This window comes from Tinamus guttatus, unplaced genomic scaffold (assembly GCF_059628265.1).
Source record: "Tinamus guttatus ecotype Peru unplaced genomic scaffold, ASM5962826v1 Tinamus_guttatus_pri_ptg000219l, whole genome shotgun sequence".
Lineage (NCBI taxonomy): Eukaryota > Metazoa > Chordata > Aves > Tinamiformes > Tinamidae > Tinamus > Tinamus guttatus.
In genome coordinates this window covers 431,450-502,100 of record NW_028288753.1, presented here as the reverse complement: position 1 = coordinate 502,100, position 70,651 = coordinate 431,450, and the positions used below count along the sequence as shown (strand labels likewise).

The 70,651-nt window shown below is 52.3% G+C and overlaps 2 protein-coding genes across 2 annotated transcripts; both read left to right on the top strand.

Moving 5' to 3' along the window:
• Positions 1-41,019: 41,019 nt before the first annotated feature.
• On the top strand, positions 41,020-50,271 carry LOC148594643 (olfactory receptor 14A16-like). Its single transcript, XM_088525015.1, has 2 exons — positions 41,020-41,685; positions 49,990-50,271. Exons 1-2 carry the CDS (start codon positions 41,020-41,022, stop codon positions 50,269-50,271), a joined length of 948 nt encoding a protein of 315 aa, XP_088381141.1.
• A 9,464-nt stretch (positions 50,272-59,735) lies between these two features.
• Positions 59,736-60,695, top strand: LOC148594642 (olfactory receptor 14C36-like). The gene has a single exon (XM_088525013.1). It carries the CDS (start codon positions 59,736-59,738, stop codon positions 60,693-60,695), a length of 960 nt encoding a protein of 319 aa, XP_088381139.1.
• The last annotated feature ends 9,956 nt before the right edge of the window (positions 60,696-70,651 follow it).

Genomic DNA, 70,651 nt, shown 5'->3' with positions numbered 1-70,651 from the left:
ACTGGCCCAATCCTGCAGAACTCTTTGTAGAACATCACTCACTTTGGAAAGACCATCACACATCCAGCAAGGGTCAGTGAAACAGCTCTTGCACTGTCTGGAATGACTGTACCCCTCATCTGTGGCATCTGCAAAGGAGAGGGACACACGTGAGATGCTGCCAAGAAAATGGTCTTGTTGCTCACAAGGGCCGCCAATGCTTCCACTCTTCAGAGAAGCCACTGCCTTTCAGAAGCTCTGAAACAGTCTTTGCTGTTCTGCACGGCAGCCCCTCCTTTTCACAGAACAGGAACTGCAGGGGAGCACAGGGGCAATGGCTGAGGTGCTCTGGCTCCACGTGCATCTTACTGTGCTTGGATCTCTGCATTCCAGCTCGGAGTGGGGTGAGCAACAAGCCCTGCCGCCTGCTGTGGCTCTAACACCACTGAAGAGGAGGTGCTGAGGCTACCTCGGGGATGCTGGCAGCTCATCCACAAGCTGCAGTTGCCTGGTCTTACAGCAGAAGGACAGGGAATTACAGCAAACCACTCCATCCAACAGCACCAAGGGCAATCAAAGGTACCATGACCCCCTGCCACACAGGAGGGATGAAAAACACTGACGACTTCTAGCCTCACAAAGAGAGGGCTGAGATCACCAGAGAGCTGGCAGAGATGTCTGATAGCTCCAGCAGTGCAGGGAAGGGCAGGAGGGGTCACTGTGCAGGGACCTGCCATTCCTCTAGTTCAGGAGTGACCCCATGCCCAGACACGTTGTGGCAGCCCAGGAGAAATCCATTCCCTTGGGCTTGGTTAGGGCTTCATAAGAGCAAGAGCTAGCACTGCAGAAATGCAGAACTTACCCGAAGAAGAGCTCTTAGCACCACATCAGAGTCATTCATCCTTTCGAGAAGGCTCTTGTAAAATCTCATTCTCACAACTTTCTCTTCAATCACCAGGATGCCAACGTCCCTCAGAACAAGGGCCACAACAGTCCCATTCCGAAGACAGTCAGAGAACTGCTTCATGGTCTCTTGGATGCAATTCCGCGCTACTTTTGCAGGAAAGGAGCTGTAATATTCTACGCGATCGTAGCGCAGGCGCACGCATCCCTTAAAACCTAGGCAGCAACAGAAAAGCAACACAGTCACTAACAGAGCTCTTCAGCAGGCTAAAAAAAAACATAGAAAGAAATAGAGAGTGTCTGCAGCTGGAAGGTCTTCCAGCAAGACAGTGCTACAGAGCTGTCCTCTTAAACCCTCTGGGAAACCCATAAAGGACACCAGTGTCCTCTCTCCTGTGGGAGAAATTCCTAGCACTCCACAGCTTCATGGGCCAAGAACACAGCAGCGCTTCCTTCCTGCAGGAACCAAAGAAAGGCTCCTGGCTATTTTGTGTGACTGTGAGGCAGGATGGCAGTACAGGGAGAGGAGAAAGGGAGCCAGTTCCCAAGAGAAGGCATTGCTGAATCTTCATTCATGTTCACTAGTAACGAATATTAAGTAATTGTCATTTTTACCTCACTCTTTCTGGACACCCCCAGGCCCTCAGAACTGCTCAGTACACAGCCCTGCTTTGGGTAACCAAGGCCCATTTCCAAGGAATGACACACTGAAGTTATAGCACTATAGCCCCAGGAAGGTAGAGTCACTGGAAAGGAAAGGTCCGCTGGAAACACAGCCCAGAGCTCCTGCTGCCCACGGCCTTCACCCCCATCACACTGCAGCTGCACTGCTGCCAGCACTGCCCAGCAATCACAGCACAGCTGGCCGCGGAGGGGTTTTCCTGCACACCAGTGTTCCCATCACTCTCTCACTCTGCCAGAGTGTCTTCAATCTGCTTTGAAGCAGAAGCAGCTTGGAGGAGCCAGCAGCAATGCTGCTCTTCATCCTTGCACAGTCTGCTGAGGCAGCAATAAGGAGCAGGAGTTTTAACTATATTGCATTAGAAGCAGCTGCTCCAAAACATTTCATTGGAGACAGCTGTAAAAGCAAGTCCAAGAGGGAGAGAGAGAGAGCCATTTGATTGTGCATTATGACGTCATAACAATATAATTAAAAAAAAATATAAAATGAAAACGACCTGAAGCTCTCCTTAGCACCCGATGTAGGAATTAGAGATTTCAAACAGCCCCTGTGGAACAGCAGTTATCCACACCCCACAGATGTCGCAAGGCAAAGCAAAAGTTTCAATCTGTCTTCTTACCAGTATCATCATCCTTCCCTATGTCTAGATCATGACTCTCTGCAAGTTCCTCAGAGATGCGGAACACGGGTCTGTAGGCCGTCACAGGAGAAGTCTTGCCGTCTTTATCTCTAACGGAGACTTTTTCTCTAACAACCCTGAAGGCCCCAAGTTCACAAATTCTCACACCCTGCAAACAGAACAGAAGAGAGGAATTCTAAGCAGGTGAGGGGAACAGAGACCCAGATCTGGTCAGAGCATGTCCATGGGCCCTGCTCCCTCCTGGCATACAAAGGGACAAGATGGAGCCCTCTGGAAAGCTTGGAAGAAGTCTTGGAGAAGTCCTTTGGAAGAACATTCCAGGTGGTTTCCTCCCCCTCCTCAACCCCTCTCAAAATTACATGTTAATCATCTCTCACATCTAGGAGATCCATAGGAAGGGGTTCCAAAAAGGGAGATAATCCTGCTCCACCCATCCCCCCACAAAAAAGAGGAAAAAAAAAAAAAAAAAAGGCCAGGCTCTCTCTCTGTTATTTCACTCTGCCAGTGGGGTCTAGAGAAGGAAAAGAAAGTCTCCAACCACTCCCCAGAATGAAATTGGACTGGAGATTTGCCATCTCACTTTAGGGAGACATTATCCATTGCACTGCTGCATTTTGGAGCATCCTTCTCCAAGGGATTTACTTTTGGTTTCAAGGAGGGGCAGAACCATTGCATCCAATGGCACAGAGATGCCAGGACTGCTGAAACCGTCAGGGAGGGACGGAGGGGAGGGACAGGAGGGCAGACCCACCGTGTTCTTCACCAGCTTCTCTACTATATAGTCTGAAGCACCTTCCCAGATGAGCACAGCCGCTGGAAAAGCAAGGGAAAGGGCTGCCTGTCAAGCTCCAGGCTGGGCAACTCACAACCATCCAGTACACGCCTCACCAAGGAGATGTCAAGAGCAGGCCCCAACAAAGAGCACCCCCTCCCCAAAATGATCCCCCTGCTGCGAGGGGCCGCAGCGCTGAGGTGGGCACTGCCGTCAGGCTGGAACCTGTGCCCTGAGCCCGGCAGCGCTCGGCACGTGGCACGGGCAGGAGGAGCCGGCGCTGCTGCCCCGGGACACCCACGGCCACCAGAGCTGCTCCAGCTCCTTCCTCTGCCAGGAGCTCACAGGTGAGGTGGGTGATCCCCACTGTGAGGCCAGCAGGGACCCTCGGGACAGGGACTTCTGCCTAGGGACCCCGGGTCTGCAGGGGCAGCATCAGGACTGGAGCCAGGAGTCCTGGCGGTCACACCGGCACCACAGCTAGAGGGGACCATCAGCCTGGGCTCTGCCTGCTGCCCCCAGCCCCTCCAGCCCCCTCAGCCTGGGGTTTCCACAGCCATGTTCACAGCTCATCCTCTCTGTGACAGCTCCTGGAAAAGATCTCCTGAAGGCCTCACCTTCTGGGGGTACTTCTGGAACCGCCTTGCCACGTCGTTTCCCGTGGCCACCCTTCCAGAGCGCCATCCTTCTCCTCCTCGCTCTGGGTCACCCTGCAGAGGGAGGTGATGAGGACAGAGCTCCTCTCCTCCTCTTCCTCCGCACACGTCGCTCAGCACTAGGCTGCCCACGCTGCCCCTCGCCGGCTCCCGCTCGGAACCAGCAGCTCTTTGGAGCAGGGCAGAGCCAAGAGCAGCCCCAGCGCCTGCGCTCTCCCAGCTCCGCCGCGACGTGTAGGGAGAGGCCGGGCCGCGCGGGACAGGGCAGCTGTGGCTGTGACACGGGACGTCCCCTGTGACCGCAGCCCGTGTCACAGAGGGGACCGGGCCCCTCGCCCCCAGGGCCTGGCCAGGCCTGGCCCTGCAGAGGGCAGGGGCTGCGAGGGGCGCTGGGGCTGCCCCTGCCCCACGCAGGCTCTGTCGCAGGGATATCCCCCCGACGGGGTCCGGCCGGGCTGCACACTGAGCCTGTGCTCATCCGGCCACGGCCCCGCGTGGGGAACCTGCCTGCCAGGGAGGGCAGCGGCACCGCAGCGCGCTCGCCCCATGGCCACGCAGCGCGGGCGGCTGCTGCCGCTGGGGCAGGGAGCGCTGCCCACTGAGACCACAAAACCTCCAGCAGCTCCTTGCAGCCGCCCGAATGTTCTCCTGGGTGCTCCAACCAGCGGGTCCTTCCCCTGCCAGCTCCTGCAGAGCTGCAGGCCCCAGATCACTGAATACAGGGGCCTCATAGGGAACAGCTGCAGGGACCTGGCAGTGGGTCCAGCTTTTAAAAGGGTCTGCAAGGCCCATCTGTAAGAAACAAGAGACATTCAAAGGTGGTCTGCAGACCTCTGCTTTGAACACACTCAGATGTATCATGGGGATGCCTAAGATGACAAGGAAATGAAAGAAAGCAACTCATACCCACACGTAAATAACCTACTGCTGAAGCAGGACTCAAGAACAAGGTTTTCAAAACTTCCCAGCTGTGCACTTCCCCACTAAATAGCTGGCAAGGGTCAAAGTATTAGATGAGCTAAGGTAAAGAGGAAGTCTTGTGAAAACATCAACTTCAGGAACAGGATCTTCTTACCTTAAAAAAAAAAATAGCACAACCCTATGTGGGGCCCTCAGGGGGTTACGGAGGCTCCTAGGAGTAGGATTAATAAGGGGTCCTCGAGGGTGGGCGGGCACACTGGGGCTATGGGGCAATTCTCGGGGCTGTTGGGGAGCACCCAGAATGGGGTGCAGCCAATAAACTTTTGGTGGGTCGCACGCGAAGCCTGGCTGGTGATTTCTGGGGAGCGCTGGAGGGGCAGATACCTGGGCCACCCCTTGGGCTGCAGGGCACCCGCTGGATGCTATGGCACAGGGGGGAGGGCAGGGAGCCCAGCCGCGCAGCCCAGGCAGGAGCCGGCGACACCGCCGCGTCGTGCGGCACCGCGCGGGGCTGCGCCTGCCCTCGCGGGCGCTGCACACACGGGCCTCGCAGCGGGGCTGCGTGTGCGGCAAACGGGCACCTGGCATGCACAGCGCGTGTGCTGCGTGCGCCTCTTGCAGGTGTTCTGCGTGCACCGTGCATCCGCTGCACGTGTCCAACACACACGTTTTGCATGGGTTGTACATGTGTTGCACACATGTCGCACACACATTGCCCATGGGTTTTGCACACATCGCACGTGCGTTTTCCTTGCGTTCTGTGTGTGTTGCCCGTGCATTGCCCACCATTTTGCATGTGCTGTGCGTGTGTTGCACTGTGTACCAAGCAGCACAGAGCTCAACTATGTGTCTGGTCTCTTTAATGTTCGTGCTTGCAGCGGTAAAAACATCTGTCCCCATGTGTGGGGGGAATACCCCCCACACCAGATGTGATAGAGCAGAATCTAAACTCAACAAACAGAGTAAAAATGTTTGTCAAAAAATAAGAAATGATGTCCCGTGGCATCAGTTGTGCCCTAGCACAGGTTTAGGGTGGAGAGGTCCTGGTTGCTCCCAGAACAGCCAGCTGGAGCTGAGGCCGAGGAGCTGAACAAAGGTCGTCCTGAGAGGAAGAAAATAAGTTTGTCTGTATTGCTGGTGGACTGGGGCCATGGCCCGTTCCCTGTGGGACACTAGGAATATTTCTTACTCGGGATGTGCGGCCCAGGTCTTTTTCATCCTTTTCTTGTTTTCAGCATAATTAAAACTCCACAGCATCATAGCATGTGCTCATTACATTGCCATCTGCAGACCCCTGCACTGGAGGACCCTCCTGGACAGCAGAGTGTGTGTCACAATGACAGCAGCGGTTTGGGGCTGTGGCTTTCTCCACACTGGGAACACATTTTCCATTCCACTCTGCCAAGGCAATGTGGTGGAGCAGTTCTGTGGGATTTCCCAGATCCTCAAGCTCTGCTGCTCAGACTCCTACCTCAGGGAAGATGGGGTTATCGTAGCTAGTGCTTCTTTAGGCTTTGGATGCTTCGTTTTCATAGAATCATAGAATCATAGAATCATAGAATGCTTAGGGTTGGAAGGGACCTCTAGAGATCATCTAGTCCAACCCCCCTGCATACGCAGGGACACCTAGAGCACGTGGCACAGGACTGCGTCCAAACGGGTTTTGAAGATCTCCAGAGAAGGAGACTCCACAACCTCTCTGGGCAGCCTGTTCCAGTGCTCTGTCACCCTCACTGTTAAGAATTTTTTCCTTAAGTTCCTATGGAATTTTTGATGTTTCAGTTTCCGGCCATTTCCTCTAGTCCTATCAGTGGCCACCACTGAAAAGAGACCATCCCCGTCCTCTGCACTCCCTCCCTTGAGGTATTTATATACACTGATTAGATCCCCTCTCAGCCTTCTCTTCTCCAGGCTGAACAGGCCCAGCTCCCTCAGCCTCTCCTCACAGGGCAGATGTTCCACGCCCCTGATCATCCTTGTGGCCCTGCGCTGGACTCTCTCCAGCAGCTCCACATCCCTCTTGTACTGTGGAGCCCAGAACTGGACACAATACTCCAGATGCGGCCTCACCAGGGCTGAGTAGAGGGGCAGGATCACCTCCCTCGACCTGCTGGAGATGCTCTTCTTAATGCAGCCCAGGATTCCATTGGCCTTTTTGGCCACGAGGGCACACTGCTGCCTCATGGTCAACTTATCATCCACCATGACACCCAGGTCTTTCTCTGCAGAGCTGCTCTCCACAAGGTCGGTCCCCAGCCTGTACTGGTGTCTGGGGTTATTCCTCCCCAGGTGCAGGACCTTGCACTTGGCCTTGTTGAATTGCATGAGGTTTTTCACCGCCCAGTTGTCCAGTCTGTCCAGGTCCCTCTGGATGGCAGCACAGCCCTCTGGGGTATTGGCTACTCCTCCCAGTTTCGTGTCATCAGCAAACTTGCTGAGGGAGCACTCAGTGCCTTCATCCAGGTCATTGATGAATAAATTGAACAGGACTGGACCAAGGACTGACCCCTGGGGGACCCCACTAGCCACAGGCCTCCAACTAGACTCTGCACCGCTGATCACCACTCTCTGGGCCCTGCCATCCAGCCAGTTCCTAATCCATCTCACTGTCCACTCATCTATCCCACACTTCCGGAGCTTGCCCAGGAGGATGTTGTGAGGGACGGTGTCAAAAGCCTTGGTGAAGTCGAGATAGACGACATCCACCGCTCTCCCCTCGTCTATCCAGCCGGTCATTTCATCATAGAAGGCTATCAGGTTAGTCAGGCAAGATTTCCCCTTGGTGAATCCATGCTGACTACTCTTGAGCACCTTCTTGTCCTCCATGTGCCTGGAGACAACGGCCAGTATGAGCCGTTCCATCACTTTTCCGGGGACGGAGGTGAGGCTGACTGGCCTGTAGTTGCCTGGGTCCTCCTTCTTGCCTTTTTTGAAGACTGGCGTGACATTGGCCTTCTTCCAGTCTTCCGGCACCTCCCCCGTTCTCCAGGATCTTTCAAAGATGATGGAGAGCGGCTTAGCTATGGCATCTGCCAGCTCCCGCAGCACTCTGGGGTGCATCCCATCAGGGCCCATGGACCCAGGACCCAGCGCAGTTTTCACTGCGCTGTCCTATATGCAGATCTTTGTGGTTGTGCTGAGGATCCCCTCTGAGCCTTCTGTACCTGACTGTGGTCTCCCTGTTTGTCAGCACTGCAATATTTGGCCACCAGAAGCCTCCCTCCATCTCCTCCATAGCTCTGCATTGGAAGGTGGCTCCAGTACTGAACTCCCTCATCTACAACATAAGGAACAAGGAGCTCGAGGAGGCACTGAGGAAACTTTTTCAGTTGATGTTTCAGCAGCAGCAAGACATCCATCTCTCTTTGCAAGTGATCTCCCAGCTCTTTCAGGTAACATTTGTGGTTTGGCTGTGCCATGTGTGATAAGCGTGTTTGTACACAAAAACATGAATTCTTCTCTGTCCTTCAGAGGCCTGAATCACTTCTGTCTGTCTCAGAGGCCTTCTGTCCAACTGCTTCTCACTGTGTTAGAACTGGCTTCCCAAGTAGCATCTTTGTAATAAAAGGGGTTTTTCTTAGCACTGTGCCTGAAGGTTGGGCTCTTCCTCCCAAACTGGAGTCAAGAGTGGACTTGGGGAACTGCACCCAAAAAGCCCCTCTGGCTGTGCCTGGGTTTTGCACGGGCCAAGGAGTATCAGCTCATACAGTTAGGAGACGCTGTGAAATGCAAATTAATAAAATCATCTATTTGTCTCATTCCCAGGTCCCTGAGGCTTTTTGAGCTGGATTTTTTTTTTTTTTTTTTTTTTGCGTTTCTGAGCTGGAGGACGATGTTACTCTCAATAGAGACCAGCTTCTGCTGAATCCTTTGCAGCCCTCCAACACCATCTCCATACTCTCAGCATCTCTGCTAATTCCTCATGGGTCTCTGAGATGTCACAGCTGTGCCATGAGACAGCAGAGCCTTTCTGGAGGGCAGGTGGCAACCTGGCAGGACAATAAAGGGAAAAAGCCAAAGGACCGTTAGCACTGAAGAAAGGCTGTCCTTAAGCAAGACTCAGATCAGTTTCCAGACCTATGGATTGCAGTTCCTGGAGCTCCACAGGACAGAAGGGGTCTGGGGAAACCACAGTGCCATGCAGATCCCTCTGTTCCACAGCTTGAAGCATCAGTGTCTGAACCACAGCTGAAAACATCAAACTGCAGAAAGCCAAGAGAAAGAACAGGAGCAGCATGGACAAGAGGAAACAAGGAGCAACAGCACGACCCTGCTGCCAAGGGGTGCAAGGAGAGGGACAGAGAGGCATTCTGTAAAGCCTCTTACCCATCTGGGTATGCCACTTCACAGAGGGTGACATTACAGGGCAGTCACCTTCAGTCCCTGGATGGGGCCGCAGGAAACGTGCCTGTAACTGGAGCCATATCCCTGTCCTGTGCTGGAGCTCTGGCTGCAGAGGAGGCAGCTCATGCCCTGCAGTTCCTTCTCCATCCCTGCCCATCTCTGCTGCCTACAGCTGTCCTTGCTGACAGATCTTTCTCCCAGTGTCTTGTCCCCACCACTGCTCACAGATGTGCCCACTGTGTGCTTAGTTCTGCCCTCCAGAAACCCCCAGGACTGGGCACTGTCCAGGGGCAGCTCTGTGGTTGCAAGTTCTAAGGGGCAGGTTATGTAAATCTTACAGGGCCACAAAGGCCCTGTAGGCTAAGATGGGGATGAAGCAGCTTGCTGACATTTCTCACAGACCTATCAATCTTTCAGAGTGAAGGTTTAGGACTCCCAGCTCCTTGTCAAAACAGAAAACCTCTTCCTTCAATCCCCCTGTCCAAATTAGGAAACAGAAAGTGTGGAGACCCAAAGGAAAGTTCCTTGCCTTTCAAGCAGCCCTTCTCTTCATCTTCCTCCTGATAGGACCCCTCACATGTGCCCTGTGCACAAGCTAGAGCTGTGAGCACCCTGCACCCGAGCAGCAGCTCTCAATGGAAGAAGGAACCTGCCCTGCCAGGTGGTCTCCTGTCACACAGAGCCTCTCCCCACAGCGCTGTGGGGAGCTCCCAGGCAGGCTGAGTGCTGACCCTCAGAGGTGGCAGTCACTGCTCTGGGCACACAGCACCCTGGGGTGCAGGGACACTGCTCTGAATCACAGCCCTGGCACGGGACAGATGCTATTGCTCTGATGGAACAAGTGTGATAGCCAAATCCTTCTAGAAAAATCAGGTGGTGGCCAGGAGGGGAACTTCCTTGGTCTCCTGAAATGGCCCTAGAGACCCATTACTGGTAAAGCACCAAACACTGTGTAGCTAGGACACATGGAGATGCCACCAGAGCAAACTGCTAATGTGATTCACTGCAGGCACTTGATTCAGTGACATCCAAGTATGTCTGCAATGCCATGTCACATGCTTGGTGTTTCTAGAACAACTTCATGGGTAACTTATGCCTTTCTGGCAGAACCACTGGGCAAACTCCCCAGGTCCTCCTGGGTTTTCCTATATGTGTGGCATAAATGCAAGGCCCCTAACACCAAGATCTCTGCTCTTGTGTCTTCAATTTCAAACCCTTCTTGCTCCCTTCCCCATGACCATCTTCTTATCCCTCCAGATAATATAAACGAGGATTGGGCTAATGATGGCTGTGGGGGGCTGGATCACAGGCTGCCCAGGCCCGAGGAGCACCTAGTCCTGCCTGGAGAGGCATTCACTTCTGTCACAGGGCCCAAGGCGCTACAGATCATCTCAGCACCCATCTCCTCTCCTGCCATTCTGACAGAGCCCAGCTCTGCTTCTCCCTGGCCTTGACACTGCAGGGTGTGCTCTCTTAGTGGGAACCTCCTCTCACCATTACGTTGCCACCTGATGTCTATGACAGCATGGCTCTGCCCTGAAGTGGGGTCATTGCACACACAGTGTGCAATAGCCTTTGGTAACAGGTTTCTCTGTGACTAATCTGTTCTCTGTGACACAGCTGAGGCTTTGCAGCCCAGATACATGTAAATATATGCAGTCTGTGATAGAGGCAGGAGAAGATGGGCTTGTCCAAGTTTTCACAGGAATGAAATGTCATTGGAATGACTGAGATGCGGTGAGATCACTCACATGACTGGAAACGATGTTTGTAGGGTAGAATCTCTTGAGGGGACGGGTTGCTTTATGTGAAGGCAAGGTTTTGGGAGGGTGCTTGTGGGTGCTCATCACAGTAGGGATGGTGCTATGATGGAGGCACAAACCACCTCAGCAGATCAAGGAAATGCCTACAGCATGCAGCCTAAGAAAGCCTGTTGATCACAGGCCCTGGTTCTTGTCTAGGGGACTTTAATCCTCATGGCAATACCTGGAAGAGCAAACAGCAGAGCGCAAGCAGTCTAAGAGGTTTCTTGGGGGGCATTAAGGACAACTTTTTTGCACAACTGCCAGATGAGCTGAGAAAGGAGATGCTTTCTTGTATCTGGAAATTTCAAACAATGACAAGCTGATCAGGGATAGGGTAGTATCAGCCTTGCCTATTGTGAACATGAAAATGTGGTGTTCCCAATCCTGAGAGGAGTGAGGAAGGACAGTAGCAGCGTAGACCTTGGACTACAGAGGAGCAGACTTCCTGGCCTGTTCAGGGCATTGCTGGGGGATAGCGGTGGAGGCAGCTCTCAAGGGCCCAGAAGCTCAGGAAAAGCCCAGCAGGTCTTTAAGGACAGACCTGCCAAGCACAAGGATGGGCCATCCTGATACTAAAACTAGCCGACTCCTCAGGACAGCAGCTTGGCCAAACAGGGACCTCACACTTTAGCGCCAGGGGATTAGGACAATGTAGAGAAGGAGGAAGAAGGGAAAGGCAAAGGGAAAATTTAAAAATATTGTCCAAAATCATAGCAAACTGTTAGGGAAGAAAAATCTCCCACAGGATTGAAACTTGAAGGGCAGGTTGAGAGCATGAAGATGAGCTGTGCGGCTTCAGTAAGAATCCAAGAATAAAAAGGAAAATGCGTCCTCATTGCTAAAAGGCACAGGGAACCTTATAGCAGCAGATGCAGATAGGTCTGAGGAACTCAACTCCTTGTTACCTTCCCTTTCCAAAGGCAAGGTCTCCCAGGTTGTTGTGCATTGAGTCAGGATTCCAGAGGAGGCAAACAGCCAATACTGGATGATCTTAGTAAGGGGTTACTTGTTAGAGCTCCAACTACACTAGTCAATGGGAATGGGGGTACTGCAGCCGAGGATGTTGTGAGAGCTGACTGCTGCCACTGCAAGGCCACTCACTGTCATTTTTAAAAGGTTGTGGAGAGGAGGTGAAGTTCCAAGGAGTGTAGAAAGACAGTTATTCCATATTCCATCCCTCTCCAGAAAAGGCCAACAGGGCCATATGGGGAGCTGCAGGTAGAGCAGCCTCACTTTGGTGACGAGTGACTCATGCAGTAAGTCTTCCCAGACACATTCATGGAATCATAGAATCACCATGATTGGAAAAGACCTTCAGGATCATTGAGGCCAATCGTAACCTCTCAGCACCATGCCTGTTTAAAACATGTCCCTTAGTACCTCATCCACACGTTTTCTGAACACTGCCCTGGAAGGTGACTCCACCACTTCCTTGGGCAGCCACCATGAGCTCATTGCTATCTCAATCCCTGTTCACCTCATCTGGAGGGGGGAGCAGAAGCCAAGAAGATGAGAGCTACAATGGTTTGACAGTGCAGAAACTAGAGCAGCAACCTTGGTGTGATCTTGCTATCCTTTATGCAGCACAAATGAGTTAGATGTGAACCATGTGTCAATGATCTCTGTTCTTGTCACACCTAGGTTTCCTGGCTAATTGAGAGATGCAAAACGGAGCTTCCAGAGGGGAACATTTCTACCTTTCATAGATAGTCATCCTCTGATTAAAGAAATTGCAATGTTGGAATCCGTCTGTCTGAACTGCTAAGAAAAGGACAGAAGGTTATTTAGTGTACATTTCCCAGGAGAAGGGAGCACAAGACACAGAGAAATTGGTGAGTTCAGCTGTTCCTCTGCTCCTGAGCGGGGCCAGGCTCCTGGGACGAAGGCAGCTCGTGGCAGCCTGGCAGCACTGCCCAGAGACAGCGTGTGCAGGAGCAGCTCCTGTGCCAAGAGCAGCAGGGCTGCGGGCCCTGCCTGCTGCTGCGGACAGCAGAGGAGAGAAGGCAGCGAGAGGGGAACGGCAGTGTGGAGCGGGAGGACAGAGCAGAGCTCACTGTGGAAGTGAGTTCCCAGCCCCTTGCATGGTAAGTCTCTGGCTGCAGGACAATGATACTGAGTTTCCGGAGGGGTCTTCTGCACCCAGGCAATGCGATCACTTGATAGGGTTTGGGGCAATCGCTTTCCCACCATCTCCAATACAGAGGATGCTTCAGAGCAGGATTCCCTGCCTCAGCGTCACAGGGACAGGGCATCCTGCTTCCTTCTCCCGGGGATGCTGCAGGGCTATGAAGCTGGGTGTGCACCCAGGTCTGCATGGGCTCTAATCCAGAGCAGTGTCCCTGTGCCCCAGGGTTGCTCCTTGCTTCCCCTCCTGTCCATGCTGCTCCTGGTCTTCTCTTAGGCTCACTTGGGTGGAGAGGATTTCAGCTGCAGTTCAGATATCAATGCTGCAAGTTATGTGAAACAGGGGTCTGCACGGGAGTGTGGTTTTTAGGGTAACATGTAAATGCAATCATCATCCAGCTCAAAGCAGTGTGAGTGCAGGACAGCTGGAACCTGGGTAATAGAGAAGCTCTTGTCACGCTGCCCCAAGTGATAGGGAAGCCTTTCCTCTCAGCACTCGCAGCAGAAATGACAATGTTCGTTATCTTCAAAGAGCGCTGCCCAGGTGGGAAAGGGGCATCTCAAAGAAAATAAATAATGTGAAAAAAAAATTTCTTCTACAATCCACATCCGTTAGAAAAGGGTGTGAAGATGCTGAACAGCCCTGTTATGTGAAAAGTGATTTTATTGTGAGTGTCAGAATTACTCACTCCAATTCCTTCCACATTCCATGGGCAGAGGTCCCAAATCCTTACAACACACCCCGTCAGCACAAAACAGGGTTCAAGCCAGGTAAGTGCGCAGATGCCCCTTCCCCGTCCCCTCCCGCTAGTAAAGAGAGAATCAGTGTGATTTTTTTTATTGAGAATTTGATTTTTTTTCTAATTTACTAGTTTTTCTTTCTTGTAATATCTTTTCCTAGAATGCGACATCTTTTTTTTTTTTTCTCCCAGGACAGTGCAGTATGCCCTGAGATACCAAATGTCCAACAGCAGCTCCTTCAATGAGTTCTTCCTCCTGCCATTCTCAGACAGGAGGGAGCTGCAGCTCTTGCACTTCTCGCTCTTCCTGGGCATCTACCTGGCTGCCCTCCTGGTCAACGGCCTCACCATCACAGCCGTAGCCTGCGACCACCGCCTCTACACGCCCATGTACTTCTTCCTCCTCAACCTCTCCCTCCTCGACCTGGGCTCCATCTCCACCACTGTCCCCAAATCCATGCACAATTTCCTGTGGGACACCAGGGCCATTTCCTACTCAGGATGTGATGCATAGTTCTTTATGTTTCTTTTCTTGGTAATAGGACAGTATTTCCTTCTCACAGTCATGACCTATCATCGCTATGTTGCCATCTGCAGACCCCTGTATTATGCGACCCTCATGGACAGCAGAGCTTGTGTCAAAATGGCAGCAGCTGCCTGGAGTAGCAGTTTTGTCAATGCTCTCCTGCACACTGGGAACACATTTTCCTTACCACTCTGCCAAGGTAATGAGGTGGAGTAGTTCTTCTGTGAGATCCCCCAGATCCTCAGGCTCTCCTGCTCTAATTCCTATCTCAGGGAAGTTGGAGTCCTTGTGATTACTTTTTGTGTACACTCTGGGTGTTTCATTTTCATTGTGTTGACCTACGTGCAGATCTTCAGAGCAGTGCTGAGGATCCCCTCTGAGCAGGGCCAGCACAAAGCCATTTCCATGTGCCTCCCGCGCCTGATTGTGGTCTCCCTGTTCATCAGCACAGCCATGTTTGCCTACCTGAAGCCTCACTCCATCTCCTCCCCAGCTCTGGATCTGGGGCTGGCTGTTCTGTATGCGGTGGTGCCTCCAACAGTGAACCCCCTCATCTACAGCCTGAGGAACAAGGAGCTCAAGGATGCCCTGAGGAAAGTAATTTCATGGACATTATTCAGAAATGGTAATATTGGTGTTGCTCTCCACATGTGAATCCCACTGTATCCTGTACCAGGACTGAGCAATATTTCTTTATGTTTATTAGAGTTATTATTACTAGCATTTGTTAACATGCTGCTACACAAATGGTTGGATTTGTTGCTCCTTGAATTAGACTACTTTGTCTCATATGGTTTCCAAATAAATTGGTGTCTAAGTCTGGATCAGAGCTGACTGCCTCACTCTGTCATTAAAAGCAGAAAGTTCCACCCAGTGCAGTGCCTGAAGGCTGCTCCTTAGAGGAAGCTGGTTTTAAGAATAGGCTCAAGGAATTGTACCCCAAAGGCCTTGCTTCACGAGATTCTCCATGTGTTCAGGAGAAAATAGTTCAGAAATGTGTAATGAGCTCTGCATTTAGGATTCGCTCATTGGTGACCAGTGACTGTGGAAGGGATGGACCTTTCTGGAAAGGTGAAGAAGCATCTCATCAGGGATGTTGTCTCTAAGCATGTGGAGGAAAGGACGGGCGTCAGCAGTGGTCAGCATGAATTCACCGAGGGGAAATCAAGCTGAATCAGTCCGAGAGTCTTCTAGGATGGAAGGACTGGCTGGGTAGATGAGGGGAGATTGGTGCATGTTGTCTGCCTTGACTTCAGCAAAGTCTTGAAAACTGTCTCCCTTCATGGTAAAGGTCAAGAAGTGTGTGTTTAGATGAGTGAACAGCAGCTGAATGGCAGAGCTCCATGGGTTGTGATCAGTGGTGCAGAGTCTAGCTGGAGGCCTGGAGCTCTTGGTGTTCCCTAGATGTTAATATTGGGTTCAGTCTTGTCCAGCTACTTGATTGATCACCTGGATAAAGGGGATGAGTGCACACTTAGCAAGTGTCCTTATGGTCCCAAACTGGGAGCAGTGTCTGATACCCCACACTTCTGTGCAGCCATTCCGAGGGAAACGAACAAGCTGGAGAATTGGGCCTCATGAAGTTCAGGGTCCTACACCTAGGGAAGAATTACTGAATGCACTGGTACAGACTGGGGTTGGCCTGCTGGAGGGCAGCTCTGCAGAGAAGGACCTGGGCATCCTGGTGGGCTGCCAGCTGACCACGAGCCAACAATGGCTCCTTGTGGCCAAGAAGGACGGTGGCCTCCTGGGGCGCATTAGGAAGAGTGTTGCCAGCAGGTTAAGGGAGGAGATCCTCTCTCTATACTTGGCCTTGGTGAGGTCCAATCTGGAGTCCTGTGTCCACTTCTGTGATCCTCAGTACAAGAGGGACATGGAACTACTGGAGAGAGTCCTGTGGAGGACTACAGAGATGATTAGGGGATTGGAACACCTCTCCTCTGAGGAGAGGCTGAGAGAGCTGCAGCTGTTCAGCCAGGATAGGAGAGGGCTGAGGGGGGATCCCATCACTGTGTACAAATACATCAAGGAAGAGTCTCCTTCTCTGGAGATATTCCAAACCTGCCTGGACATGATCCTGTGCAATGTGCAGTAAGTGAGCCTACTTGTTCAGGGCTCTGGACAAATGATCTCCACAAGTCCCTTCCAACTTTAACCATTCTCTAATATTTGAAATGCCTGCACTGAAATATATCAGCATTCTGCACTGTAAGGATTTGCCTATGCCTCATCCTTATAGTGACTGGTACTCGTGTAGGAGGAAAAGGCATCCAGTGTCACCTGAGATGGCCAAGGAAATCCACAGTGCCCTGGCACAGTTGTGAGTGACCATGGACAAATGTCAGAAACACACAGGACCAGATGCAGCTCTGCAGAGAGGGACGTGGGTGTCATGGTGGACAAGTTCTATGGTTCCTTGTCCGCCTTCACTTTAAGGTATTCAGGTTCAGGACTGCTAGGCAGGGACTCCCATATAGCTTCCATTTTTCTTTTGCATTACATTTTATGATACACAAGCCTGTGGTTCATGCTCACCACAACTGGGCCTGCTGCACACAGGAAGTGCCTGGACACTCAGGTGAGAGCAATTCTAAGCCCCCATGACTCAGCCCTGTTGTGGCCACATGTGGAATTGTGTGTCCCACTGTGGTATACCCAGTGCTGCAGGAATGAGGAGGAACAGGAGAGGCTCCAGAGGAGGTCTGCAGAGATGGGGTTGGAGACCTAAAGCACATGGCCTGTGTGGAGAAGCTGAGGGACCTGGGTTTCTTCAGCCTGGTGAGGTGTTACAGCTAAGGCGAATATAACACTGGCCAGTGACTGCTAGAAGGGTGGTTTCAGAGATGATGGAGCCTACTCTGACAATGGGAAAGAGCATGAGAAGTTGAAAGAGCCACCAACGGCAGCTTGATATGTACAGACTGGACTTAAGGAAAGCAAGAAATTTCACTTCAAGGGCATCTGTGGCATAAGAGATCGTGCAGAAGGTACCTAGGATCATCCCATGCCTCTGTTTCAAAGAACAGTGAACAAAACCTAGAGACATCATTTGAGCTGGAGATATCCTGGGCTGAGAGCAAGGTGGGAAGCAGTTTGGATGTCTACAGGCTGCAGGCAAACAGGCACAGAAATAGCAGAGTGTTGCAGAGCCTGACGGGGAGATGGCCAAGGTTCATTGCCATGGCCAAAAGCCTCCAAAAGAACTAATTCTATGTCAGCTGTGCTATGGCTGGTGTCTCTGATATTGAGGATTGGGAGAGGAAACTTCTTGCTCATGGCCACACGGTCTCCTTGCCTGCTTTCCCCCAGGGACACAAGGTGTGCTGCCCTTGGCCTTGAACACCCCCACCCACGCAATGACCCAGCAGGAGACCCGGGCAAAGCATGGTGGAAAGGAACCCCCTACTCAGAGTGTGGACACCTGTGCTTGGCCAAGGTACTTGGAAAAACACATGAAGTGTTAACCTGGCATCAGAGCAACCTGCACTTTGTCTTTGCTTATCTGCAATCAGGGCCTCCAACTTTCTGCTCTACTCAGCCCCTAGGGAGACTTTGCTGCTAATGATCCTCAAGAGGACTGATTAACTCTCCAAGAAAGTTGGCCATTTGCTTCTGACTGTAACTGCTGGAGAGATTTCCTCAGTCTCCTCCTGGAGGTTCTCAACCTCCTGGAGGTTCATAGACTCAGCACAAAATACTCCCAGGGCTAATTACAATGAAAAAATATATCTAAGGATATGTCATATTTTTCTTCAATCTTCAATTCTTGTGTGGCTAATTGGAAAGCAATGTATTAAAATGAGGCAGATTTCAATGAGCACATGATAAAGAAGGATGACTGCTTTTCAGCTTTCTTTTTTCATTCTGTTTTCAGAAGAAATCTGACCACATTCTGCCACTCCTACAGTGTCTCCCAATGAAGTCTGCACATGTGGGAAAAGCAGTGTTTTTGAGAGGAAACCTGTATGGACAACCTTCCTGTTCACATCCCCAGTCCTGACATTTCTCTCCTCAGCCACTGGGGACTTGGATAGCTCTGGTTCAAATCTAACCTTTTTCTGCTCCAGGCTGGAGCTGAATGTTACAGCTGTTGCAGTTCATACAGTGTCCTATGAGATAAAAAATCTAATCACCTGTATGACAAGCATAAGCTTCATCCTCTGTCCTAAGATACAGAATGCAATCCTGATCACTGTGTTGAGTTTGAATTGCCTCCAGGGAGGTTCCCAGTCTACAAGGAATAACCTTCCTTGAGATGTTTTTGACAGATAGATAGAACAGCCTGCATAGAAACACTCTAAAACAGCCAGCTGAAGAATTAACTACACTCCTGAAAGGCAAGGCAAGACTGAAATTCTGCACTTGCTCAAAGGAGCAACTGGAGAGTTGAGAGGTATCTGAACAATAAAGAGAAATCATAGAATCATAGAATCATTATAGTTGGAAAACACCTTCAAGATCATTGAGTCCAATCGTAAAACCATCAACACCATACCTGTTAAACCATGTCCCTAAGTGCCTCATCTACACATTTCTTAAATACTGCCCCACCACTTCTTCAGGCAGCCTGTTCCAATGCTTGATTATTCTTTCTGTGTGGAATTTTCTCCTAAAATCTATCATGAACCTCTCCTGGCACATCTTGAGGCCTTCTCCTCTTGTCCTATTTTCATATATTGGAGATCAACCCTGCCTCACTACAACCTCCTTTAAGGCAGATGTAAAGAGTGATAAGGTCACCCCTGACCTTCCTCTTGATTGCCCTCAATATGATCTGCTCCATAACTTTCCCCAATACCGAGGTCATGCTGACAGGCCTGTAGTTTCCCTGGATCCTCCATCTTGCCAACATTGGCAAGTCTCTAGCCATCTGGGACCTCCCCTGTTGACCAGGACTGCTGATAGATGACGGAGAGTAGCTTGGCGAGCACTTCCACCAGCTTCCAGAGAAACTCTGGGTGGATGCCATCTGGACCCGTAGATGGACGTGTGAGTGTCCAAGTGGAGTACCGGGTCACTGACTGTTTCCTCCTGATTTATGGGGGAGTTGTTCTGCTCTACACAGGTGTCTTCTAGCTCAGGGGGCAAGCACCTTGAGGAGAACTGATCTTGTTGGTAAAGACTGAGACAAACTAGGCGTTAAGTTCCTCAGACTTAGCCTCATTCTTTGTGATCCCCATCCTCATCCCTATTGCATGCAATTGTCAGGGATTGCAGCTGGTCTGTGAAATCCTTGGCTCCCTCAGCTGAGAACGTTAACCTTGAAAAGATTAGAGTGTATCTATGAGATAGGGAGTTCACATGGAGACAACAGAAAGTTATTAACAAGTTTAAGGAGGTTTGGCCATGGAGCAGAAACTGGCCAAGCTAAGAATCATCCAATCATAACTCTGTCACTAGCTACTGACCTTTGTAGTCCTCACCAATAAGCAGCAGCCGCGACGAGGAAAGCTCGGTATAAATAATGTACTAGGAGAACAATAAATCGTAGTTGGTGTTGCATCTACCCCAGTTGTTTGTGTTTTTGGCTGCCACAACTGAGACAACTGGTGACCCCAACATGATAATAAGAAGTGGTCCTCCTGGTGACTGGCAGTGGTGGCAGAGCCCGGCGGTACTTGAGAGCAGTAGGGAAACTGCCTAGCCTGGACCTGTGATTTGACTCCATGTGAAGGTGAGCTGCCAGGAACAGGACTGACACCTCTCGAAGGTGCGAATGGGACTGACACCTCTCGAAGGTGCGCCGCAGAGAGCGGAAATATAGAAACATGGGGCAAAACCCGACAAAGCAGGAAGCCCTAGTCTTGTTCACAGAGGTATCACAGTTACTGACTATGCGTTACACCGAATGTAGTTTTGGTGACGGGGGCAGCGTCCCCCTCCTGTAGAGGCTGTCACAGAGCAAATGGAGGCTTTACAGTTTTCTACTGGTGCCCCTGGGCCACCAGACCATAAAGATGATCTGAGTCATAAGCATCCCTCACCCAGTGAGCAGGCAAAGGTGCGGCAATGATGGGAGTCTCTTAATGAGCTCTCACCCCCTCTCTATAAAACACCTGCACAGCAGCTGGCCGAGTGGGAGGCTTTGAATAAACCTGTGTTCCTCTCTGCTCCTCCTGAGGAGGAGGAGAAGGAAGATGATGAAAAGATCCCCAGAAAAGGCCTTTACCACCATCCCTGGCATTACAGCCTGAGAAAGAGACAGGGGAGGATGTGCCCCCATGTATTGGAGATGGAAATTTCTGTGATCTGTAGAGTCATAAAAATCTCCTAATGAGAAGCAGAGGCCAGACCTTGAGAAAAAGATGTTTGCCTGCCTAGCCTGAGCCATAAGGAGCACGGATGCAGTTTCTCAGCCTGGTTCACAGGCAGTCCCCCCGGAAACCTGTTGAAGCGGCTGCTCGGCCGGGCTTGTAGCCAGCTTAATCACAGATGTCCTCCAAACCATCTTTGGAGGCCAAACACCCGGAAATGAGGAAGAAGAGGAGGAAGGCAGGACCCTGGAATTGAGGGCTGAGACCCCCTACTAGCATGCGCACTTGCGCACCCGGGGGAGAATTGCACAACTAGAGGCAGAGTTTGTCCGTCCCCTGGGCTGCCTCCTGGGTTGGACTGACCCTGCGTGCCAGGATGCACCGGGCATAGAGAGGACAGTGCGGAGAGAGCGGGGGGAGAGAATAAACTCCTAATTCTGAGGCCTGCACTGTCTTCATGGGAGCCAGTCAGCAACTCTCTTGCTTTGATCTGCCACCTCGAGAGGATGTTCGGGCCCAGATCGGCAGGTATCACCTTGTGAGTAGTTATCCATACTTTGCTTCTTTTATGTGCTTTCACCTGAATAAACGCTTGATGTAGTCACCTCGTTCTGCGTGATTACTACCGAATCCCGAGCCCATCCGTAACACCCCATTACCAGAAGATCCGGACTGGGACTTGCAGGGCGCTGCCGGTTATGCAGCATAACCTGGATAAATCCGGGAGGGGTAAAGATATCCAGCCCGGGGATTTGATTCGTCTTTTAAAGTGGGGTTGGAGAACTGTAATGCTTTAAGTGAGGACAGAAACCGTTATTATCCCAAAGTCTGCCACCCCTTGACAGAGACCACACCATGCGTTGCCTTATATGTGGCAACCAGGCTTGGTCCGGAATTCCATCAAAGCCCATAGGGGGTCCATGTACGGTAGGCCAAGTAAGTATGGCTTTGCCCTGGGTTCATCCCAACAGCACCAGTGTCAAGAGAAGAACTCGGCGAACGGCACGTAGCATAATCCAGACGGAGGACTGTGATGATGAAGTCTGCCTCTGGTCCAAGTGGGAGGCCATTTTTGCATCTTTTTTCGTTCCAGGGGCAGCAGCAGCAAGAGCCCACAAAATCTTAGACACCCTGTCCTGCTGGGTAGTTAAACAAGCAAATGTCACCAGTCAGGTCCTCTCTAATCTGGTGCTGGATTTATCACGGGTACAACACGCAGTGGTACAAAACAGAGCGGCTATTGACTTCCTGCTACTGGCCCACGGACGTGGATGTGAAGACTTTGAAGGGATGTGCTGCATGGACCTACAAGACCACTCTAAGGCAATCCACCAGCAGATTCAGCAGCTGATGGAGCACACCCAGAAGATACAAAAGGTCGTGGGTTTCTTTGGGCTGGATGGGTTAACTGATTTATTGGGTATTGGTGGGTGGCTAAAATCCTTGCTTAAGACAGGATTGGTGCTTTTGATTGTTATGTTTTCTGTCCTATGCTTCTTTAGCCTTCACATGCATAAGGCGAATGCTATTCTCCCTTACTAATAAAGCCTGGCTATTGCAAAAGAAAAAAGGAGGACTTCTTAGAGGAATGGCTTGGGGATCAAGGACACTTCACGGCTCCAGGTGGTCAGCACCACCCCGGCCTTGAAATAATTGAGAGTCCTTGAGCTGTCCATCAACAGATCAACAAACAACGGACGCTGCGCTTCCCAGCTTCTTTATCCCACAGCTATTGTTTCACATTTCCCATTCCATTCCTTTGCAAAGGCGACCAAGAGGGAAAGAAAAGAAAAGGGCCTTCTCCGCAATCAGTCATCTCTAAGGTTTCCCAAAGGGCCCATCCTGCCCTCTTTTTCCTCCATAGCTCACACAGCACAGGGCACTATCTTCTTACTCCTATGAGTCATCCATCCATCAGTCATTCAAAAGCCAAACTCTTATTTGTCATCCTCTTTTTCCCTCCTGCACTCAGGGTGTGGCCATCGATGCATTAGGCACTTTCCATGTGCTGAGGCAGCACAGCAGGGAGGTGAACAGGGACATGATCGCACTGAGCTTTCACCTGTGCGAGAGAGCTGCCCGCACTCATGGCATCAGCTGTGATGGCAGGCCTGTGGCTGCCATCTGATGGCAGGGTACTGCCAGCACCAGCCTGGTCTTGGTGGGGGTCATGCCTCGGCTGGCAGGAATGGGTTAGCGCATCCTCCTCCTCTGGGGCACGTCCATGGTGCACAGGGCAGGCTCTCCCTCCACGGGTTGCAGCTCCATGGGCTCTGGGGCAGCTGCGATGCTCTGCAGGAAGGCAGCGTGGCGGTGCCACATGGTAGCGCCCACCTTCCTCTTGGTGCCCAGTGTCGCCTTCCCCCTCGCCCACAGCTGCTGTGGGTGGCTCATGGCAGGCACTAACAGACAGCGCGGTCCCACCTTCTCTCAGGCTCCATCCAGCCCCCTCGGGAGACGCTCCAAACTCTCCCTTCCCTCCCTGGACTGCCTCAATCCCCTCCCTTCACCTTCCTTGAGTGTCTGCCCCCTTTGTCGAGTACCTGCAGCATTTGCCTTGCCCTTTTCGCAAGAGCGTAATGTGTTTTCTCCTCTGCCAGAGCACTCCTGTTCCCTCCAGTCCCTTCAGGAGCATTTAGATGCCCTCCAGCCACATCTCTTCCCACTACCCTCCACATCTCCTCTGACCCTCCTTTCTCCTTGCCTCGTGCTCACATGCTCTTCAGTCACCCGCACGCATTGGTTTCCTCTCCTCACTTCCTCTCCTTGCATGTTCAACGTCCCTTCTTCACCTTTCTCATTTGCTATCTCTTCCACACCTCCCCACTAGGCGCTAGGCTATCCCCTAGTTGCCACCAGACACCTTCAGATCCCTTCCATTGCCCACTATCAGATCTCCTCTTTTGCCATGCTCACAATCCCATTGCCACTGCCAAGGCCTCAGCTCTCCTCCACTGCCTTGCTTCTGCCATAGGATCAGACAGCACACCAGATCTTGAAGACACCTGCCCTTCCAAATGGCTCCACATGGACGCACTGCCAGGCACAGCTGGGCTACTCCAGCTGGGAGAAAGCACCGGGTCTTTATTGGGCAGTGCCCAGGCCTCAAGAGCACTTGCAGAGGCCATGCTCTACTAAGGGCTGTCCTGGCGCAGAAGTGGCAACGCTGGCAGCAGCATTGGGAGCTTCTGCACCAACACGGTTCTGCACAGCCCCACCACTGCCAGCCCTGCTGTTTCTCTCGGTCCCCTCAAGGCTTCAGGAACTTCAGGACCGTTTTGCAGGTCTGCGTGGTTCAACTCGGCCGTACTGCTCCCATGTCCGCCGGGCTGCCACAAACGACTCATACTTTTGACGGTGCTCTTGCAGTTCCATCTTCTTGCCAACACTGAAGAGGAAACAAAAACTCCTCAATTTTGCATAGAGGCAGGAGGACAGAGACTCCTATAGATGTCTATCACAGCCCAGGAGCCTGCTGTGCTCCATCCCTCAGGCTCTCAGGCCAAGACAGCTTTTCCACGTGCCATTCCGCCAAAGTAAGTGAGGAACATGCCAAAGAACGGACATGCCACTTGAACCTGGACGCATTTACCAAGAGAACTGCTGCTGGTCTATTCTCCATGGCCTGCTGCTCTCCAGACTCCTCCATTCCTCAAGGCAGGCTCCTGAGGACTGCAGCCCTTGCAGATCTTGGCTTGCTTGTCTTGGCAGCACTCTGTTGGGGCAGGCACAAATTCCCCCTCACAGCCAGGCTCCGTCCTGGCCTGCCCCTGCCCTCCCCCAGCCTCTGCACGCTGCCCTGGCAGCTACTGCTCCCTTCAACACCGCAGCAACCTCAGGCACTCGCTGGGGGCTGCCTAGAGACACCAGCATCAGGGGCTGTCCCAGGGCCTCCTCCAGGTACCAAGAAAGCAGAAGCTGCCGCATCATCCTTCTCAGGGCTAAGCCAGCAGGATCCTTGACCCCGCAGCACAGCCGTCTCCGCTGCTCCACTCCCCCACGCCTTTGAGACACTTCGCACACACTTACATTTGCCGAGACGTTTCCAGCCTCGGGACCGCTTCCTTCTCCTCCACCACTTCGGGAAGACACAGAGACACCAAGCTGAGTCTTAGCGGGTGGCCCCGAGGCTTCTTTCTTTCTGCTTCAAGCCTTCCCTGCTCAGAGCCACCATAGATTTGGGGCTTCTGAGCTTCTGCTTTAGGTCGTGTCTAGGCAAAGAGAGAGGAGGAACAAGGCCTTGAGAACAGAGACAACAGAACGGAAGAGTCAACTCAAAAGCTATTGGCATTTGCAAACTGAAAAGCTACATCCCGCTGTGGCCATACACCTTGGCCTTTGGACGTTACGTAAATTCCGATAACCTACCCCCTCTCTTCTCTGCCTGTCCACAACAGGGAGTCTGGATTCAGCAGCCTTCCTGACCATGCTGCCTCCTTTCTGCACACTGCTCCTCCTTACTGGTGGCAGTGCGCTGCAGATAGAGCACACCCGCAGCTCATGTCAGCACGTTCTCCAGCCTGCGCTCACGCGCCAAGCCCATCAAGAGCATGGCCGTCCCCAGAACCTTTCTCCAAGAGCCTCACCTCACTGAAGGCAGTGATCCTTTTGTCCCCTGCGCATCACTGGTGTGTGCGGGAGAAAGACGTGGCCGGGAGAGAAGGTGCTTGCTAGTGAAGTCTCCTGGAAGCACACAACAGGGAAGCTCTCCACAACTGCATCTCCGGCACACGAGCCACCAGAACAACAATTCAGCAATGCTCAGGCATGAAGTGCATTGGAGAGGGCCCTGACTCCTTCTGGCCCTTTCAAACTCCCTCCATTGTGCTACCCTCTCTTTCCAGAACATCCCCTTCCTCCCAGAGGGATTGCACCCTTCTGCTTTCTTTGCTCCACATTCTGACATGCACCCTTCACTGTTGCATTACCTCTTACAGGCCGGTGCTCTCCGCAGCTGCCTTTTCTTGCCTGCTTTTGCCGCAGAAGCTCTCCAGATGCGGGCACAGCTGGGCCCAGGCGCTGCTTATCTGCACCCCTGGGAACCAGGAGCACACACAAATGAAACCTCACACAGGACGCGCAACACAAACCGCCACACGCTTCCCACCCAGACACAAGTCCTAGAAGCCATGGGGCACGGCACTATCACCTCCGAGCACTACTTCGGGCAACAGGCCAAAAGGAAAAAGCTCCTTCGTGCATATCCAGGAGCACAGCATTAACAAAAGGCAGTTCTGCCATCTTCTCACCTCACTCCGTGAGCTCTAGCCTGCGACTTGCTCTTCTCCCTTTCTGGTCCCTTCACAGCACACGTGTGCTTTGACGTCACATGTGCTCGCGAGGGGACGCGCTCAGCAGCAAGAAGCCCTACAATTACAAAGCACCTCTTCACACTTGCCTTTTTGGCACGCTTGCCACGAGAGGCACAGGCTGGCCTGCCCATGCACGGGCTACTATGCTGCAAGCCCGGACACTGCCAGCCTTGCAGACAGCCTTCCTAGCAGCCTTTTCAGGCTGCCTGCATGCTCCATGCATCCCTTTCTAGAGCATCACGCTGCCCCCTGGGACCTTCCCCTCCCACTCTTGCACTGGCCCGGATTTCGAAGAGTGCCAGCAACTCTTACGGCACCTTCTCTACCAGCATCCTTCGCAGAGCCGCCTTTGTTTTCCTTCTTTGCCAGCGGTGACTCTTTGGCAGCTTCTTGCATGGCTTTGGCCACGTCCTGCTCATCTGCGAACCTGCAAATCACAAGGGCACACCAACCATACCTCAGCTGGGGGGCTCACTCAAAACTGCGACACACTTCCCTCCCACTAGGAGGACTTAAGCCCACCCAGAGCATGACAGGAACTTCCCACCATTACTAGAAATGAGTCCAACAGCAACAGCTCCCTCCCACAACTTCCACAGAATGCTTAACCAAAGCTGCTTCTGCCAGAGTCTCACCTCACCCGACGCGCTCTAGGAGGGGCCTCTCCTGCCATCTCCCCATCACTCCTCTGCTTTGGTAAGACAAGCTCTTGGGAGAGGAGGCGCTCACGAACCAGACCACCTGCAAGGACAAAGCATGCAAGCTCTTCACATCTGCTTCTGCGGGACACTTCCCACAAGAGGCACATGTTGGCCTGATCACACATGGGCTACTGCGCACGGAGCACACACTCAGCTAGGCTTGGAGGCCAGCTTCCTAGAAGATTCTTCATAGAATCACACAGAATCACAGAATGGTTGAGGTTGGAAGGGACCTCTAGAGATCACCTAGCCCTTGCTCCTTTCACACTCCTCATCTTGCCCGAGCCTCCCCTTCTAAAGGACCATGGGGTTCCCTGAGCTCTCCTTAGGCCATTCTTTCGGGTGCACATTCTCCAAGTCGGGCCAGAGGGACAGCGTGGTCACTTGACAGAATCTCTTTGGCATGGCACACATTCATTCTGAGAAGGCCAACACATGTAGGCTGTCTTCACCCCTTAGGGTTGCTCTCCACGCTCGCGCTTACAGTACCTTTGCTATCCGTCTGCTCAGGCAAGCCTTGTTCTGTACCTGCATTTTTACGTATAAATCTGGAAAGAACAAAGGTGAAACCAGTTTCAAGAAGGGGCAATCCAGTCCCAAGTAGCCTCCACTCAGCTGCTGCTCACAGAGAGGGTGGAACGCTACTGTAAGCTCTACAGTTTTGCAAAGCAGAAGTTGGTGCAAGGCAGCAGTGCATCTTAGGAGCCCTGGTGCACAGCACTCCACTGCTGGGATGGCACAAGAAACTCCATCCAAGGGCATTGTCTAGATCAGGCTGGGACACAGCTTCGCACTGATGCTTTTCAGGGAAAGAAAAAAAACGTGCAGGGAAGAGAAACCTCTTGAGCTTTAGCAGGGGGTTATTCAGTTTCTCTCAAAAGAAAGCAGATGAAGCTGGATGTATGCAAAGGGATCCCTAACTTCCTCTCTCCCTCTCATTGGGGAGCAATGGAAAGCAGAACCTCCTCCAGGTGACTCCACCTGAACAGACATGGCTTCCCAATGAGGCAAGAATGGCCTCGGACTTTGCTCACAGGTATAACACCACTACTACTCCTCCTGATGAGAGAAGCCCTGGCATCTACGCCCTAGGCCCCTCTAGCTGGTCCTATGAAGCAGGAGATAAGAAGCTGCTCAGTCAGGCAGTCAAGGCCTACACAAGGAAACATACTCACTGTGGCAACACAAAGACACCCCCAGGAGGCATCTGAAAAACAGCCGTCTCTGTGCGGGCAATGATCAAAGGCCTCAAGGCTGGTGTCTGCAAAAGTGACAGAGACGCACACGGTCACCCCCGGAAAATAGCCCCTGGCTCACAAGGGTGGAAACTGCCTACTACTACCCACACAACAAACCGCTCCTCCACAACTCTCACACCACGGGCTCCTGCATCAACATCAGACCCTGTCCCAGCACAGACATGCTGCCCAGCAAAACCCTGAGAAGGAGCACTAATGCTGCTGGCCTTTGATGAGGCCAGTCACAAGGAGATTCCCTCAGGCAACAAGCTCTTTCCTAAAAAGAGCTCAGGACAAGGAGCACAGCACGAGGCTTTGCCTTTGATGGCCTTTCTGCCAGCATGGCTTACTGGAAGCTGAGAGGCTGGTGGAGGGGGAAGGAGCAGCAAAACTGCCCTGTGCTTCGTCTTCTTCCCAAAGCCCTTCCCAAAAGGCATGGGCTACCGCTCTGCATCCTTCCTCTGATCCAAGACAGCTGCTCTCAAAGACTCCTGTGTTGGCAAGTCTCTCCCGAAGGTGAGACAAGCTCTCTGCAGAGAGCTCCCGGGATGGCACATCAAGTCTACCCAAGGCACTCCACAGCCAGAGAGAATTCTGGGGCCTCTTTTCTAAAGAAGCAAAGGGAGCACTTAACACTTCCCAGACTTACCCGCAGGAAAGATTTTGACAGCTTTCCCGTCACATCCACTTCATTGATAAAGTCTTCAAAAAACCTCATGGTGACGTTCCTTTCTCGGCACACAAGAATGCCAATGTTCTTGAAAACAAAGTCAAAATCTTCCCCTTTGGACAAGGCCCACACAAGCAAGGTCTGAGTTGCCCTTAGACAAACGGACACCTTCTGCAGGGAAAGGTGGGTCCTCATAACCATGGTGGTAAGCTTCACTTGAGCAACTTCCAGATGCCCTGCAAAAAAAGGCAGCAGGCAACAAAGTCACTCAAAGAGCCCTTGGGCACACTCAACTCACCTGGCAGCTCAGCACACCCTCCACAGCCTTCTCAACACCCTCCCTCCCCACCCACTCCCCTTTCAGCAGAAAACCTCTTGCCTGGGGGGTACAGACCCATCCCCAAACACCTTTTGCTCTTCCTAGCAAACTGGACATGGTTTCACAGGAATGCAAGAACCACTCCAAACACAGCCCCACTCCTTCCTGACCCACAAGAGCCATGCAGGGCCCCCTCCAGCTGGCCACAGGGCCCTGGGGAAAACTCCTCCTCCCACCTCTGCTTCACTGCTCCCTGCAGCTCTCTTAGACCACTACTAACTACAAGCTGCCAGGCAGAGCCCTGCCACAACACGAGGGAAACACCAGCTTTGCATCACGCTTCTAACCAGGCCACGGGATGTTCTCGTAGCTGAGGTCATTCTCCTTCAGAAACGCGTTGTCCAGATGTAAGACAGGCCTCCGAACAGGGAAACTCTTGTTCCTCACAGAGCACAAGTAGTTGTCCATGATGAACATGTTTCCCACGCCTGCTAGCTGGACAGTCTGAAAAGAAGAGAGCATGTAAAGAACAGGAAGAGGCTTTTCACATGCCCTAAAAGTAAGGGATAGCTTTTCAGGGCACTCAGAGGGTGCTTAAGGGCCGGATCTACAATGCAGGAAGATGAAGTGCTTTGCAGGAGAGCCCTGCACTCTCTAGCCATGGCCTCTCCCACCCCTCACCTAACACCAGCTAAGCGCTGACCCACAAGTAGGGAACACCACCCAAGGAGGTGCAAGACGTGGCAGAAAGTCTCCACCGTGTGCCAGGCACGTTGTTCCACCTGGCCACGTGGGGCCAGAGAACGCCCCAGAGGAGAAAGCCCACATTCTGCTTCTCCAGCTGCCCTATGCTTTGGCTCTCCATTGTCAGAGAGCTGTCTCTGGGGCAGAACTGCAACCCACAGGCTCCTGCAGGCACATCGCTTCTGCTTTCAGAGGGGACAGCAATACGGCTGCTCAAAGGCAGCACGGAAATGGGGGCATGGGCGCTCATCAGGGTCTGAGGGAGAAGGAGCAGAGAAGCCCACCTGGTTCTGCAGCAGTGCCTGGCGGTAACACTCGCACGCGCAGTCCCAAACTTTAGTGATATCTGGGCAGGAAGAGAAAGATGGGCTGTGCTTGAAGTGCACAAGCTCACCTCCATGCCAACCCTGCCAACCATGCAGACGCAGCAAGCGTCACCCACCACCACCACAATCCCGCAAAGGACCCTTGCAGAGGAGGGCAGCGGAACTGACATTCCAACAGCCTTCCAACTACAAGCACTCCCCTGAAAAGGAAGGCACAGAGCTCTAAGAGGAACAGTTCCCAGTGCCTCTCTAGAGCCCTGCGGGAGCACCAGCTCACCTCAGCCTTCTGCAAACAGCACTGCTGCCCTTTCACATGCTCCTTCCTAAGCTTGACCCTCTTCCTGGCAAAACCTGCCAATCCATTCCCACCCCACTAAGAGGACACTCCTCTGCCCACCACCGCCTTGGACACTCAGGGACCTTTCGGACTTACTTTCCTTACGGAATCTCACGAGCCGCTGAGAGAGTGAGTGGAGGAAGTTTGAGCAAAATGACTCCATGGCTCAAGGCACAGGCCACCAGCTCCTCCACTCCAGCACACCAAAGAGCCCAGCGCTATTGCACTGCCTCTCTTGCCCTCTCCTCCTCACTGCAGAGCAGCTGCCACGAGCAGAGGGGAGCCGAGAGCAGCCGAGTGCCAGGGCTCAGCGTGGCCTCGCACGACAGTGTGCGTGGGGCGCCCTTCTTATAGGGAAGCTCTGATGGTGATGCGGGACATCCCACTGTGACCCCAGCCCGTGTCACATAAGGCTGCAGAGCCCGGCCACCCCCACCGTCGGGCACCTCCCTATATTTCACCCCACAAGGACAAGGGGGCAGCACTCGGCTTCCTGGGGGATGCCCCCCACCTCCCCATGATCTGCACGCCTTAGCAGCAACCATCCCCACCTCTGCGCTGGGAAGGACATTCAGGCCAAAAGGAAAGATAAGCAAAGAATTGAGGAGAGGCTGGTTCATCTAAGGAGCCGCAGCTTGCCGCAAAACAGAGAGCTCTTCTTATTCTTATTCCTACCCAAAATAAAGGAAGCCCCCCTGGTACACAACACTGATAAGCACTAGCTGCTCTGTCAGGAAAGATTCTCTCAGGAACTCCTTCCCTTGGGGAGCTCCTTTCCTTTCAAAGGAGAGATTTCACAGCCCTTTGGCGGCTAGAAATCCCCCAGGAAGACAAGGGCGGGGGCCACGAACGGGACACAAGGGCCCTGTGCAACCACAGACATCTTCAGAGCACAACTACACACTGATACACCGCCTGCCAGAGCAGAGAACACCCTCATGCCTTCTTGTTTTGCACCAAATTCAGAATTCACCTCACCAGCCCCAAGCTTGTGAGCTAAACAAGAGAAATGTGAAGAAGCTGAAAAGGGAGTATTGCCCAACTAAACCTCAAGAGGAATTCTAAAGACATTTCAGCAGTCCCAGAGCCGCGGTGTTGAAATGCATTTGTGAAATAAAATCAAAGGAAAACAAAGCTTTTTTTTTTTTTTTTTACTTAACTACAAACATACAAATTCCTGTGAAGCATATATACCGCTGACAAGCTTGCATGATATGATGATTTTGCCCAAGAAACAGTCCCAGGAGCCACCAAATGAGTTGAGCAAGGTCCGTGGGGTGGTGGGAGGGTGCCAGCAGCCCCTCGGAGACATGCTCTGTGACACGCTCTGGGTCACTGAGGGACACGGCGCCTCACACCTGCCCTCAGCCCAGGGTGTCCCCACACTGCCCAGAGCTCCGGGTCCTTCCTTCCTTCTAAATATGACAGCCAGAGAAAGAGCAACGCATGGCTGTTACCAGTTTAGAGGCTTTCCAGTGAATCGCAGTCCATAGCCCCAGTTTGTGCTGGTTCATCCTGTGCATCTTTGGCGCTGTCTTTGAAAAGGGCCAAAGCCCCAAACAAGCGCCAAAGCACAGCTGCCCACACAGCTCTGACCAGGATGGAGAGCTGTCAGTCCCGCTGTGCTGCACAAGCACCTTCTCCAGCGGCCACTGGAGAACTTCCATAGCCCGTGGCACTGCCTGCAGCAGGGGGAATGGACTGGAGGGCTCTGTCAGCAGCTCCTGGACGCTGCATATGCTCAAGGCAGGGGCTACTCTCCAGGACGCGTGGGGCAATCTCTGCACTCTCTCCTGGGCTCTGAATGTGATCAGCATCAGGGTCACCTGAGTGTTTTCTCTACCTAACTATTACCAATGATTAGATTTTTTAGCTTTAATCAGCCCCTGGTGAGTTGTTGTAGTTAATGGCCTCAGTGGGATCCAGTAATGTCTACAAAAATTTAGGGTTTCCTTCTGACTTTGACTTCTTCACTGATTTCTTCAATCTCCTTTCAACAGCTGCAGTTCATGGACTCAGGTCCAAGTACTGCATGAAGCTCATTAAAAAGCAAAAAGCCCTGATAAACCCAAACTCTCCCTGCTATTTTCTTCAAGTGTCCATGGCTAATTGGTGAGGCTTGGGGAGTGTAGCTGAAAGCTGAAGAAAACAAGTATATACAAGTATTTCATCTTTTTAAAGTTTTCTATTATTATTCTAAAGAATAAGTGACAGCACAAGATCCAATTCATAGCCATCCAGAGTGACTCCTAATGAAGTCAGAACATGTAGGAAGAGCAGCATCCCAGAGATCAGATACCGTACGCACAGTCTTTCTCCCCACCTCCCCATCCCTACTATTTCCCTCATCAGCCTCTCAGGAATTTAAATCACTCATGTTCAAAGCTAGCCTTAGTCCACCTAAGTCTGCACTCAAGGTTATAGCTCCCCTGCCCCAATTCTCAACTGCTTTACTTAGACATTTGGCTGCCAACAGACACAGGGAGATCTTCTTTTAGTTACAAAGAAACAAAAAAAAATAAAGCAGAGTATAGTTTCATTCAAAATAATGACACTCTTTGAATGTATGCTAGGTCCATACAATCCGTACATATAGTAAGAACTTGGCTAATGGGGCAGACTACAGGGAGACAGAGCAAGCCTTAACCGCCCTAAAGGGCAAACCAGCTGCCGGGTCTCTGAGTATACAGAGTATTGGGAGGAGTCACAATGTGTCCAGATAGAGCACTAAAGGGGATGTTAGAAATTGCCACTTTAAACAGGACATGTGGGAATGGGAGACTTACATAGATGCATAGGAGACAGAGAAGAGAATGGGCCCAGACCCCCCGCTTACAGCATCACTGATGAGCTGCCACAGACTGAACAAGCAACCCAAAGAAGTCCTTCCTTTGGCAGTGACCTGGAAAGCCGCATCTCTGGCAAGGTTCCAGGGAGATGGGGGTTCTCTTCTTTAAGATGGTCCCCAGGAGTATGCAGAGAGGAGGAAGAGCACAAAGGCAGGTTGCAGGGATATTCGCCAGCTTCATCAGCTGCAGAGCAGGGAGCTGGTCATCTCACAAACTGCTGATTGAGTTAAATGAGACAAGGGCCCCTGCAGCAGAGCCCAGCCCCACCGGGGCAGCCCACGCGCCCCGGGGCCCCAACCTGCCCCGCACACGGGGCCCGGCTGCCCCCAGCCCCGCGACGCCCCGTGCGGCCCCGCAAGATGGCGCCACCCACGGCAGGGGAGGGCGGAGCTGCCGGCAGGGCAGGAGGCCGCAGCGTTGCCATGGCAGCTGACAGCCAATGGCTGCCCTGGGCACGAGGAGGTCACTGCTGCCGCAGCCCCTGATAGGCCAGCTGCAGGGAGAGGGCGTGGCTGCTGCTTGGAGGTCCCCGCTGCGGGCTGAGCTGATTGGGCAGCAGCAGGGCTGGCTCAGCCTGGTGACTGTGAGGTCACCGCTCCCGCAGCGCCTCATTGGGCAGCAGCCGGGCCCTGCGGGGCTCTGCGCTGCTGAGATCATCTCCGCGGAGCAGCTGCTGAGCCCGGGCTGGGCTCCTGGCGGGGAAGGGCTGGGGAGGCCATTACTGCCCTGGAGGGCAGGGCCAGAGAGCTGGGCGGGACGGCGCTGTGACGTCATGTCTTTGTGAGTGCCTGATTGGCTGGCAGCAGGCAGGCAGGCGTGGGCGGTGGGTGGGGGGTCTCTGTGGTGAGAGGAGCTGAGAGGGCAGCAGTGGTTCCTGTGTGGGGAAGGGGTTTGAGGAAGCTGCTGTCTCTGAAGGCCTCAGGCAGCAGCAGGGATGTGCTGGGTTGGCACCTGTGAGGTCACCTCCATGTGTAGAGATGAGAGGTCGGTAGAAGTCCCATGTGCCTGTTGGAAGGTGCTGGAGGTCTAGAAGAGAATGGAAGGGGTGGGGAGAGTTGGGCTTCCTGCATCTTGGGGCACTTTGGGCCCGTCCTGTCTGGTGCCCTGTGTGGTGCTTATCCCTGTGTGTCCTCCATGCAGAGGCAGGTGTAGGCTGTCAGCCCTCAGGTTAGGTGTGGAGGTCATGGAGAGCTGCAGTGCAGGATGGCCCCAGTGTGTCCCCAGCGTCTTGGTGCTCTGAAGGGAGGAGGTGTCTGGACGAGAGCGGTGCTCCGCTCCCAGAGCCCAGCCTGCCACCCCAGGGTCCTTCTGGGAGACCAGGGATGCAGAAACATTCTCCGATCTCCATGTTCAGGGATAATCCAGACCTCTGCTGGGACCTGCCTTCAGCAGGGCCTTGAATCCTCCAATGCAGGCACAAGGAATCTGCTCTTCTGAGACAGGCTGCACTGGCTCTTTGCTGTTAAAGTCTTCAGCAAAGTTTCTTGGTCTGTGCTGCTTGAGATGGAAATGATACATCAGAAAAGAATCCATGTGCCCTTAACACATCTTTCTTCTAGAGGACTTTAGCTGGGACACTGCTTCTGCCAGACTCAAAACCATGGGTCAATCCAGGTAGCAAACGTGGGAAGATTTTCCAGATTCATGAATTTTGCCAAGCTTTCCTTTGTCTGACCCGGAGGAAATCCATTTCTTATCTTGGACCTTAGTTGTTCCTTGGGCTTTTCCATGACACCTCCAAGTAGTGTTTCTCCCCTGGGTGTAGTTCCTGGCACTCGGTCTGTCTTTCGGGTCTGTAGAGCACCTTGGATCTCCCACACATTTTTGCTTCTGGGCACCTCAGGACGTGCCCACACACTGCAGTGCTGCCGTATGGAGCCCGTAAGGCACTGCTGGCCTCAGGAGCTGCATTTTGACTTGTTCACGAGGTGGTGAGATGACCATCTCCCAGCTGCTGAAGCTTGTGATCATCCCTACAACCAACGTTCCTCTCCTCCTAGTCTTTGCACAGTCCTGTGGCCAATCTTGCAGAAGGGGAGGCCCCCATTCCCTTGGATCCTGTCAGAGATGGGACTTTCCAAGCACTGCAAAGAGAAGCATGGCTTTACTCATTTATTTGTTACTTATTTAATCTTTATCATCCTGTCTATGGCACATTGAGAACCCCTTTGCACCTTGGAGTTTATACACTTTCTCCTCTCCTCTCTCCCCTGTCTCCTCCATGTCTACTCAGTCAGCAGGGTCATGAGAAGTGCTGCTTTAGGGAGCTCCTTGAAGCTCTAAGTTGTGCAGCTGAAGGCCTGATGGAGGCATTCCTTTGACATCCCCATGTTGTGCTTGGGTCGCTCTGAGCAGCCAAGAAAATCCCTCTTCTCTAGGGACTTGCATCAGAGCGTTTTGCCTGCTTTTGTACGGAAGTGCAGAGAGGTCTACGATTGCCAAGAGCAGCATGGCCCACATCATGGCCCAGGACGCCTAGGAGTTGTGTGGCTCTCCATTCCCACATGTCCTGCTTAAATTGACAAGTTCTAACGTGAACTTCACAGCACATGAGGCAGACATTGTAAAGCTGCAGCACTGGGAATCCTCCTGTTACCCTTTATTCACTCAGCAACCCAGCTGCTGGTTTGCACTTCAGGGAGTTTAAAGCTTGCTCTGCTTTCCAGGAGCCTGTCCCCCACGTTCTGCTTATATCCAGCCTTTCCATCTCTCCAAAATATAGCATAGAATCATAGAATGCTCAAGGTTGGCAGGGACCTCTAGAGGTCATCTAGTCCAACCCACTGCATATGCAGGGTCACCTAGAGCACGTGGCACAGGGCTGCATCCAAGCGGGTTTTGAAGATCTCCAGAGAAGGAGACTCCAAACCGTCTCTGGGCAGCCTGTTCCAGTGCTCTGTCACCCTCACTATTAAAAAATTTTTCCTTAAGTTCCTGTGGAACTTTTGGTGCTTCACTTTGTGGCCATTACCTCTAGTTCTGTCAGTGGCCACCAACATATCCAGTAAGGCTCTCCCCTCTAGCAGGGGAACCTCATTGTTGGCATCTTGGACTTAGCCTACAGCCGAAGAGAATAATTACACTTTATGAAATTATTCCTGCTCTGTTTCTATGCAATTAAGAAAAATCCTGTGCCTATTTGCAGCTAGTTCTCTAAGGAAAGCAAGTGTGAGCTGGGGCAGATGAACTGCAACCTTCAATTGCAGACTTCAGTGGAATAGGAAAGCTTCTAACAAGAGTGAGGGAAGTCCCCTGTGGCGGATGAGAGAAATGGAAGGACTGGGAGGTGGAGAGGAAGAGTGTCCATATGGTGCCTGAGCTCCAGGACATGCTTTTCTTGTATGTCCAGCCTTCATTAGGAGTCACTCTAGACTGACACCAGCTGGAGAATGTTGCTGTCACTTGCTCTAAAATTATAATAATAATGATAAAAGCCTTTAAAGCAGAAATACTCATAATTATTTATGTCTCCACCTTTCAGCTACACTCCTGAAATGTCTCCAATTAACCATGCAAGACTTGAAGAAAATTACAGGGAGAGACATAGTTGGTCAGAACTTTTTGGTTTTTAATGAGTCCCATGGTGTGTTTGGTGCTGAGCCTATGAACTTCAGTTACTGAGAGGAGGCTGAACAAAACATTGAAGAATTCCAAGTCAGACGCAACCTCCAAAGTTCTGTAGAGCATTAATGGGTCCCACTGAGAGTCGTTAGCAGCAAAGACTCCCCAGCTGATTAGAGCAGAAAATCGTAATCACTGGTAACAGGTAGGCAGAGGAAATGTGCAAGGTGGTTCTGATGCCACGTTAACCCTTGATGTGTTTTTATCAGGCAAAATGTCCAAGCTCGGTCACTGAGCTTCTGGGAAGGGAAATCCTTTCCCACATGTTTTCGGGGTCATCCTGGGGACAGTGTGTGGGTGGGGGTGTGCAGTGCTCAGTGCAGGACAATGATACGACACCTTTCAGGGTGTTGGCAAGGGGACAAGGAGCTCCCAGGGTCTCCTGGCAGGCCTTGGTGGCAGAGACAACAGCCATAGCCAAGAGGATGCCGCCCTCCTTTGGGGTCCTTGAGCTTTGGCAGTGCCTTAGGCTGTCTCCAGCAGAGCCTGTCCTGTGCTGGCTCCTACCTGCAGTTGTGCCCATGCAGCCTGTAAACACCCAGCCCGCTTCCCCACTTTGGTCTCACACGGGATCTCCTTCCCTTCACTGATGTCTCTCCATCCCCATGGCTGTTCCTTGTAACACAAAGCCAAGGGATGATCCTTGCCTCGGGCTGGGTGGCCTGTTGCACTACAGCATTACCCTTTCAAGTGACATTACCTCATCCTAAAGCCCAATCAGAAATTCCCAAGCTGGGGATATTTCAGGATATTTCATCTTTTCATGCTGCTTCTCCTGGCAGCCCCATAGTGTGGGGAAGACAATAACCTTGTCTATCAAAACAGAGTGGAACATGAGAAACTGAGGACTGACCTGAAGAGAAGGGCCTGCATGTTACAAGGGAGGCCATATGAGCCAGTGGTGCATGTTCACGTGAATAAGCCAGACACCTATGGGGCTGCATTAGTAGTAGCATGGCTACCTAGAGGAGGGAAGCTGTTATCCCTCTCCAAGGGGGTCTTTGCATGAAGGCAGTGGTGGGAATCAGTTTTGGGGAACAGGTGTGAAAACTGAGGTGTCCTAGGGTGCCCACCAACCATTTCTGAAAGGCCTGATTTTTCTCTTGTTTCCCTTTTGAATGTGCTAGGTACATGGTGGCTGTGCTGGACACCCCATGCATCTGACATGACCGAGTATGCCTGTTGTCATTTCATTAAACCAATGATCTGCAGTGAGTTATGCAAGGTCTTTGCAATGTCTGGTTCTGCAGAAGTCTGAGGGAGTGGAGCTCTAGAGGGTCATAGGCACTGAGATGTCAGATGGCCAAGAAGATTCTCCACCTGGCTGATGCAGGAGATGGACATGGGTCTCCTCATTGCTCTCTCAGAGCAAGTAGACACTTGCACAAGTCTTGGACCAACCTTTGTCCCTTCTGAAGTCCAAAGGGGTGAGCATGCGTGTGTAGCTGACTCCCTGCCACCATCTGCACTGACTACAATGGGAGCTTGGACAAGAAGCTCCCATGCACATAGCTGTTTTCTGGACCCCAAAAGTTGGGCAGATAGAATCCTCTTCTGAGATTGTGGAGTGTTAGATGTGCTGGCATTGGATGTCCTGCTGTACTTCTCCAAATGAGGTCCTGAAGCATAAGGAAATGAACTTGCACTGTTCTCTGCTCTTGTGCATCTGTTCCGTCTGCTTATGAGATGACAGCACGGTCTTGTAGAGCAGGACATGTCCACCTCTCTTAGATAACCATCCTCTGATGAGACCAACTGCAATGTCTCAGTCTCTCTCCACGGCTAACAGAGAGACCATTGGTGACCATTTTGTGGACGTGAGTGGACATTTGCCAGGGGTGGCAGAGGTGACCTTTCAGTACCTTTCAGGAAGCATCAGCCCTGGAGGCCCGTGATCATCTCGGAAATCCACAGGGGACAGAAAATATCCCATCTCCAGCTGGGTCCCTGCTCCTGAGCTGGGCCTGGCTCCTGGGACTGCGGGAGCCCATGGCAACCTGGCAAGAGCTGCAGAGAGACAGCTCTGCCCAGGAGCAGCTCCTCATAAAGGAGCACCAAGACTCAGGGCACTGCCCGCAGGCACCAGGCTGGGACGAGTCGCTCATAAGTGAAAGGCAGGCGGGAATGGGAGGACACCCGAGAATCTCAGTGCAGGGAGAAATCTTCCGAGCCCTTGACACGGTAAGTCTGTCTCTGCAGGGCAGCAGTGCTGTGGGTCCTGGAGGGATCTTCTGAACCTGGCACAGCACCTTCAGATCAATAGGATGTGTCAGGGTGTCTCTCCCAGCCTCTCCTGTTTGAATTAGGGGGTTGCTTTAGAGCAGGGATTCCCAGCCACACGTTCAGAGGGACAGGGCATCACAACTGCCTTCTCCCTGGATGCACCCAGGTGCTCATGGGCTGTAATACAGAGCCGTGTACCAGTACCCCAGGGTGCTGCGTGCCCGGGGCAGTGACTCTGCCCCCTGCGAGGGTCGGCACTCAGCCTGCCCCGGGAAAGCCCCACGGTGCTGCAGGGAGATGCTCTGGGTGGGAGGAGAGACCCCCATCAGGGCAGGCTCATTTTCTGAAGGAGCCTTTCCAAGAGGACAGTCAAGGCAGTGTTAATGTTAAAGACAAGGAGATTTCAGGAGTCTGTTTTCAGTTTCATCCTTTTTGTTAAGGGCCAGGGGTGTATGGAAAGGAGATGCCAGGTTGGGGCAGGAGACTGAGACTCCCAGTCCCTTAAATGGAGAGATCTGTGGGGAACCTCAGCAAGTCCCTTCCCCCTCCCTGACTGCAGACAGCACCAGCATCACCTTCTCTGGCCTCACCAGGGTCTGCCTGACCTTCTCCTCCCCACCTGCAAACACAGAGATGTCCCTGGACTGCTGTAGAGCAGAGTGAGTGTCCGGAGGATGGGACAGTGTCTGTGACACTGACAGGGAGAAGACATGGGGCAGAGGAAGAGCTGCCAGCAGGAAAAGCTCCAGCAGTGGAGATACAGTTAGCAAATGGGAGGGAGCTATAATTGCTATGAGAGGTGGGATTTGGATCAACCCAGTCAGTCCCTGCAACGGAGACGTCTTCCTCTAAGCAAAGCCCCGTGTCTCCTCTCCCACCCCTCAAGGCCATGGAGTCCTGGCCACGAGCCCCCTCCTTGGTAGAAGAGGGGCTGTGTCTCTCCTGCAGCCTGGTCCTTTCCCAGTGCAGGACAAGGGGACTGAGAGGGACTGTCCTCAGATGTCACTGGGGGGTGGCATGCACAGCTGGGGAGGTGAAGGCTTTCCTCAGTGCTCCTCTGTCTGCTGCTCCTTACTTTCCCTTGCCAGGAGGTTCTGTAGGGGTTAAATAGCTAATGTAGAATAAGCTGAGTCTTAGAGCACAAGGACCCATGATAACTAGCGGAGTCCAGATGTCCTGCTCATGGCAGGGGCAGAACCCTTGATAGATGGCAGGGTCAGGATGTCCTGCTCATGGCAAGGTCTGGACCCTTGATAGGTGGCGGGGTTAGGATGCCCTGCTCTCAATCAGGATGATAGAAGGGCTGCTTATCCAGATGTTTTAATTCAGCAAAATAGATAACATTAACAAGAATGCAAAACAGGAAAACGAGATGGGGGAACACTCTTGGGTAAGAACGGTATAAAAGGGGGGACGCCCGAAGTGGTCGGGGTCCGTGGTGCGACCCTTGCGTGGGAAAGCCCGGACCCCAGCTAGCTGGTAATACTTATTATCTTTCTCTTATTATTAAAAAGCACAATATATCGATGGTGTTTGCCTCTTTCTCTGTTGATTCGAAAACCGGACCTAACAGTTCATACTCTTGCTCTTCATTCCTTCACCTGCCTGTGCTGATCTGGTTTTGCTCTCTGGAGCTAAGGAGGGGAATTCAGCTGCAGTTCAGGCAGTAACTTCCCTCTCCCACTGCATTCCCTCAAGCAACAGTGAAGACATTTAGGTGATGTGAGGATGGGGTCCGTCTTAGTGGAAATGAGATGCCCAGAAGGGGTCAGTTCAGCCCCTGCCTTCACTGCACTGTTCCTCTCCCTTGGTGGAATGGGAACTGCGGTGACTGATTCAGGTCCAGACACCTCTGTTGAAGAGAGCAGCCTGGAACGGGGGTTAGATTAATCCCTCCCAGTGATCTTCCCTCTCAAACAGAGCTGTCATGAGTGTGGCCTCTCTCCCTCTCCCTCTCCCTCTCTCTCTCTCTGTGTCGCAATAGTAAGTGGAGAATATTCCCACTTTCCGTCACTCCACACTTCACCAAATCCCCTTCACTCAGGTCACAGTACCCATCCCCAGGTGTCCCCTGCAAATGCATGAGTCAATTTGACACCTCCGTTTACACCCCCCAGTAGAGCAGGACTGACTGCCCTGGAGGCAGGCAGAGAGGCAGAGCACACTCACCCAGCACAAACCAGAGGTCAAGAAAGGGAGCGGAACAAGGTAAAGGAAAGGACCCATGTGGGGGTACCATGAGGAGTGGAATGGATTTTATTCAGAGAAGCTTGTTCTAACTTTAACTTGTTGATGCTTTTTCCTCATTGGAGAATGTGCTGAATGAAGATTAAATGTCCAACAGAAGCTCCCTCAATGAATTCCTCCTCCTGGCGTTCTCAGACACACGGGAGCTGCAGCTCTTGCACTTCTCGCTCTTCCTGGGCATCTACCTGGCTGCCCTCCTGGCCAACGGCCTCATCATCACAGCCGTAGCCTGCGACCACCGCCTCCGCACCCCCATGTACTTCTTCCTCCTCAACCTCTCCCTCCTCGACCTTGGCTCCATCTCCACCACTCTCCCCAAATCCATGCACAATTCCCTGTGGGACACCAGGGCCATCTCATACTTGGGATGCACTGCCCAGATCTTTCTGTTTGCCTTTTTTGTGTCAGCAGAGTATTTTCTTCTCACAGTCATGGCCTATGACCGCTACGTTGCCATCTGCAGACCCCTGCACTACGGGACCCTCCTGAGCAGCACAGCTTGTGTAAAATCGGCAGCAGCTGCCTGGACCAGTGGCTTTCTCAGTGCTCTCCTGCACACTGGGAACACATTTTCCCTACCCCTCTGCCAAGGCAATGTGGTGGAGCAGTTCTTCTGTGAGATCCCCCAGATCCTCAAGCTCTCCTGCTCAGACTCCTACCTCAGGGAAGTTGGGCTTCTTGTGGTTAGTTTCTGTTTGGTCTTTGGGTGTTTCATTTTCATTGTAGTGTCCTACGTGCAGATCTTCAGAGCTGTACTGAGGATCCCCTCTGAGCAGGGCCGGCGCAAAGCCTTTTCCATGTGCCTCCCACACCTGGCCGTGGTCTCTCTCTTTGTCAGCACTGACATGCTTGTCTACCTGAAGCCCTCGTCTGTCTCCTCCCCAGCTCTGGATCTGGCGCTGTCCTTTCTGTACTCGGTGGTGCCTCCAACTCTGAACCCCCTCATCTACAGCATGAGGAACAAGGAGCTCAGGGACACACTAGAAAAGATGGTTCAATGGATATGAGGTCATTGCCAGTACCTGTTCCACGTTCATTCACTCATCAGAATATCCCTCATCAAGGATGTGTGTTATGCATTTATTTCCTTCTTAGTTTTCTCTTGTACATCCATCTCAGACAAATATAATAAGTAAATAAATAAGTATGTCCACTTCCCTGCATGTCTCCTTGGGAAGCTCTCCTTGAAATTGGACCCACATCCTATATTGAAGCAGGAAGCCAGGCTTCTTCTCCCTTCTCCAGCAGAGAGGGGGGACTTCAGAGCCCACTGCTCGAGCTCCCTCGCATGCCCCTAGTGCAGTGAGGAGAGTTTCCTTGTGCAGTGTCTCTTCCAGAACTGGCACTGAGGGAGCTCAGGGGGACAGAGTTAGGCTCAGAGGAGTACAGACGGGGTGAGACCATGGGCCCCATGTCCATTAGGAGAGCTCAGCTCCCCCAGGCACCGTCAGGGTGTCATCTCACACCCCTCTCCTGTGATGGTGGCAGCCAGATATCACTGTGGGCTCTTCCCTTCTGTCTCCAGTGCTGTAACATTACAAGTGGAGGGACAGTGGAGGGGAGGAGACTCAGGCAGCAGCCTGTGGGGACAGACCCTCTGCTTGACAATGTCACCCCCACACTCCCACAGCAGGCATTTCCTCACTGCAGCCTTCTCATGGGATCTGCAGCTTTCTGGAGACACATCCCAGCAGAGCAGGACTTTCTCTTTCTAGAGTTGTTCTCTTCATTTCCATGCTGTGCTTCTATGCTCTGTTGTATGGATATGGCCTAGGAGTTCTCATAACCTGGTGATCCTCTGTTGTGTTGCCATGTGAACATTTCCTGGAAGCACCAGCAGGACCAGGCACTGGGCACCCTTCTGTCAGCCCTGGCCTCCAGACTAATATTTCCTATAATTAAAGGGCATCTCCTTTGTGATATGTCTGAAACCAGGCATTTATTCACAGGATGGTTGCAATATGTCCAAGGTGGGGTGCAACCGCAGAAGGGTCTGATTTTCTGATTGTAAGATCTATGGGTTCCAGCGATGAGCTCAGAGTCCCCAGATGATTAGGGATTAGACTGGGTTTATGGTTCATCTCTCAGTGACCAGTGGAGACAGGGAACGGTCTCTGAAGTGTCTACCTGGGGCTTTCCCAGAGGAGACCACGCTGATGATAGATGCTTCTGGAGAGGCCCCCAGGAGAGCTCAGAGGATTCCAAGGGAGAGCGTGTGCCTGGGGACGGGCAATGAGTGGAGCTTCACGAAATGAGGGATGATCGACAGTGGGGTAAGCAGAAGGTAGAGCACTAAATCCAGGTGTACGTATCACAGAATCACAGAATGGTTGAGGTTGGAAGGGACTAATGGAGATCATCTAGTTCAACACTCCTGCACAAGGAGGGACACCTAGAACACACTGCACAGGGTCCTATCCAGGCGGGTTTTGGGTATCTCCAAAGGCGGAGACTCCACAACCTCTCCGGGCACCCTGTTCCAGGGCTCTGTCACCCTCACAGTAAAGAAGTTCTTCCTCACATGGCAGTGGAACTTCCTGTGTTTTAGTTTATATCCATTACTGCTTGTCCTGTCATTGGCCACTACCGAAAAGAGTTTGGACCCAACCTCTTTACCTTCTCCCCTCAGGTATTTGTACATGTTGATAAGATCCCTTCTCGATTTTCTCTTCTCCAGACTAAACAGGTCCATCTCACTTAGTGTTTTCTCATACAAGACATGCTCCAGTCTCTTAATCTTCTTTGTTGCTCTATACTTGACCCTTTCTGGAAGTTCCACATCCCTCTTTAACCGGGGAGCCCAGAACTGCACACAGTACTCCAGGTGCAGCCTCACCAGAGGTGAGGAGAGGGGCAGGATCCCCTTTCTCGACCTGCTGGCAACACTCCTCCTAATGCAGGCCAGGATCCCATTGGCCTTCCTGGCACATTGTTGGCAAGTGGCTAACTTGTTGTCAACCTGGACTCCCAAATCCCTCTCTCTGGAGCTGCTTTCCAGCAGGTCAGCCCCTTATCTGTACAGAGTTATTCCTGTCCAGGTGCAGGACCCGTAACTTGTCCTGGTTGGACCCTATGAGGTTCCTCTCTGCCCAACTCTCCATCCTGTCCAGGTTCCTCTGAATGGCAGCATAGCCCTCTGGAGTGTTGGCCCCTCCACCCAGTTTGGTATTGTCCACAAACTTGCTGAGAGTGCACTCTGTGCCCTCATCCAAATCATTGATGAATAAAGTTGAACAGCGCTGGAAGCAGTACTGAGCCCTGGGGGACACCACTAGCCACAGGCCTCCACTTAGACTCAGCTCCATTTATCACAACCTTCAGAGCTCTGCCATCCAGCCAGTTCCAGGAAGAATCATGGACTCCTTGCACAGAGGGTGGACGGGGCCTCAGGAGATCTCTAGCCCAATCTCCTTGCTCACAGCCTGGTCAGCCCTGGTGTCACACCACCTTTGCTCTGTTTTCACTCTGGTCTTGGAAACCTCTAAGGGAAGAGACTACACAAGCTCTCTGGACAACCAATTCCAGTTTTTCATCACAGGGTAAGTGCTCCAGCCCCCCAACTCTAGTGAGGGTCCTTGTCCTAATTTTCTCCCAGTTATCAACATCTTTCTTGTTCCAGGAAACCACACTTGGAGGCAGTGTTCTCCATGTGGTCTAATGAACACTGATTAAAGGCATTCACCATTTCCCTTGACCTCCTGGCTGTGCTGCTGCTCATAGCACCATGATTCTTACGGCCTCCTTTGCTGCCTGGAAATGCTGCTGTCTCATGTTTTTCCTCCGTCCCCCAGGATGCTCAGGCCTCTTCCAGAGAGCTGCTGCCCCAAGCTCTCTCAGCATCTCCTCACAGGAGAGATCCTCCAGTCCCTTGATCATTTTTGTAGTCCCACACTGGACTCTCTCCAGTGGTTCCATGTCCCTTTTGTAGTGGAGAGCCCAGAACTGGACACAGGACTCCTGATGTGGCCTCAGCAGGGCTAAGTAGAGGGCCAGGGTCACCTCCCTCCATTTGTTGGCAACACTTCCTAACACACCCCAGGCACCTCTCCATGAGCATTCTGAGCTGAGGCAGAGTGACTTAGCAATAACATCCACCAGCTCCTGCAGCACTCTTGGGTACATCCCAATCTCCAGAAAGTTGAACGAGTTTTACTGCATAGACCATCCTTGTGCTTGGTAGCTGTTTTCCTCAAAGACCTGTTGGCTTTCCTGAACTCCTAGGCCCTTCAGAGCTGCCTTCTATGGAATCTCCTACCTGTCCCCTGGGGAGTCCCCTGAACAGGTCAGACCTGTTCCTCTGAAGTTCAGGGTCTGTGCTCCACTCCTGTCCCTCCTCTACTGGACCTGGAAATCTGCTTTTCTTAATGTCGCTTAAGGAGAGGTTGACAGTGAATATCACATGCCTGATGCTTTCCCTGATGTATTTCCCTCCCCACTCCCTCACCCCCAAATAAGAGCCAGGGCCTGTGATCTACAGACTTTCTCACGTTGCTTAAAAGGAGCTGTCATCCACCTCCTCACCCTGACTGCATGGTCTGTAGCTCCCATCATGATGTCACCCTTACTCTAATGCTCACCCACAAGCACCTGCCCAAACTATTGCCCATCTTATGGAAGCTGTGCATGCATCTGAGCTGCCATTCCACATAAAACAGCCTCCTCCTCCTTCCTGACAGTCTCCCCTGAAGAGCTTTTACCTCAGCAGCACAGACCTCCAGTTGTGTGAATGGTCCTAATGCATCTCAGTTATTCCAGTGATGTAGAGATCCTGTGATAGTTTATGCTGCATATGCCAGGCTCCAGGCATTTGCATATATTTGGTCTGCAAAACATCAGGTGTGTCACAGCAAAGAGATTTCTCACAGTGAAACCTGTTACCAAGAGCCAAAGACACTGTGTGCAATGGCCCCACTTGAGAGCAGACCATGCTGATTTGGAGAGCAGGTGGCAATGTAAATGGTGAGAGGAGGTTCCTACTGCAAGAGCAAAGCCTGCAGGGCCCAAGACCAGGGAGAAACAGAGCTGGGCTGTGCAGGAATGGCAGGAGAGGGCTTTGTTGCCTGAGCTGAATTGTAGCACTTTGTAGCCTGTGATAGAGGTGAGCCAAACTCCAGGCAGGACAAGGTCTCACTGAAGGTGTTCTTGGGCTTGAGTCAGCTGTGATCCAGTCATCCTGGGGTCATCATTAGTCCCATAATATCATCAGGGTGAAAAGAGGTTCTGTAGGAGCAAAGTGAGGAGCTGTTAAGAGAGCAGAGCCCAGAGCAGACACCTTGGTGTGACGTGCCTCTCCCATTTATGGAGCATGCTCAGCTGCAGGAGAGATGGACTTGGCCCAAAGACAGTGGTGGGATCCAGTCGTTTGGGCACTGGGAGGGAACCTGAGATGCCCTGGGGCACTTGTCCAGCTCGAGCTCCAAAGGGATATGGCTTCCCATAGATCCCATGCTGCGTCTGCTAGAGGAGATGTTTGGTTATGCTGGACAACACAGGCATCTGTCCTGGCCCAGCCAGCCTATTCCTGTGTCACTGAATGATATGTCTGCACTGAATTATATTAGCTTTTTGCACTGTAATGATCTGCCTGCATCTCTGCTTTATACTGCATGGTCCTCACATAGTAGTGGAAGGCATCTGGGGCCATTTGGGATGGCAAAGGACATTTCCAACCTGGTCCTATCCAGAAGCTCCCTGAGAATGTGGGTCTCAGATTTGCTCCAGTGGAGCAAACAGACATGGGCACATTTTTGGTACCTCCTCTGCCTCTTCAACTGTCCCCAGCTGTTTGTCATCCCACCCTCCATCACCAGTGATTACAAGGGGAGCTTAGAGAAGGAGCTCATGTGCAGATGTCAGTGCTGTGCACACTTCAGCGTGGGCAAGCAGAATCCCACCTTCTGTGTGTTTGTGGAGTTCAAGGGAGGAATCTGAATCCCATCCCAGATCAGTGACTTCTGAACCAGCATGCGATGCCCACACAGGTTCATCTGAATCCATGGCCCCCCTCTTTGCCCCTGTCTCTGGGTCCTACCTATTAGAGTCTTACTAACTAGGGACTTCCAGAGTGGGACCTTTTAAACTTGCATAGATAGTCATCCTCTGACGAAATAGATGGCAGGTTGGGAATTCTTCTTTCTCCACTCAGTTGGAAAGGACAACAAGTGATTATTTTAGTTTACTTAACAAACATTTCCCAGGAGGAGGGGGGACAAGGGACAGAGAAATTGGTGAGTTCAGCTGGGCCTCTGCTCCTGAGCGGGGCCAGGCTCCTGGGACGGAGGCAGCTCGTGGCAGCCTGGCAGCACTGCCCAGAGACAGCGTGTGCAGGAGCAGCTCCTGTGCCAAGAGCAGCAGGGCTGCGGGCACTGCCTGCTGCTGCGGACAGGAGAGGAGAGAAGGCAGCGAGAGGGGAACGGCAGTGTGGAGCGGGAGCACAGAGGAGAACTGGTGGAGAAATCATCACAACCCTTGACACGGTGAGTCTCTGTGAGGAGGGCAATGCTACTGAGGTTCCTGGAGGAGTCTTCTGACCCAAATCCATTACAGATCGGGGTTTTAACGATCATTCTCTCACTTTCTCCTGTGCAGAGAATGGGGAGATGCTTCAGAGCAGCGTTCCTGCCACTCCAACACAGTGACAGGACATGCTGCTCTCTTCTCCTGGGGATGGCTGCAGGGTGTGAAACCAGGGTGAGCACTGTGGTCTGCCCAGGGCTGTAATTCAGAGCACTGTCCCTGCACTCCATGGTGCTGTGAGCCCGGGGCAGTGACTCTGCCACCTGTGAGTGTCAGCGCTCAGCCTGCCTGGGGAGCTCCCCATGGCGCTGTGGGGAGAAGATCTGGGTTAGAGGAGAGCTTGAGCCTCCCATCAAGAGGATGCTGTATTTTCTGCCTTGGGGACATATCAGAGGTGACTTTTCATCAAGAACACCATGGCAGGGAACTCCTGATAGAGAAGAGTCATCAAGACTCTGGGCTCTCACTTTTATTCTCTTTGTGTGGTGTAAAATGGACATGAATCTGTCAGATTTAGACAGGGGATGGAGGCTCATAGATGGTGACACTGAGAGAAGAGCAGTAGTGGGAGAACCTTAGCAAATGCTTTCACCCACCCCTCAGCCTACAGAACGGGCCAGCATCCCCTTTCCAGCCTCAGCAAGGTTTGTCTCACCCGCAAACACAAAGGTGCCCTGGGCAGGATCCTGGCCCCAGCGGGTGTCTGCAGGGCAGAGCCGAGGGCCCAGCGGGTGGGATGGGGTCTGTGAGCACAAACAGGGCAGACATGTAGGGATGGAAGAACAGCTCCCACAGGGACGGCTCCCCATGCAGCAGAGTCATGGCCAGAGGGTGAGAGGAAACTGTCACCTCCAGCACCTCCTCTCCTGTCCCCACCAGCACAACCCTCTGCTCTGCAAGCTGCGGCATCCAGACCATATTTCCTTGGCAGATGGACATGAAGGAGGCACACCTGAGACCTCCCTTTCCCCAGCCCTGCCTGGCCCTGATTCTCTCAGCACAGCTATCGGGGTGTTGCTCTGTGTTTCCCACCGGCCCGTGTCCGTCCCTTGGACTCTCTGGGCAGGGGGTTTCTGCTGCAGTCCAGACACTGACCCTGTGGGTCCTGCCATGCAGATGTGTCCTTGTGTGTGAGGTGCCCAACGCCCCTCTGCCCTGTGGTGCTTGGAGCCAGGTACTGGGAGCATCTGTGCATGAGCCAATTCTCCCTTGAGGACACCTCATCCTTCAAATATTTTCTCTGTATTTTAGTTGGTTGGGCTGCAAGCTGCCCTCCAGAGGGGCACACCTCCCCCATTACAGGTGAATCTTATGGAGGGGCTCCATGGAGAAGCTCTCCAGGTACTGAGGCCCTGGAATTGCTGCTGGCAGCTGGATGCGGGCAGCTGGAATAAGCCCAATGTGGTTCATGCTTGAAAAGGAGGGCTGAGACCTTCCTCAAGAACTCTGAGACAGGGCACTGGGTTGGGTGATCTGCACTTTGAACCTGGATTCCTCTACACTCCATGGTGTGATTTCTTTCTATGGTAAAATGAGTGAAATTGTCCTCCGCATCAGAGGAGCGAACACAGGGCAGCTGGGAACAGGTCAGCTCTTCTCACTCTGCATTAATGCTATAGTGATCCCTTTTGCCCCTCTATAACCACAGCCATTTATTCAGAGTATAGTAGGAATGCTGAGGATTTCTGTGTCCTCATGGAAAACTCACCCAGCACCAACCAGAGCTCAAGACACAGACCTCAATAACTTGAGACTTGACTGAAATGGGAATTCATAAAGTTTGTGAGCTAAAGGAAGGCTTATGAGAAAGATTTACACATGGAAATCTGTTCTAATTTCTCAACAACTCTTTTTCCTCTCAGTCCTTCAGTGGCCTGAAGGAGCGAATGTCCAACAGCAGCTCCCCCAGTGACTTCCTGCTCCTGCCATTCGCAGACACACGGGAGCTGCAGCTCTTGCACTTCTTGCTCTTCCTGGGCATCTACCTGGCTGCCCTCCTGGCCAATGGCCTCATCATCACAGCCGTAGCCTGCGACCACCGCCTCCACACCCCCATGTACTTCTTCCTCCTCAACCTCTCCCTCCTCGACCTGGGCTCCATCTCCACCACTGTCCCCAAGTCCATGGCCAATTCCCTGATGGACACTAGGGCCATTTCCTACTTGGGATGTGTTGGGCAGGTCTTAAGTTTTACTATTTTTGTATCAGCTGAGCTTTCTCTCCTCACAGTCATGGCCTATGACCGCTACGTTGCCATCTGCAGACCCCTGCACTATGGGACCCTCCTGGACAGCAGAGCTTGTGTCAAAATGGCAGCGGCTGCCTGGGCCAGTGGCTTTCTCAATGCTTTCCTGCACACTGGGAACACATTTTCCCTACCCCTCTGCCAAGGCAATGTGGTGGAGCAGTTCTTCTGTGAGATCCCCCAGATCCTCAAGCTCTCCTGCTCACACTCCTACCTCAGAGAAGTTGGGCTTCTTGGGGTTACTGGCTGTTTATGCATTGGATGTTTCATTTTCACTGTGGTGTCCTATGTGCAGATCTTTGCTGCTGTGCTAAGGATCCCCTCTGAGCAGGGCCGGCACAAAGCCTTTTCTATGTGCCTCCCGCACCTGGCTGTGGTCTCTCTGTTTGTCAGCACTTCATTTTTTGCCTACCTGAAGCCCCCCTCCATCTCCTCCCCAGCTCTGGATCTGGTGGTGGCTCTTCTATATGCGGTGGTGCCTCCAACTCTGAACCCCCTCATCTACAGCATGAGGAACAAGGAGCTAAAGGACGCAGTGAGGAAACTGGTTACAAGGGTCCAGTGTCAGCAACAGTAATCCCCTCTTGTGCAACCACTCACCAGTTACAGGCTGTCTGGCATCAAGGCTTTATGCTGTTCCGTAATTCCTTCCCTTCCCTTCTCTTCCCTTGCCTTCCCTTCCCTTCCCTTGCCTTCCCTTGCCTTCCCTTCCCTTCCCTTCCCTTCCCTTCCCTTCCCTTCCCTTCCCTTCCCTTCCCTTCCCTTCCCTTCCCTTGCCTTCCCTTCCCTTCCCTTCCCTTCCCTTCCCTTCCCTTCCCTTCCCTTCCCTTCCCTTCCCTTCCCTTCCCTTCCCTTCCTTCTCCTTCCCTTCCTTTCCTTCTCCTTCCCTCCCCTTCCTTCTCCTTCCCTTCCTTTCCCTTCCATTCCCTTTGCCTTCCCTTCCCTTCCCTTCTCTTCCCTTCCCTTCCTTCTCCTTCCCTTCCCTTCCTTCTCCTTCCCTTCCTTCTCCTTCCCTTCCCTTCCCTCCCCTCCTTCCTTTGCTTTTCTCTCTTCCACTCTTTCTCCTTTTCTCATTCTTTTTTGTTTCTTCTGATGCATTCACATAAAAAAATAAATAAGTGAATATACAAATAGTGAGTACCGATTCCTCTCATTTGTATCTTCTCCAGAGATTGTGTTGAAGCAGGAAGCCAGGCTTCCCCCTTCACCAGCAGAGAGGGGCAACCTCAGAGCCCGCTGGTCAGAGCTCCCCCAGGTGTCATGTCCCTCAGTGCAGTGAGGAGAGTTTCCCTGTGCAGTGTCTCTTCCTGCTCCGGCACCAAGGGAGCTCCGGGGCACAGAGTTTGGCTCAGACGAGTACAGATGGGGTGAGACCATGGGTCCCCTGTCCATTGGGAGAGCTCAGCTGCTCCAGGCGCAGTCAGCATGTCATCTCACAACCCTCTCCTGCAAGGGTGACAGCCACGTGTCACCGTGGGCTGATCCCTTCCCTCTACAGAGCTCCAACTTGTGGGAGAGGGGGAACATTGGAGAGGAGGGGACTCAGGCAGCCGTTTGTGAGGACAGACCCTGTGCTTGGCAGCATCCTCCCCACAGTGACAACAGCCTTCCTGTGGGGGCGGCAGCTTTCCTGGAGACATGTCCCAGCAGAGCAACAGGGCTCTTTCTTTTGAGAGTCGCTCTCTTCATTTCCATGCTGTCCTTCCATGTTCTATTCTGTGGATATGGTCCAGCATCTCCCATATCCTGGGGATCACAGGTTGTGTTTCCATGTGCATGTGTCCTAAAACAACAGGCAGGAGGAGTCCTTGGGCTCCCTTACACCACTGCTGGACTCCAGAATAATATTTCCATAATAAAAGGGGATCTGCCCTGACATCAGCTTAATTCTGGCCCTCCTTCAGAAACTGGAGCCAAAAAATATACCCAAGGGTGTGCAACCACAAAAGGGCCTGCTCTTCTGCTTGTGAACTCCATGAGATCCAAGGGATGAGCTCAGTGTTCCCGGGTGCTCTGTTAGCCTGAATCCAGGGTTCATCGCTCAGTGACCAGGGGACATGGGCAATGGGCTCTGCATTGCCTGTGCCAGGCTGCCCCACACGTGACAGTGCTGGTGAGAGATGCTTCTGGAGGGGCATCCAAACCCCCAGGGGAGCTCCAGGGGCAGCGAGTGCAGCTTTACTGAATCAGGGGGATTCACAGTGCAGTGACCAGAAGGGAAAGCACTAAATATAGGTGCACACGGGGAAAGGAGGGCTCTGCAATCCCGGAACAGAGAGTGGGGACCCAGGAGGCCCAGGGAAGGGGCACTGGAGGGTAAACAGGGCTGCTCCACGTGGGAGCTGGGAGCTAGAGTGCTGGCAGGGCAGGCAGGGGAGGTACCCCCTGAGAAGAGGTGACACCCCACGGTGCCAGGACAAGAGGAGCAGCGCAGCTTTGGCGATGTTAACGGGGGTCACGCAGTCTAGTGATGGCCACACAGGACCGGAAGCCTCCAAGCAGCCTAGGTTTGTGGGGGACATGGACTGGAGACCTCCAGAGGTTGCTCCTCCCCACAACTGCTCTGCAACTCAATGACTTCTTTTGCCTCATCCCCTGATCCAGAAGCATTGGAAGTTCATTCTGCATGAAGATCCTGGTGCTCCTATTCTCGAGCTGGCATCCATCGAAGCCTGGGGACCGGCCTCCACAAAGGCATCGCCTGCCCAGTGCCAAAGTTGTGCAGCTGAGGGCAAGGGTCTTTGCCCCAATTCCCCTGTCCTCCTCCTGCTTCCAGCACCACAAATGCTGTGCCCATGTCAAACCCTTCAGGCTCCAGACTGCCCCGGGGCCTGAGGCAGCTCCAGCTCCTCCAGGGATGTGCTGCAGCCATTCAGGATTGTGCTGAGGTGGGTCTGGCACTACCAGGGTGGGTGGGAGAGGGCAGCCCCCTCTGCCACGCTGGGGCTGGCGCTGGGCACAGCTTTTCCCTGGGAGCTCCCTGCGGAGCCGCTCCAGGGGATCCTCCCCCTCTGCCCTGGCAGCAGCACCAGTGCTCAGGGTGCCGGGGTGGGAGTGCACAGAGGGCAGGAGGGGACGGGCTGCCATGGGGGAGCATCGAGACCTGCTCTGTGCATGCAGGGATGGAGAGGAGAAATGCAGAGCTCGGCTGGAGCTCTGGAAAGAGCGAGGGGAGGGGAGGGCAACGCAGAGGCCTCCTGCCAGCACATCCAGAGCACAAAGAAGGAGGGAGGGAAATGGGGGCTGCTGCTCAGCGGGGTCAGCTCTGAGGCAACCCAGGAGCCGGTCCCTGCCCACCCCAGGCTGTGCCCCACACAGGGCTCCGCAGGCAGCTGGGCTGCAGGACCTGCTGGGCTCTGCTGCACAAGAGAGGTCGTGCAAGCCTGGCCTGTTCCTCTCCCTTGGGATATGGGGACCTGCGGGAGGATGGAGCTGGCTATGGACTGCCCCACAGCTGGCTGAGGACTCAGTTGTGTGACAGTACAAATGGGACCTCCTTGGAAGAATCCCATAGGCTAGAACTATAGAAGGAAGGGGGGCCCAAGGAAGCTGGTTAGTTTTCAAGTGACACTTCCTCCACACCCAGCAACCGTGCATGCCTGTGTGTAAGGAGTCAGGCAGAGGGGGCAGGAGACCTGTGTGGATGAGCAAGGAGCTTGTGGCAATGCTCAAGGAGAAGGCGACGGTATACAGAATATGGAAAAAAGGACAGGTCCCCTGGGAGAAATACAGGAATGTAGTCAGAGAATGCAGAGTTGCCACAAGGAAAGCTAAAGCATGTTTGGAATGCCAGCTGGCAAGGGACATTAAAAATAACAAGAAAAACATCTTCAAATATGTTAACAGGAAAAGGAAGATCAGGGAAAACGTGGGTCCGCTGGTGAATGGGATGGGCACCCTGGTTACAAATAACACAGAAAAAGCAGAGTTGCTCAATGCTTTCTTTGCTTCAGTGTTTACCAAGGGCAGCCCTTTAGAGCCCCAGGTCCTAGGGACAAGAGAAGAAGCCGGGGGAGAGGAAGACTTGCCCTGGGTAGAGGAAGATTGAGTCAGAAAGCACCTAAGGAAACTCGATACCCACAAATCCATGGGCCCTGATGGGATGCACCCCAGAGTGCTGCGTGAGCTGGCAGAGGTCATAGCTAAGCTTCTCTCCATCATCTTTGAAAGATCCTGGAGAACGGGGGAGGTGCCGGAAGACTGGAAGAAGGCCAATGTCATGCCAGTCTTCAAAAAAGGCAAGAAGGAGGACCCAGGCAACTACAGGCCAGTGAGCCTCACCTCTGTCCCCGGAAAAGTGATGGAATGGCTCATACTGGCTGTTGTCTCCAGGCACATGAAGGACAAGAAGGTGCTCAAGAGTAGTCAGCATGGATTCACCAAGGGGAAATCTTGCTTAACTAATCTGATAGCCTTCTATGATGAAATGACCGGCTGGATAGATGAGGGGAGAGCGGCGGATGTCGTCTATCTCGACTTCACCAAGGCTTTTGACACCGTCCCTCACAACATCCTCCTGGGCAAGCTCCGCAAATGCGGGATAGATGAGTGCACAGTGAGGTGGATTAGGAACTGGCTGGATGGCAGAGCTCAGAGGGTAGTGATCAGCGGTGCAGAGTCTAGTTGGAGGCCTGTAGCTAGCGGGGTCCCCCAGGGGTCAGTCCTTGGTCCAGTCCTGTTCAATTTATTCATCAATGACCTGGATGAAGGCACAGAGTGCTCCCTCAGCAAGTTTGCTGATGATACCAAACTGGGAGGAGCAGCCGATACCCCAGGGGGCTGCGCTGCTATCCAGAGGGACCTGGACAGACTGGACAACTGGGCGGTAAAAAACCTCATGAAATTCAACAAGGCCAAGTGCAAGGTTCTGCACCTGGGGAGGAATAACCCCAGACACCAGCACAGGCTGGGGACTGACCTTCTGGAGAGCAGCTCTGCAGAGTGGGACCTGGGTGTCATGGTGGACTACAAGTTGACCATGAGGCAGCAGTGTGCCCTCGTGGCCAAGAAGGCCAATGGAATCCTGGGGTGCATTAAGAAGAGCGTCTCCAGGAGGTCGAGGGAGGGATCCTGCCCCTCTACTCAGCCCTGGTGAGGCCGCATCTGGAGTACTGTGTCCAGTTCTGGGCTCCACAGTATAAGAGGGATGTGGAGTTGCTGGAGAGAGTCCAGCGCAGGGCTACGAGGATAATAAGGGGCCTGGAACATCTGCCCTATGAGGAGAGGCTGAGGGAGCTGGGCCTGTTCAGCCTGGAGAAGAGAAGGCTGAGAGGGGATCTAATCAGTGTATATAAATACCTCAAGGGAGGGAGTGAGGAGGATGGTGCTGGCCTCTTTTCACTGGTGGCCACTGACAGAACTAGAGGTAATGGCCACAAACTGAAACACCAAAAGTTCCACAGGAACGTAAGGAAAAAAATTTTAACAGTGGGGGTGACAGAGCCCTGGAACAGGCTGCCCAGAGAGATTGTGGAGTATCCTTCTCTGGAGATCTTCAAAACCCGGTTGGATGCAGACCTGTGCCACGTGCTCTAGGTGACCCTGCATTTGCAGGGGGGTTGGACTAGATGACCTCTAGAGTTCCCTTCCAACCTTAAGCATTCTATGATTCTATGATTGCTCACCGTAAAGGCTTATGATACATTCCACTGGGTCAAATGAATTTCTGTGGGAGAGGTGGAGGAAGAAAGTAGGAAGGAATCCAAAGAGGGGAAATGCAGGCCAGGAGTCCTATCAGTAAAATCTCCAAATACAGGTGCATTTCAGACCCTCTATGGCAAGCCCCTTTCTGCAGTGATCTGCAGCAGCTGGGAGGAGATGCCTCTGGTGGGGTGGAGGGCAGCTGCATTGGAGAGGCCCCTTCCAGCCCAGGAGGATTTTCTGGGCACTCAAACAAAGATTTCAGTATGGGACCTTCATGTTTCAGCCCTGGAAGACTCAGTGCAGGGCTGATTAGCTGCACATGGGACTTCTTTGAACCAGGCTTTGTCACAAGTCACATCTCCTCAACCATGGAAATGCCCCCAGAAGCTGATCCCATCACATCTGACCTCAACAAGACCTACGGTATTTCTCTGCTTTTATTCCTGTGTACCTAAACTTTCTTCTTAGCGTCTCAGTGTTGGGATGAAGACTCAGCTCCTGGGACAGAGAAGGCTCCATGGGCACCCAGCCCCACTGCTGCACTCAGAGCTTCACTCTGTTGACCTAATCCAGTCCCAGAGTGCTCCCTGCAGCTGTCTGAATGGACAAAGGTGGGACCTGTCCCTTCCTCTTCCTCCCAAGCATGTCATTTGAGGAAGCACAGGAAGAACAGGCCTGGAGGCATCCTCATGGCACGGCAATGCCTGTGGCTGGGGTAACTGATCATCCCCTTCCTGCAAATGCTTCCCAAGCCAGGTGCTTGGAGACAAGTGACTGGCAGTGATTATGGAACGGGAAAGGACCTTCCCCTCTGGGTGGGCAGGGGGACCTCATGCTCTTGTCACACCACTGGAAAGCAGCTGTCCACTCAGAGGCCTGTGGAAGAAGAGGGACAGAGGTCAGGGCTCATGGGGTGAAGGTGGTGACATGTATCTGGGGCCAGGGCACTGCTCTCTCCAAGACCTTCTCCTAGGAAAGCAGTGCAGGAGCAGGCATACCCTGGAGAACAAGCTTGCCCATGTTCCTAAGGCCAATGACAGGGTCCCTTCTGTGTGAGAACGTGACACGCCAGCAGCAGGGCCATGGCTGCTGTTCATCCTCTGAGGTCATTTCTGCCTGAGTACCTGATAGCCCCAAAACTTCTGACTCTGAGGACACTTACTGCTCTGGAGTTGATACGCCAAAGGGGGCTCTTAGCTCTCACAGGCTGTTGTGACATCAGCTCAGTGTCTGGTGGTGACAAGCCAGAAAAATGCTCATGGTTTGGGTGTTGGTTGTGTTGGCATTTCTGACTCAGGACCTGGTAGGCCAGTAGCAGGCACATGACCTGGACATTGGTTGTGAGGTCACTGCTGTGCCAGTCCCTGATAGGCTGAAAGCAGGGATATGGCTCTAACGGTGATTGTGATGTCACATCCTTCTGTGTAGACCTGAGGCCATCAGCAGGCTCTGGGATGCTCAGGTTTCTTATGATGTCAGCTCTGTCCCCGCTGCTGATAGGCCAGAGCCAGCGGAAGGTTGCAGGGCACATTGTGAGGTCACTGCTGCCCCGTGCGGGATTGGCTGGCAGCAGGACCAGCCCCAGCCAAGGGCCTGTGAAGTCCCCTCAATGTGAGCACCTGATCAGAGGACAGGGCTGTGACATGGGCTGTGAGGACGCGTCTGTCTGTGCAGAGGACAGGCCGGAAACGGGCTGGCCGTGAAGGGCTGTCCCCAGAGCGAGTCCTGCAGATGGAGAAGGAGCAGCAGGCGAATGACTGCTCCTCGTCCATGGATGGAATTCCTAGAGCACAGGAGCGCATGAGGGAGGTGAGTGGTGGGATTGCAGGGAGAGGCGGGCAGCAGGAATGGGACCTGCACGGAGAACATGGGGATGGTGGGGAAGGAGATCTGGGCCAAGACAGCCCAGCAGGAGCTTCTCCAGCGAGGGGACACGTGTTCCTGGCCATGTGCACTTCCTCTCACACAAAGCAGACCAACGGGCACTCTCTCCTGTGCCTGACGCTGGTTCAGGAAGAACAAGGTGCCACTGAAGATGTCCATGGGCCTTGACAGCCTTTGGTGCAGCCATTTGGAGGTCCTCTTTAGCCCTATTCATATCATGTGGTGGATGAAGAGAAGTTCAGGGGAGGAGAGCTAGAAGGGTTTGAGACTGCAGAGCCTGGAGCAGAGACGTGGCGGGGTGGGGGTGCCTCCCATTTATGCAGCACCCCGGGTGTAGAAGGGATGGGCTTTCCCTACAGCCAGTGCTGGAATGTCTGTGTTTGGGTACAGGACAGAAATGCATAATGCTCTGGGACACTTGCCCAGCAGTCACTCCAAGGGGACACGGTTTTCCTGTAGGTCCCCGGCTGTATCTGCTAGAGACATGTGGTTGTGCTGGACACTCTGGGAATCTGACAAGGCCCTGCTGCCACTTTTCTGTGCTATCAAATCAAGGCTCTGCACTGAATTACAAGAGCTGCTGGTTAATCCTGCAATCTTCCAATGCTTCAACTTCATAGCGAGTGGGGCTGTTATCATAGTTGGCATCTGGGGTCATTTCAGACAGTCAAGGCAATTCCCCACCTGGACCCCAACTCATGCTCTAGGATGATGCAGGTCTCCCAGTAGCTCCATCGGAGCAAGCAGGCACTGGCAGCTGCCTTGCATCTCCTCAGTCTCTTCCACTGTCACCAGGACCTTCTGTGGGAGCAACTGACTCTCAACCTTCATCTCCAGGGACTGTAGTGGAGCTTTGACAAGGAGCTTGTGTGCAGATCTCTGTGCTCTGCTCACTTCCGTTTGGCAAGGGGAATGCCACCACTCGTGTGTTTGTGGAGTTTACAGGAGGGATCTGAATACGACTTCACACTCAGATCTAGGCAGGTACTGCCAGATGGATATTTCTGAATCAGCACCTGAACCTTGTGTCAGTGAACTCCCACTTGTCCACTCCTCAGTCTCCTGTCTAGTTAAGGGATGTGAGATAAGGCTTCCAGAGTGAGACATTTCCAACTTTCATAGATAGTCATCCTTTGATGAAATAAATTGCCGTGTTGGAATAATCTCTCTCCAGTCATTAGCAAAGGACAACAGGTGATTATTTTAGTTTATTGAAGTGAACATTTCCCAGGAGGAGGGAGCACAAGGGACAGAGAAATTGGTGAGTTCAGCTGGGCCTCTGCTCCTGAGCAGGACCAGGCTCCTGGGACGGAGGCAGCTCGTGGCAGCCTGGCAGCACTGCCCAGAGACAGCGTGTGCAGGAGCAGCTCCTGTGCCAAGAGCAGCAGGGCTGCGGGCACTGCCTGCTGCTGTGGACAGGAGAGGAGAGAAGGCAGCGAGAGGGGAACGGCAGTGTGGAGCGGGAGGACAGAGCAGAGCTCACTGTGGAAGTGAGCTCCCAGCCCCTTGCATGGTAAGTCTCTGGCTGTAGGGAAATGCTACTGAGTTTTCAGAGGGGTCTTCTGCACCCAGTCAATGCCATCACTTGGTAGGGTTTGGGGCAATCGCTCTCCCCCCATCTCCAATGCAGAGGATGCTTCAGAGCAGGATTCCCTGCCTCAGCGTCACAGGGACAGGGCATCCTGCTTCCTTCTCCCGGGGATGCTGCAGGGCTGTGAAGCTGGGTGTGAACCCCGGTCTGCATGGGCTCTAATCCAGAGCAGTGTCCCTGTGCCTCAGGGTTGCTCCTTGCTTCCCTCCTGTCCATGCTGCTCCTGGTCTTCTCTTAGGCTCACTTGGGTGGAGAGGATTTCAGCTGCAGTTCAGATATCAATGCTGCAAGTTAGCTGAAACAGGGGTCTGCACGGGAGTGTGGTTTTTAGGGTAACATGTAAATGCGATCATCCTCCAGCTCAAAGCAGTGTGAGTGCAGGACAGCTGGAACCTGGGGTAATAGAGAAACTCTCGTCACTCTGCCCCAAGTGATAGGGAAGCCTTTCCTCTCAGCACTTGCAGCAGAAAGGAAAATGATTGCTGTCTTCAAGGAGCGCTGCCCACGTGGGAGAGGGGCATCTCAAAGAAAATAAATAATGTCAAAAAAAAAAGAAACCTTTCTTCTACAATCCACATACTTTAGAAATGGGTGTGAAGATGCTGAACAACCCTGTTATGTGAAAAGTGATTTTATTGTGAGTGTCAGAATTACTCACTCCAATTCCTTCCAAATTCCATGGGCAGAGGCCCCAAATTCTTACAACACACCCCGTCAGCACAAAACGGGGTTCAAGCCAGGTAAGTGCACAGATGCCACTTCCCTGTCCCCTCCCCCTAGTAAGGAGAGAATCAGTGTGATTTTTTTATTGAGAATTTGATTTTTTTCTAATTTACTAGTTTTTCTTTCTTGTAATATCTTTTCCTAGAATGCCACATCTTTTTTTTTTTTCTCCCAGGACAGTGCCCTGAGATGTCCAACAAATGTCCAACAGCAGCTCCTTCAGTGAGTTCCTCCTCCTGCCATTCGCAGACACATGGGAGCTGCAGCTCTTGCACTTCTCGCTCTTCCTGGGCATCTACCTGGCTGCCCTCCTGGCCAACGGCCTCATCATCACAGCCGTAGCCTGCGACCACCGCCTCCACACCCCCATGTACTTCTTCCTCCTCAACCTCTCCCTCCTCGACCTGGGCTCTATCTCCACCACTGTCCCCAAATCCATGGCCAATTCCCTGTGGGACACCAGGGCCATTTCCTACTCAGGATGTGCTGCACAGGCCTTTATGTTTCTTTTCTTGGTAATAGGACAGTATTTCCTTCTCACAGTCATGGCCTATGATCGCTATGTTGCCATCTGCAGACCCCTGTATTATGGGACCCTCATGGACAGCAGAGCTTGTGTCAAAATGGCAGCAGCTGCCTGGAGTAGCAGTTTTGTCAATGCTCTCCTGCACACTGGGAACACATTTTCCTTACCACTCTGCCAAGGTAATGAGGTGGAGCAGTTCTTCTGTGAAATCCCCCAGATCCTCAGGCTCTCCTGCTCTAATTCCTATCTCAGGGAAGTTGGAGTCCCTGTGATTACTTTTTGTGTACACTCTGGGTGTTTCATTTTCATTGTGTTGTCCTATGTGCAGATCTTCAGAGCAGTGCTGAGGATCCCTTCTGAGCAGGGCCAGCACAAAGCCTTTTCCATGTGCCTCCCGCACCTGATTGTGGTCTCCCTGTTCATCAGCACTGGCATGTATGCCCACCTGAAGCCTCACTCCATCTCCTCCCCAGCTCTGGATCTGGGGCTGGCTGTTTTGTATGCGGTCGTGCCTCCAACCATGAACCCCCTCATCTACAGCCTGAGGAACAGGGAGCTCAAGGATGCCCTGAGGAAAGTAATTTCATGGACATTATTCAGAAATGGTAATATTGGCGTTGCTCTCCACATGTGAATCCCACTGTATCCTGTACCAGGACTGAGCAATATTTCTTTATGTTTATCAGATTTACTCTTACTAGCATTTGTTAACACCCTGCTACACAAATGGTTGGATTTGTTCCTCCTTGAATTAGACTACTTTGTCTCATATGCTTTCCAAATAAATTGGTGTCTAAGTCTGGGTCAGAGCTGACCCCCTCACGCTGTCATTAAAAGCAGAAAGTTCCACCCAGTGCAGTGCCTGAAGGCTGCTCTTTAGAGGAAGCTGGTTTTAAGAATAGGCTCAAGGGATTGTACCCCAAAGGCCTTGCTTCACAGGATTCTCCATGTGTTCGGGAGAAAATAGCTCAGAAATGTGTAATGAGCTCTGCATTTAGGACTCGCTCATTGGTGACCAGTGACTGTGGAAGGGATGGACCTTTCTGGAAAGGTGAAGAAGCAACTCATCAGGGATGTTGTCTCTAAGCATGTGGAGGAAAGGACGGGCGTCAGCAGTGGTCAGCATGAATTCACCGAGGGGAAATCAAGCTGAATCAGTTTGAGAGTCTTCTAGGATGGAAGGACTGGCTGGGTAGATGAGGTGAGATTGGTGCATGTTGTATGCCTTGACTTCAGCAAAGTCTTGAACACTGTCTCCCATCATGGGCAAGGTCAAGAAGTGTGCGTTTAGATGAGTGGACAGCAGCTGAAGGGCAGAGCTCAATGGGTTGTGATCCATGGTGCAGAGTCTAGCTGGAGGCCTGGAGCTCTTGGTGTTCCCCAGATGTCAATATTGTGTTCAGTCTTGTCCAGCTACTTGATTAATGACCTGGATGAAGGGGATGAGTGCACACTTAGCAAGTGTCCTTATGGTCCCAAACTGGGAGCAGTGTCTGATACCCCACACCTCTGTGCAGCCATTCCAAGGGAAATGAACAGGCTGGAGAGTTGGGCCTCATGAAGTTCAGGGTCCTACACCTAGGGAAGAATTACTGAATGCACTGGTACAGACTGGGGTTGACCTGCTGGAGGGCAGCTCTGCAGAGAAGGACCTGGGCATCCTGGTGGACTGCCAGCTGACCACGAGCCAGCAATGACTCCTTGTGGCCAAGAAGGATGGTGGCCTCCTGGGGCGCATTAGGAAGAATGTTACCAACAGGTCAAGGGAGGAGATCCTCTCTCTATACTTGGCCTTGGTGAGGTCCAATCTCGAGTCTTGTGTCCACTTCTGTGTTCCTCAGTACAAGAGGGACATGGAACTACTGGAGTGAGTCCTGTGGAGGACTACAGAGATGATTAGGGGATTGGAACACCTCTGCTCCGAGCACAGGCTGAGAGAGCTGAACCTGTTGAGCCAGGATAGGAGAGGGCTGAGGTGGGATCCCATCACTGTGTACAAATACATCAAGGAAGAGTCTCCTTCTCTGGAGATATTCCAAACCTGCTTGGACATGATCCTGTGCAATGTGCAGTAAGTGAGCCTGCTTGTGCAGGGCTCTGGACAAGATGATCTCCACAAGTCCCTTCCAGCTTCCTCTATTCTCTAATACTTGAAATGCCTGCACTGAAATATATCAGCATTCTGCACTGTAAGGATCTGCCTGTGCCTCATCCTTATAGTGACTGGTACTCGTGTAGGAGGAAAAGGCATCCAGGGTCACCTGAGATGGCCCAGGAAATCCACAGTGCCCTGCCACAGTTGTGGGTGACCATGGACAAATGTCAGAAACATGCAGGACCAGATGCAGCTCTGCAGAGAGGTACCTGGGTGTCATGGTGGATGACAAGTTGACCATGAGGCATCAGTGTGCCCTCGTGGCCAAGGCGGCCAATGGGATCCTGGGGTGCATTAAGAAAAATGTCTCCAGCAGGTTTAGGGAGGTGATCCTGCCCCTCTACTCAGCCCTGGTGAGGCTGTATCTGGAGTATTGCGACCAGTTCTGGGCTCCACAGTACAAGAGGGATGTGGAGCTGCTAGAGAGAGTCCAGCACAGGGCTACAAGGATGATCAGGGGCCTGGAACATCTGCCCTATGAGGAAAGGCTGAGGGAGCTGGGCCTGTTCAGCCTGGAGAAGAGAAGGCTGAGAGGGGATCTAATCATTGTCTATAAGCACCTCAAGGGAGGGAGTGAGGAGGATGATGCTGGCCTCTTTTCACTAGTGGCCACCAACAGCATTAGAGGTAACGGCCACAAACTGAAACACCAAAAGCTCTACATGAACTTAAGGAAAATTTTTTTAACAGTGAGGGTGACAGAGCGCTGGAACAGACTGCCCAGAGAGATTGTGGAGTCTCCTTCTCTGGAGATCCTCAAAACCTGCTTGGATGCAGTCCTGTGCCACGTGCTCTAGGTGACCCTGTGTGTGCAGGGGGGTTGAACTAGATGACCTCTAGAGGTCCCTTCCAACCTTAAGCATTCTATGATTCTATGATTCCTTGTCCCCCTTCACTTTAAGGTATTCAGGTTCAGGACTGCCAGGCAGGGATTCCCATATAGCCTTGATATTTCTTTTGCATTACCTTTTATGATACACAAGCCTGTAGTGCATGCTCACCACAACTGGGCTGTCTGCACACAAGGCTGCATTGGGAAGTGCCTGGACACTCAGGCAAGAGGGATTCTAAGTCCCCATGACTCAGCCCTGTTGTGGCCACATGCGGAATTGTGTGTCCCACTGTGGTACACCCAGTGCTGCAGCAATGAGGAGGAACAGGACAGGCTCCAGACGGGGTCTGCAGAGATGGGGTTGGAGACCTAAAGCAAATGGCCTGTGCGGAGAAGCTGAGGGACCTGGGTTTCTTCAGCCAGGTGAGGTGTTACAGCTAAGGCGAATATAGCACTGGCCAGTGACTGCTAGAAGGGTGGTTTCAGAGATGATGGAGCCTATTCTGACAATGGGAAAGAGCATGAGAAGTTGAAAGAGCCACCAACAGCAGCTGGAAATGTACAGACTGCACTTCAGGAAAACAAGAAATTTCACTTCAAGGGTAGTTCTGTGGGGTAAGACATCATGCAGAAGGTATCTAGGATCATCCCATGCCTCTGTTTCAAAGAACAGTGAACAACACCTAGAGACATCATTTGAGATGGAGAGATCCTGGGCTGAGAGCAAGGTGGGAAGCAGTTTGGATGTCTACAGGCTGCAGGCAAACAGGCACAGAAATAGCAAAATGTAGCAGAGCCTGAGGGGGAGATGGCCAAGGGCACTGCCATGGCCAAAAGACTCCAAAAGAACTAGGTCTATGTCACCTGTGCTATGGCTGGTGTCTCTGATATTGAGGATTGGGAGAGGAAGCTTCTTGCTCATGGCCACAGGGTCTCCTTGCCTGCTTTCCCCCAGGGACACAAGGTGTGCTGCCCTTGGCCTTGAACACCCCCACCCACACACTGACCCAGCAGGAGACCCGGGCAAAGCATGGTGGAAAGGAGCCCCCCTACTCAGAGTCTGGACACCTGTGCTTGGCCAAGATACTTGAAAAACACGTGAAGTGTTAACCTGGCATCAGATCAACCTGCACTTTGTCTTTGCTTATCTGCAATCAGGGCCTCCAACTTTCTGCTCTACTCAGCCCCTGGGGAGACTTTGCTGCTAATGGTCCTCAAGAGGACCAATTAACTCTCCAAGAAAGTTGGCCATTTGCTTCTGACTGGAACTGCTGGAGAGATTTCCTCAGTCTCCTCCTGGAGGTTCTCAACCTCCTGGAGGTTCATAGACTCAGCACCAGGGCTCATTACAATGAAAAAATCTAAGGATATGTCATATTTTTCTTCAATCTTCAATTCTTGTGTGGCTAATTGGAAAGCAATGTATTGAAATGAGGCAGATTTCAATGAGCACCTGAAAAAGAAGGATGTCTGCTTTTCAGCTTTCTTTTTTCATTCTGTTTTCAGAAGAAATCCGACCACATTCTCCCGTTCCTACAGTGTCTCCCAATGAAGTCTGCACATGTGGGAAAAGCAGTGTTTTTGAGAGGAGACCTGTATGGATAACCTTCCTGTTCACGTCCCCAGCCCTGCCATTTCTCTCCTTGGTCACTGGGGACTTGGATAGCTCTGGTTCAAATCTAACCTTTTTCTGCTCCAGGCTTCAGCTGAATGTTACAGCTGTTGCAGTTCATCCAGTGTCCTATGAGATAGAAAAACTAATCACCTATATGACAAGCATAAGCTTCATCCTCTGTCCTAAGAAACAGAATGCAAGCCTGATCACTATGTTGAGTCCAAATTGCCTCCAGGGAGGTTCCCAGTCTACAAGGAATAACCTTCCTTGAGATGTTTTTGACAGATAGATACAACAGCCTGCATAGAAACATTCTAAAACAGCTAGCTGAACAAGTAACTACACTCCTGAAAGGCAAGGCAAGATTGAAATTCTCCACTTGTTCAAAGGAGCAACTGGAGAGTTGAGAGGTATCTGAACAACAAAGAGAAATCATAGAATCACAGAATCATTATAGTTGGAAAACACCTTCAAGATCATTGGGTCCAATTGTAAAATATTCAACACCATACCTGTTAAACCATGTCCCTAAGTGCCTCATCTACACAATTCTTAAATACTGCCCCACCACTTCTTCAGGCAGCCTGTTCCAACTCTTAATTACTCTTTCTGTGTAGAATTTTCTCCTAAAATCTATCCTGAACCTCCCCTGGCACAACTTGAGGCCTTTTCCTCTTGTCCTATTTTCATATAGTGGAGAAGAGATCAACCCTGCCTCACTACAACCTCGTTTATGGCAGATGTAAAGAGCAATAAGGTCACCCCCGATCTTCCTCTTCTCCACACTAAATAACTTGAACTCTGTCAGCGGCTCCTTATAAGGTCTGTGCTCCAGTCCCTTTACCAGCTTTGTTCCTCTTCTTCGGACTCACTGCAGCACCTCCATGTCTTTCTTGTAGTGAGGGGCCGGAAACGGAACACAGGATTCGAGGTGCGGCCTCACCAATGCTGAGTACGGGGGATGATCGCTTCCCTGGTCCTGCTGGGTACTCTGTTCCTGATACAAGCCAGGATGCCTTTGGCCTTCTTGACCATCTGGGCACACTGCTGGCTCATGGTCAGATGGCTGTCGACCAACACCCGTAGATCCTTTTCTGCCACGCAGCTCTCCAGCCACTGAGCTTCAAGCCTGTAGCTGCATGGGGTTCTTGTGACTGAGGTGCAGGATCCAGCACTTGGCCTTGTTGAAACTCATACAGTTGGCCTCAGCCTATTGATCCAGACTGTCCAGATCCTCCCCTAGAGCCTTCCTGCCCTCAAGTTCATCAAATGTTCCTTTGAGCTTGGTGTTGTCTGCAAACTTGCTGAAGGTGCCCTCAATCCCCTTCTCCCTTATTCAGATCATTGACAAAGATATTAAAGAGGACTCGACCCAACATTGACCCTGGGGGAACAACGCTCGTGACCAGTTACCAGCTGGATTTCACACCATTCACCACCACTCTCTGGGCCTGGCCATCTTCTCCGTTTTTCTCTCAGCAAAGAGAACACCTGTCTAAGCCATGAGCTGCCAGCTTCTCCAGGACAATGCAGTGGAAGACTGTGTCAAGAACCTTCCTAAAGTCTACTGAGACCATGTCCACAGCCTTTCCCTCATCCATTAGGCAGGTCACCTGGTCTGAGGAGATCAAGCTGCTCAAGTAGGACCTGCTTTTCATGAACCCATATTGTTCCGGCCTGACTTCCTGCTTATCAAGCACATACTGTATGATCGCCCTCAATATGATCTGCTCCATCACGTTCCCCAATACCGAGGTCACGCTGACAGGCCTGTAGTTTCCCTGGATCCTCCATCTTGCCAACATTGGCAAGTCTCTGGCCATCTGGGACCTCCCCTGTTGACCAGGACTGCTGATAGATGACGGAGAGTAGCTTGGCGAGCACTTCACCAGCTCCCTCAGAACATTTGGGTGGATGCCATCTGGACCCATAGATGGACATGTGCATGTCCAGGTGGAGTACCAGGTCACTGGCTGTTTCCTCCTGATTTATGGGGGAGTTGTTCTGCTCTACACAGGTGTGTTCTAGCTCAGGGGGCAAGCACCTTGAGGAGAACTGATCTTGTTGTTAAAGACTGAGGCAAAGTAGGTGTTAAGTTCCTCAGACTTAGCCTCATCCTTTGTGATCCCCATCCTCATACCTATTGCATGCAATTGTCAGGGATTGTAGCGGGTCTGTGAAATCCCTGGCTCCCTTAGCAGAGAACGTTAACCTTGAAAAGATTAGAGTGTATCTATGAGATAGGGAGTTCACAGGGAGACAGCAGAAAGTTATTAACAAGTGTAAGGAGTTTTGGCCATGGAGCAGAAACTGGGCAAGCTAAGAATCGTCCAGTCATAACTCTGTCACTAGCTACTGTCCTTTGTAGTCCTCACTAATAAGCAGCAGCCACGATGAGGAAAGCTCAGTATAAATAATGTACCTAGAAAACAATAAAACATAGTTTGCGTTGCATCTACCCCAGTTGTTTGTGTTTTTGGCCACCACGACTGCGACAACTGCTGACCCTGACATGATAATAAGAAGTGGTCCTCCTGGTGACTGGCAGTGGTGGCAGAGCTCGGCGGAGCTTGAGAGCAGCAGGGAAGCTGCCTGGCCCGGACCTGTGATTTGACTCCATGTGAAGGTGAGCTGCCAAGAACGGGACTGACACCTCTGGAAGGTGCGCGGCAGAGAGCGGAAATATAGAGATGTGGGGCAAAACCTGACAAAGCAGGAAGCCCTAGCCTTATCTACCTGGAAAGCTTTGCTTGTTCACACAGGTATCACAGTTACTGACTATGTGTTACATTGAATGTTGTTATTGTGACGGGGGCAGTGTCCCCCTCCTGTAGAGGCTGTCACAGAGCAAATGGATGCTTTACAGTGCTCTACCAGCGCCCCCAGGTCATCAGACCGTAAAGATGATCTGAGTCATAAGCATCCCTCACCCAGTGAGCAGGCAAAGGTGCGGCAATGGTGGGAGTCTCTTAATGAGCTCTCACCCCCTCTCTATAAAACACCTGCAGAGCAGCTGGCTGAGTGGGAGGCTTTGAATAAACCTGTGTTCCTCTTTGCTCCTCCTGTGGAGGAGGAAAAGGAAGATGATGAAGAGATCCTCAGAAAAGGCCTTTACCACCATCCCTGATGTTACAGCCTGAGAAAGAGACGGGGGAGGATGTGCCCCCATGTATTGGAGATGAAAATTTCTGTGATCTGTAGAGTCATAAAAATCTCCTGTGAGAAGCAGAGGCCAGACCTTGAGAAAAAGATGTTTGCCTGCCTAGTCTGAGTGATAAGGAGCACGGAAGCAGCTGCTCAGCCTGGTTCACAGGCAGACGCCCGGAAACCTGTTGAAGCAGCCGCTCAGCCGGACTTGTAGCCATCTTAACCACAGATGTACTCCAAACCAGCTTTGGAGGCCAAACACCCGGAAATGAGGAAGAAGAGGAGGAAGGCAGGACCCTCGAATTGAGGGCTGGGACGCCCAACTGGCATGTGCACTTGCGCACATGGGGGGAGAACTGCACAACTAGAGGCAGAGTTTGTCCATCCCCTGGGCTGCCTCCTGGGTTGGACTGACCCTGCGTGCCAGGATGCACCGGGCATAGAGAGGACAGTGCGGAGAGAGCCGGGGGCGGGGGCGGGGAGAATAAACTCCTAACTCTGAGGCCTGCACTGTCTCCATGGGAGCCGGTCAGCAGCTCTCTTGCTCTGATCTGCCAGCTCGAGAGGATGTTTGGGCCCAGATCGGCAGGTATCACCTCGTGAGTAGTTATCCATACTTTGCTTCTTTTATGTGCTTTTCACCTGAATAAACGCTTGATGTAGTCACCTCGTTCTGCGTGATTACTACCGAATCCCGAGCCCATCCGGAACAGCCCCTTACCAGAAGATCCAGACTGGGACTTGCAGGGCGCTGCCGTTTATGCAGCATATCCTGGATAAATCCAGGAGGGGTAAAGATATCCAGCCCGGGGATTTGATTCGTCTTTTAAAGTGGGGGTTGGAGAACTGTAATGCTTTAAGTGAGGACAGAAACCGTTATTATCCCAAAGTCTGCCACCCCTTGACAGAGACCACACCATGCGTTGCCTTATATGTGGCAACCAGGCTTGGTCCGGAATTCCATCAAAGCCCATAGGGGGTCCATGTACGGTAGGCCAAGTAAGTATGGCTTTGCCCTGGGTTCATCCCAACAGCACCAGTGTCAAGAGAAGAACTCGGCAAACGGCGCGTAGCATATCCAGACGGAGGACTGTGATGATGAAGTCCGCCTCTGGTCCAAGTGGGAGGCCATTTTTGCATCTTTTTTCGTTCCAGGGGCAGCAGCAGCAAGAGCCCACAAAATCTTAGACACCCTGTCCTGCTGGGTAGTTAAACAAGCAAATGTCACCAGTCAGGTCCTCTCTAATCTGGTTCTGGATTTATCACAGGTACAACACGTGGTGGTACAAAATAGAGCGTCTATTGACTTCCTGCTACTGGCCCACGGACATGGATGTGAAGACTTTGAAGGGATGTGCTGCATGGACCTACAAGACCACTCTAAGGCAATCCACCAGCAGATTCAACAGCTGATGGAGCACACCCAGAAGATACAAAAGGACGGGGATTTCTTTGGGCTGGATGGGTTAACTGATTTATTGGGTTTTGGTGAGTGGCTAAAATCCTTGCTTAAGACAGGATTGGTGCTTTTGATTGTTATGCTTTTTGTCCTATGCTTATTTAGCTGTGCCTTCACATGCATAAGGTGAATGCTATTCTCCCTCACTAATAAAGCCTGGCTACTGCAAAAGAAAAAAGGAGGACTTATAGAGGAATGGCTTGGGGATTGAGGACACTTCACGGCTCCAGGCGGTCAGCACTACCCCAGCCTTGAAATGATCGAGAGTCCTTGAGCTGTCCACCAACAGATCAATAAACAACGGACGCTGCGCTTCCCAGCTTCTTTATCCCACAGCTATTGTTTCACATTTCCCATTCCATTCCTTTGCAAAGGCGACCAAGAGGGAAAGAAGAGGGTCTTCTCCACAATCAGTCATCTTTAAGGTTTCCCAAAGGGCCAATCCTGCCCTCTTTTTCCTCCATAGCTCACACAGCACAGGGCACTATCTTTTTACTCCTATGAGTCATCCATCCATCGGTCCATCAAAAGCCAAACTCTTATTTGTCATCCTCTTTTTCTCTCCTGCACTCAGGGTGTGGCCATCGATGCATTAGGCACTTTCCATGTGCTGAGGCAGCCCAGCAGTGAGGTGAACAGGGACATGATCGCAGCGAGGTTTCACGTGTGCGAGAGCTGCCCGCACTCATGGCATCAGCTGTGATGGCAGGCCTGTGGCTGCCATCTGATGGCAGGGTACTGCCATCACCCACCCGGTCTTGCTGGGAGTCATTCCCCAGCTGGCGGGAATGGGATCTCCTGCCGGGTTAGCGCATCCTCCTCCTCTGGGGCTCCTGGGGCACATCCATGGTGCACAGGGCAGGCTCTCCCTCCACGGGTTGCAGCTCCATGGGCTCTGGGGCAGCTGCGATGCTCTGCAGGAAGGCAGCGTGGCGGTGCCACATGGTAGCACCCACCTTCCTCTTGGTGCCCAGCGCCGCCTTCCCCCTCGCCCGAAGCTGCTGCGGGTGCCTCATGGCAGGCACTAACAGACAGCATGGTCCCACCTTCTCTCAGGCTCCGTCCAGCCCCCGCGGGAGACGCTCCAAATTCCCCCTTCCCTCCCTGGACTGCCTCAATCACCTCCCTTCACCTTCCTTGAGTGTCTGCCCCTTTGACGAGTACCTAAAGCATTTTCCTTGCCCTTTTCGCAAAGGCGCAATGTGTTTTCTCCCCTCACAGACTACTCCTGTGCCCTCCAGTCCCTTCAGGAGCATTTAGATGCCCTCCAGCCACATCTCTTCCCTCTACCCTCCACATCTCCTCTGACCCTCCTTTCTCCTTGCCTCGTGCTCACATGCTCTTCAGCCACCAGACAGCAGTGGTTTCCTCTCCTCACTTCC

Bases quoted from the DNA above. Each gene is read 5' to 3' on its own strand.
- LOC148594642 (XM_088525013.1), top strand. From the start codon at position 59,736: ATGTCCAACAGCAGCTCCTTCAGTGAGTTCCTCCTCCTGCCATTCGCA.
- LOC148594643 (XM_088525015.1), top strand. From the start codon at position 41,020: ATGTCCAACAGAAGCTCCCTCAATGAATTCCTCCTCCTGGCGTTCTCA. The intron at 41,686-49,989 runs GTACTGAGGATC...TCCTATGTGCAG, and splicing joins ACGTGCAGATCTTCAGAGCT to ATCTTTGCTGCTGTGCTAAG.